The sequence below is a fragment of the Astyanax mexicanus genome, chromosome 13, assembly GCF_023375975.1.
Source record: "Astyanax mexicanus isolate ESR-SI-001 chromosome 13, AstMex3_surface, whole genome shotgun sequence".
Lineage (NCBI taxonomy): Eukaryota > Metazoa > Chordata > Actinopteri > Characiformes > Acestrorhamphidae > Astyanax > Astyanax mexicanus.
Window position 1 is genome coordinate 12,147,252 of NC_064420.1, and position 64,903 is coordinate 12,212,154.

General features: G+C 40.0%; 1 protein-coding gene across 1 annotated transcript; it reads left to right on the top strand.

The window, feature by feature from the left end:
• The first annotated feature begins 35,374 nt into the window (after nt 1–35,374).
• On the top strand, nt 35,375–59,309 carry ndnf (neuron-derived neurotrophic factor). Its single transcript, XM_007233405.4, has 4 exons — nt 35,375–35,742; nt 50,210–50,411; nt 52,969–53,093; nt 57,093–59,309. The coding sequence occupies exons 2-4, from the start codon at nt 50,215–50,217 to the stop codon at nt 58,502–58,504; spliced, it is 1,734 nt and encodes a 577-aa protein (XP_007233467.1). The 5' UTR covers nt 35,375–35,742; nt 50,210–50,214; the 3' UTR covers nt 58,505–59,309.
• The last annotated feature ends 5,594 nt before the right edge of the window (nt 59,310–64,903 follow it).

A 64,903-nucleotide genomic window follows, 5' to 3' on the forward strand; every position in this document is an offset into this window, starting at 1 on the left:
TCCCAGGTATACGGTGGCTGTCGCCGTGGTCGCGCCGAGATTTCCGCCCTTAATAACGTTTCCAGTGCTCGTCCTGCCCGGCGTCTTTGAACAGCAAACACCATCACCATGTAGAGATGGCAAATGGACACGAAAATAATTCTGCACAGAGCAAAAACAGAATCAAACCTCTCCATGCTTGTTTGGCGTCCTCTCCCACGTTATCTAAAGTTTATTCGCATAACTGTAGTGAATGGAAACACGGCTTAATTCGCATTTTTTTCTTTTTTTTTTTGCCCGCCACCACCCCCCCTCTTCGGAGGACCAATTTTACTTTATTGTTTATTAAAAGTTTATACAAAGTTTTAGGTAGTGTGAGCATTGTGACAAGAAGACAAGAAAAAAAAAAAAAAGAAAAAAAGAAAGAAAAAAAAATGGAATCAAAAATAAAAACTAAATTAAGAAAAAAGTGGGGAGTAGTGGGGGAGAAAAAAAAAAAAGGGGGGGAGGATGAGGAAGAGAGAAAAAAAATGTAGTAATAATAATAATAATAATAATAATAATAATAATAATAATAATAATAATTATTATTATTATTATTATTATTGAAGCAAACAAAACAATTTGTAAACCATAAGAGAAACAGGAGAGGGAAAGAGAGAGAAGAAAAAAAAAAATCTAAATATTTACAGAAAAGAAAGAATAGAGAAATAGGTAATGAAGATATATACACATACATATATATATATTTTTCCCTTGTTTGATGTTATGTGGGATTAGATAGAGAGAAGAGAGAATAGTTAGAGAGAGAGAGAGAGAGATAGTAGAGAGATAGTATCTGCCCTGTGTGTGTGATTGTGTGTGTGAGAGGGTACAGGAACATTCGGGTATAGGTTTTAGATTTACGGGATGGTTATTGTTCAAAATGGCTGTGTTAGTGGTGTATGAGTGATCTGTGTGTGTTAGTGGTGTATGAGTGATCTGTGTGTGAGAGCTGATGAAGTCACTGATGTAAAAGGTTGTTTAGTGCTGTCCATGTGTTCATGTGTTCTTGAGTTCTGTTTTTAGTAGATGCTGATATTTGTTCCATTTCTATATGTTCTTTGAGTGAGTTTTCCCAGTGATTGATTGTGATGTTTCCTCTTGATTTCCAGTTTGTTAGGATGGTTTTTTTGGCGATGGTTAGCGCCACCAAAAGTGCCCTGGTTTCCTCCTGGTTTAGATTTGTGTTTGAAGTGTCTCCTAGCAGACAGAGTGATGGGGATGGGGGGGTGGGCTGTTTCAATAGTGGCGTTAGGTGGTTTACAATCAATTGCCAGAAGTGTTTGACAGGTGGACAGTACCATAGAGAGTGCATGTAATTGTCTGCGGTGTTTAATGAACAGTGTGTACAGATTTCAGAGTCTACTAATCCCATTTTATGTAGTTTTTGTCTCGTGTAGTGAACTCTGTGGATAATTTTATATTGTATAAGGTGGAGGTTAGTATTGTTAGTCATGTTGAATGTGTTTTTAAGAATGTTAGTCCAGAAATCAGCAGTGAGAGCCATTAGGAGATCTTCTTCCCATTTCTTTGTTGGTACAGAGATTGTTTGATCTAACTGAGATAAAAACCTGTAAATTTTAGATATGGTTTTGTTTGATGGGGATATATTGAGAAATTCTGAGAATGGTGGAGATAATTCTAGCGTTACTTTATTCTTAATTCTTGAGTTTAGTACTGATCTAAGTTGTAGGTATTCTAGAAATTGATTGCTCTCAATGCCGTATTTCTGTTTTAGGTGTGCCATTGTTGCCAGGTTATTGTTCATAAGGATGTGATCTAAGTGTGTAATACCTTTTTCTTTCCATTTGTGTAATTTTGATGTTTTGTTAGTGGCAGGGAAGTCAGGGTTGTGCCATATGGGTGAGTATTTGGTGGGTGTGAGTGGGGTGTTAGTGCTCTTGTGCAGCTTCCACCAAGCTGTAAGAGTTGATGCTATCATTGGGTTTTTGAAACAGGGGTGGCGTTTGAGTGTTGTGCTGATAAATGGTAAGTCTGAGATTTGTATTTCATTACTCATTGCTTGTTCTATCTCTTTCCATGTTTCATCTGTATGATTTGGTTTTATCCATTTAATTATATACTGTAATTGATTTGCAGAGAAGTATTGTTGAAAATTAGGTGCTTCGAGTCCTCCCTGAGTTCTATGTTTTTGTAATGTTGTTAACTTAATTCTAGGTGATTTGTTTTTCCAGTAAAATTTGGAGATGATTGAGTCTAAAGTTCTGAACCAGGTAGGTGGGGGTTGGATGGGGATCATTGAGAAGAGGTAGTTTATTTTTGGTAAAACTGTCATTTTGATAGTGGATATTCTGCCAGAAAGGGATAGTGGGAGGTTCATCCAGCGTTGGAGGTCATTATTTACAGATGTGAGTAGTGGACTGAAGTTAAGTGTGTGGAGCTCGGATAGCTTGGTGGAAACTTTGATGCCTAGGTATGTGATGTGTTGCGTGCACATAGGGATAGGTAGAGACTGAGTTACTGTATCTGATAGGTTCATATTAAATGGTAGAATGGTGGATTTGGTCCAGTTAATAGAGTAATCTGAAATTTTGGAGAATTTTTCAATTATTTGTGTAGTTTGAGGAATTGAAGAGAGTGGGTTTTGTAGGAACAATAGAATATCGTCTGCATACAGGCTGATTTTGTGTTCTGTGGTGTTGGTCCGGATCCCTCTGATATTTGGGCTTTGTCGTAAAGCTGCTGCTAGTGGTTCTATGAAAATTGAGAATAGGAGGGGGGAGAGGGGGCATCCTTGCCTGGTACCTCTGTGCAAAGTGAAATTCTGTGATATTAGTCCATTAGTATTGACTGTGGCCTTGGGTGAAGTGTAAAGTGTTTTAATCCAGTCGATAAATGATTCTCCGAAACCTAATTTATGTAAAGTAGTGAAGAGGAATTTCCAATTGACTTTATCAAAGGCTTTCTCTGCGTCTAATGTAACTATTGCTGTCTCTAGCTGATGTAGTGTTGTGTGGTGTATCAGATTAAGTAGTCTGCGCATGTTGGTGGTTGAGTGTCTTCCTTTAATGAAGCCGGTCTGATCAGGATGTATGAGTGATGGGATAACTTTTTCCAATCTGGTGGCTAGGGCCTTACTTATGATCTTTGTGTCTGTGTTGATGAGTGATAGTGGGCGGTAACTGGAGGGTAAGGTGGGATCTTTATTAGCTTTGAGATGAAGTGAAATTGTTGCCGTATTCATTTCTGTTGATAATCTCTTTTTGTGTTTTATTTCCGTGATCAATCTACTGAATATTGGAGAGAGTATTGTCCAGAAGTGTTTATAGAATTCAGTGGGAAAGCCATCTGGTCCAGGTGCTTTATTATTAGACATTTGACAGAGTGCATTATGGAGTTCTTTTGATGTTAACGGTTTTTCTAGTATGCTTTTTTGTTCTTCAGTTAATTTTGGTAGCTTTATGTTATTGAGAAAATTGTGGATATCTGCAAGGTCTGGTTCATGGTCTGATGAGTATAGAGATTTATAGAAGTTTCTAAATATTTGATTTATTTCTTCTGGTGTTTGTCTAATTTTTCCGACCTCGTCTTTGATTGCTGGGATTTTTGTTTTTTCTTTATTGTGTTTTACTTGGTTAGCTAAGAATTTTCCAGACTTGTTATTGTGTTCAAAATGTTCATACCTGAGTTGTTGTATTAGAAACTGAGTCTTCTTGTTTATGAGTTCATTATATTGTGATTTACATTCGCTCAGCTCCTTCTTATTTTTTTCTGTTGGGTTTTTTATTATTTCATTAGATAGTTCCTTAATTTTCCGTTGTAGGTTGGTCTCGTTTTTTGTATCTTTCTTTTTCTTGTAAGCGGAGTATGAGATGATTTTGCCTCGTAATACAGCTTTCCCAGTTTCCCATAGTAGAGTCGGGGGGGTTTCTGGAGAGTCATTTATTTTCAGGAAGGATGCCCACTCTTTTCTGATATAACTATCAAATTCTGTATCCGTTAGTAAAGATGTATTGAGTCGCCATCTGAAGGTTTTATATGTTGGGTTTATATTCCATGTAAGTGATATCGGGGCATGGTCGCTGATTATTATAGGGTGATATGTTATATCTGAGATGTTAGATACGATAGAATTGCTGGTTAGGAAGAAGTCAATGCGGGAGTGAGAGTGGTGAACTGGTGAGTGAAACGAGAATTCTTTGGATGCTGGGTTTTTGAGGCGCCAACCATCACTGAGCCCTAGGTCTGCCATGTATTGTTTAATGGTGTCTGAGGATTGCCATTGACGTGTGTTGTGTGTACTGGTAAGTCTATCTAAGTCTGGGTTGATTACTGTATTGAAGTCACCTCCAATTATGATTGTGGAATCAGAGATGTTGGATATCTGGTTGAAGAGCTTATGGAAAAAAGATGGGTCATCAGTATTTGGTCCGTATATGCTTGCAATTGTTAAGGGGGTGTTACTGATGTTAATGTCTATTATAATATATCTTCCTTCTGGGTCTGATAGTGTGGTGTTATGTGTGTAGGGGATTTTTTTATGTATAAGAATGGATACACCTCTTTGTTTAGAATTATAGTAGGCTGAGAATACATGATTATAGTGTAGTGATTTTAGTTTGTGATGATTTGTTTCAGATAGATGAGTTTCTTGTAGTAGACAGATATCTGCTTTCAGTGTAGTGAGATGGTGTAATACCTTTGTCTGTTTACTCTGTGTGCCTATACCACGAATGTTCCAGGTTACAAACTTGAGTGAAGACATGTTATGAAGTCTTGATTTTTAGTGTTTATCAATGGTATGGTTTGTTTGTGTAGTGTGTTGTGCTGTGTATATGGGCAGAGATACATCTGTGAGATCTGGGGTGTATGATAATAGCAAGAGAGATGTTGATAATGAGAAAAAATACAGGAAGGGTTAAATAGAGTTGAAGGCAGATAGAGGAGAGAGAGAGAAAAAAAAAGAAGGGAAATAAAAACAGGAACATTGAAAGGAAAAATGTGGCTTGGTGAGATATACATGCTAAGAAAGGGAGACGTTTGGTGCATTGAATAATTCCTAATTATGTCCTATGTTTTTTAGTTTGGATTTTGTGTTTGTATGGATGGTTGTACTTGTGTATGTGGGTGTGTGTGTATTTGAGAGAGAGAGAGAGAGAGAGAGATAGAGATAGAGATAGATAGATAGATAGATAGATAGATAGATAGATAGATAGATAGATAGATAGATAGATAGATAGATAGATAGATAGATAGATAGATAACAAGAGAGAGAGGGCATTCGCATTTTTTTCTGCCGAAATTTGGAAATTGCGCATTCTTTTTTCGAAAGGTTTGGATGGAAACCAGACTAGAGAGGGACATTGCGTCTGGTAGCAACATTGTGCAGGACAATACATGCAAGTGTTATGTTGCATGCTCCCTGTGGTTCGACTCGCAAATAGTTAAGTCATGCAAAGCATCTCTGCAGAACTCCATTTAAACGCTCAATTGCTTGTATTGTTTTGCAATAAGCAGTATCTTGTTACTGCAAGAAAAGGAGTCATCAACCCCTGTTGATTCTTCTATCTGTTTTTACATAGCTAGTAATCCGGATTAGGTAATCCTGAAAACTGTGTTTCTGGATCAGGTTGATCCAATCCAATATTGCTTTGAAAAACTGGCTTAAAAGTAAGACAGATCACCTGATCCTGGATAGCAAAAAATGTGATTACCAAATCTGGATAATTTTGATCTGGATTACATTTTTTGAACAACTGGCCCATAGAGGTAGTCTATTTTGGACCCCTCTGATTTTGTCAGTTTATTAGTTTCCATGTACAAGTTAACTTGTACATGGTTAGGCATTTAAAGGTGTCTAACGCTAAGAGTAATGCTGCAGTGTCGTGTTTTCCAGGAGCTCGGGTCCTGGACGTCGCCCGGCGGCTTCCTACGGTGCTTCGGCATCGCGGGGACCCCGGCACCGTCATCCTGCATGTGGGTACCAACGACACGTCCGCCCGGCGCAGTGAGGTCCTGAAGGAGCACTTTCGCACTCTTCTGGACACCGCTCGCAGACTGACCCGCGCCCGCCTCCTCATCTCTTGTCCGATGCCCACCTACCGCCGCGGGAGCCAGCCGTTCAGCCGCCTCTACGCTCTCCACTGCTGGCTGCGGGACTGGTGCTCTGCTAGTGGAGTTGGCTACGTGGACAACTGGGAGAGTTTTCGGGAGCGTCCAGCCCTCTTCCACCGAGACGGGCTTCACCCCAGCCGCCTGGGATCCACCGTCCTCTCTGGTAACATTGAGGCGGTGCTACGCCGGGACTGACTGGCTCTAACCAGTCATACCGGCCAGGTTAGTGGTCTAAGTAATGGGCAGTTTAGTAATATACATTGTTCTAATGAGTTATCTTGCCACTTTCCTGTGCATAAGGCTGTGAGTTTTAATTATGTGCCTTTTTCAGATACAAGTGCATTTTTACCTTGTAGGATTGAGACTGTGTCTGTCCCCCGTGTCGCTCGAAACCGAAAAACTCAGAAAATCTGTTTTAATAATCTTATTAAAATTAAAACAACAGCATCCGTCTCTCAGAGTACCAGCAGCGTCACTATGAAACTAGGGATATTAAATATAAGATCGCTAGCACCAAAATCAGTTACTGTTAATGATATTATTACTGATAATCACCTTACTGCACTATGTCTGTGTGAAACCTGGATTAAACCTGATGAATATATCGCTTTAAATGAGTCTACCCCCCCAGGTTTTAGCTATTTTAGTTACCCACGCAGCTCTGGTCGTGGCGGTGGTGTTGCCACAATCTATGACTCAATGTTAGGTATATCTCAAAACTCACAATTGGATGCTAAGTCGTTTGAAGTTCTTAGTCTTAAAGTAGCAGGCCCGTCTCCTGCTTCCAAAACGCAGCATTCGTTTCTGCTTATAACACTGTATCGTCCTCCTGGACCATACTCAAATTTTATTAGTGAATTTGCTGACTTTCTAGCAGCAGTAATTCTTCTTTCTGATAAGATCATAATTGTTGGAGACTTTAATATCCACTTTGAAAAGGACCAGGATCCACTAAAAATTGCATTTAAATCAGTTTTAGATGCTCTAGGCTTTGAACAAAATATAATTGGCCCCACTCACCGATGTAGTCATACATTAGACTTAGTTTTGAAACTGGGTATTGAGGCTGAGAATATAGTTACTCTTTCTCAAGATGACTCAATATCCGATCATTATCTAATTATGTTTGAAATAGTTTTTAATCAAAATATCCTCCTCCCGCCCCGCTATATCAGCAAGAGTAAAATAACAACTGCAATTGCTAATGAATTTGTAAATAAACTCCCCGACTTAACCATCTCCCTTCCGTCCTATGAACATGATCTCGAGCACAAAACAGAAAATCTACAAACTGTGCTCCGCTCTAACCTTGACCGCGTAGCGCCGACAAAAATAAAACAAATCAGGGATAAAAAGCTAGCACCGTGGTATAATGACCAAACACGTACATTAAAACAAACCACTCGTAACTTTGAACGTAAATGGCGACACACAAAACTAGAATTTTTCCGGCTAGCATGGCAGCATAGTCTCACAGACTACAAAAAAGCCCTAATTAAAACAAAATCCCAGTATATTTCATCGCTTATTGAGAAAAATAGAGACAATCCTAGATTCCTTTTCACTACGGTGGCTAAACTCACCGGCAGTCAAAAACAAACTAGCTCCGTTATCCCTGTCGACATTAATAGTAATGATTTCATGAAGTTCTTTGATGATAAAATTAATAGCATTAGACAAAAAATTCAGTATCACCCCCAAAATTTACTTATAGATATCGATGAATGCTGCTTCAGCTCTGAGGCACACCTAGAGTGTTTCAGCCCGGTTACAGAAAAAGATTTACTTAGTGTAATTAACTCATCAAAATCAACATCATGTATATTAGATCCAGTACCCACACAATTATTGAAACAGGCACTGCCAAAGGTGGGAAAATCATTACTAGAAATAGTAAATTCATCCCTTAGCATGGGCTACGTACCCAATTCTCTTAAATTGGCGGTCATTAAGCCCATTATCAAAAAGCCAAATCTGGACCCCCGCGAGCTTGCTAATTATAGACCAATTTCTAATCTTTCCTTTATAGCCAAAATCCTAGAAAAAATTGTGTTTAACCAGCTGCGCTTGTATCTACAAAGTAATAGTATGCATGAGGTTTTTCAATCTGGATTTAGACAAAACCATAGTACTGAAACAGCTCTACTTAGAGTAACTAATGATTTACTTTCAGCTCTTGATAGGGGCAGTAATGCCATCCTTGTACTGCTAGATCTAAGTGCTGCCTTTGACACTATAGATCACGCTATTCTACTTGATAGGTTAGAAAATCTTATAGGAATTAAAGGATCAGCCCTCACCTGGTTCAGATCTTATCTGAGAGATTGATTCCAGTGTGTTTACTTAAATAACGAATGCTCTTATCAGTCTAGAGTAAAATATGGTGTCCCTCAAGGATCAATACTGGGTCCATTACTCTTTACTCTTTATATGCTACCACTGGGTAAAATTATCCGTAGGCATGGTATTAACTTTCACTGCTATGCTGATGACACGCAACTTTACATATCTGCTAAACCCAACGAGGAGCTCTGTATAAATCAAATAACAGACTGTATTAAAGACATTAAAAATTGGATGACACACAACTTTCTCTTACTTAATTCTGATAAAACTGAGGTCCTTCTATTAGGTCCTAATATTGATAAAAACATAAATGTTAATACTGTAGACATAGACGGTCACTTAATTATACCTGGTAAAACTGTGAGAAACCTTGGGGTCATCTTTGACCCAATTCTTTCGTTTGATGCTCACATATGTAGCATAGTCAAAATTGCATTCTTCCACTTAAGAAATCTAGCTAAAATCCGCAGTATACTCTCTCTGGAAGATGCTGAGAAGCTGGTACATGCATTCATAACCTCCAGGCTGGACTACTGCAACGCGTTGTTGGCTGGAAGTCCACATAAATTACTCCATAAACTCCAGCTAGTTCAGAATGCAGCAGCAAGAGTGCTTACCAGAGTGTAGTGGATTAACCAGAGGATTTCTTCATTGCTTGGACACAAACACACACTACCCCCACTTTACGGCCTATAAGGAAACTTCGAACCCAGAACACTCTAAAAAAACCTTGGAGTAATCTTTTTTTCAAACAACCTTAAATTTCAAAATGACATTTACTGACTATTTCTTCACTCAGCCTCGCCCGAGAGCCCTAAATGCGAGTTTAGGGTAAAATTCTGTTTACATTCCTCCAAGTCATAAACCTCGGAGTTAATGTAAACATTTGGAACATTTGCAACACATTTGCAACATTTGCATCACTAGGACGGGACTGCGGACTTAAGAGAGTGTCAAAACTTAATTAATGCCTTGGAAATTGTTAATTCACCAAATGTTGTACCAATTTAGGGGTTTGTGCCTAGTTACTTCTGCAATCACTTAGAAATAAGATTAATGAAATTAAGAGAAATGTTCTAAGCTTGGAAATTCCATTGACCGTTTGTAAGTGAGACTCTCTGCTCTCTGTTCACCAACCTCCCCCACCGTCGTAAATTCCGATGCCAGCCGCTTATCTAAGCATTCAGCAAAGGGGAGGAATTCCTCACTCAGAAGATTTTGCTTAAAATACATATATATTGACTATATAAAAAAGGTGTTTTATAGAATGTTTACTAAATAATGGTATATGTGTCTGGTATATGGTATATGTGTTTGGATGTGTCCTGATTGAATTCTCCTACACATTCAAGTCTGAATCAACAAGGTTTAATTAGCATTTGATAATTTAGCTTTATTTGGTTATCAGTGGTTTAACCATGTATTATCTTTTAAGTGATTTAATTGGGTTTAAATAATAACATGACTCTTGATCTCTTTCTGACAGAGTACCATCCATCGTTGTATTTCTAAGATTATCTTGAATATTACATGTTTGTGGGCAATATATATATATATTACATTTATTGTGATTCAATTGTAAGATTGTTTGTTTCCTGAATTTATCCTCACAAACTGATATGCTGAAAAATGTATTTTGATCCACTGTTTAATTGAGTTTTCTTTTGGTTCGATCTATTAGAAAAATGCTGAAGCATGCTGACCATGTGAGCGAGGGGGGGTTTATGGCCCTTTGTGAATCCCCACCAAAGTTTGAAATTGCTCCTAGACCAATCAAAACACAGACATTTGGGCCACAGGGCCAATCATAGCTCAGGGGCCAAACAGGCCACAGAGACTAATAGTAAACTGGGCAGACACAGTTCAGTTGCCAGTTGAGTTTTGGGAGTTCAGGTCAGAGCAGTTAGAGAAGGAGTTGGAGAAGATGAGTTGAGGAAAACAGTTAGAGGAGAGAGGTTAGGGAGCCCAGAGATGGAGAAAGGATAGACTGTTAGTTTAGTCATCTTAAGTTAGTTTTCTTAGACTAGCGCATTTAATCTTCAAGTATATTAATCTTAGCTATCCTAGTTAAAATATCTAAGGTTGTTTTACAATCTACGAAGCCAAGCATTATTCCATCTAAGTTTAGCTAAAGTACAGCTGAAAAAGAGATCCGCCAGATCCAACCCAGAAACCTGCGGTCCGGAGGCCACCAGCAAGCCAGCTGAGAGCGAAGGGATTTCCCTGTGGGTTCTCATGGGGCTCCGTGCTGACACAGGAAGTCAACCCACCCTGCAGGCAGGCTCACGTGATCCTTTTTCGGGGTGAAGCATCAGACGACCAACCCAGGCGGATGTCACCAAGGCCCACTTCAACAACTCAGAGTAAGGCAGAGCTGGGTTTAATCTTTCGGCAGATGGTGTTCTGTTGGTCATGGTCTGGGTCAGGTCTTTAATAGAGCGTCTTTAGTATAGATGACTCATTTTGAGTGTCTTGGGTGGAAATAAGAATTGGTTTCGTAGACTTAAAATGCCTTAGACCCTTATTTAGAAATATTCACTTTATAGTTCTATTAATCTTTATTCCTTTCATATCAGCATTATAACATGTTTGTTCTTTTATTTCTCATTTATCATTCTACACTATGATTTGATATGTAATGGCTACATTTAGTACTTTTTAATGAATTATTTACTCATATCTGTGTGATTTAATAAAATACTTTTATTTTACAAAACCTGTAATTTCAGTGTGTTTTTCTGGATAACTTGGTTATGAAAATTTCTGTCACCTGTAGAAACCACACCCTGAGATGTCTTGTGTTATTAATTAATTTGATTAATTAATTTATTAATTAATCTAATTAAATTAATTTAATAACTGGCGCCCAATTAAAAATATTTCAACATCTCAATTAGCACCAGGTATTAAACCACTGAGCCCGCTACATAATTGGCTCGCCAACGTGGGGCAGGATTATATTCTTATTGGCTCTCCGCCGCGAGACCAGAATATATACACATTTCATAACCAGTTCCAGAAAATAGCGCTGTAAGTTGCAGAATAAAGTGTATTTTGTTGTTATTATTAAATGCGTTAGCTGCTGGCTAGCTGGCTTAGCTGGAGTTAACTGCATAAACCCAGCGTGTTAGAAACACACGCACATGTGCTACACGTGTTTTTGTTTACAATTCAGGACTGGCCAGTCCCCCGCTGTGTGTGCGCGTCGCGCGCACGGTCCCCTGTTTGTCTGTATAACGTGTACAGTTATGTGTGTGGTATGCGAGCGCTCTTGAAAACATTACGCTTATTTGTAAAATAAGCTTGGTTGACACACCGCCGTGTGTGGGCAACCTTAAACCCGGGTGTATATACGTGTATATACGTGTGTACTTACATAAAGTTCGAACTGTTTCCGGTAAAATAGACATATTTTGCCAGTGTTGATCTGATAAGGCCTTCGCGCAGCCCTGAGTCGCGGATCTCCGGCTCATCGACTCCGCGCTCCAGTTAAAACTGCCGGTTTTTGCGCGAAATCCGTAAAATCCTGCAGTACTGGACACTTCCACGTGCGTAAAAGAGTAGCTAACTTTTACGTAACACCACCCTGAGTGGCAGGAAGTCTATTGTGTGCGTGATTAAACTAACCACGCCAGGATGTAAATCCTCTTTGCTCATCTTGTGAAGTGTGTTGCTGCTGTGTTAAACTTTAGGACAGCCGAGTCCTTCTCCTCTGCTATTCACAGTCGACTGAGTCAGTCAAATCTGCTGACCAGGTCCCAGACCCAAGGGGCGGTCCTTAACGTGGCATCATCAGTGGGCGTGACCACTCCCACCAGTCGGCCTCTGCCACCATCTGGTGGACAGCCTGACTATTTACACTCAAACTCAAAGGGTGTTTTACTACCCCTCACCACTAGGGGGGGTACACTGCCACATCGCCATCTGGTGTTTGATTTGGTTAACTGCATACAGTGCAGAAAGGTGCATTTCATTTGTTTGACCACCAGAGGGAGCCACTTAGCCATATAGCTGTGTCGCCACCTGGTGTTGTATTTGTGTAATTGCTATCATCCTGTAGAGTGCATTTAGAGTTTCTGTCGCCAGAGGGTGCCAATTTCAAACAAACTTTTTGTTAAGTTAATAAAGGGAATTTGCATTGTGGTTGGGTTAAATGGTTTGTAAATAAGTAAACAAATAACTGCATTCATTTAATCGGTTAATATTAAATAGTTAAATTTAAGTTTCAGGTCTGCTCTCTCAAACATCACTCTTTATGTTACATTGAACCAAGCTAAATAGCTATCTCCATTGAGTAACTAATCACAACATAAAATAATTAACTGGTCATTTTAATCAATTTGATTAAGTAAAGTTAATTAAAATTTTGTTAATTAATTATTTTCAATTTAATTCAACCATCTTCAAATAAATTAAGCTTAATTATTGATCGATTAAGATCAATTATTAATAACTGATTGAAATTAATTAATTAATTAACCATTAAAAAAAAAAAAAAAAAAAAAAAAAAAAAAAAAAAAACGTATCCAGTTATCAGTTACTCAACCATATACCCAGCACACCTGTGCTTAATACATAGTTAAATTCTCCCATCCTGTACATAGTTAATAACTATACCCATATTTAGACCTGCTGCATATAGTGGCCTACAGTTATTAAACTGTTCACTAGCACCACTGACAACAAATCTAACTATTCTTTCAAAATTAATCTACTAATTGTAACCTTAGGTCGCCCCCTTTTAACAGATGTTCTTCTTATAAAAGGCACATTGCTAATTGACTCGAACATAAAATAAACTTGTTTGTCATCAAAATTGTTTGATTCCACGTGCTTTACGTAAATCAAAATGTGTGCCACCGAAAAAGCTCTTTTAGAGCTTACAGCTGGACTACCCCCAGGACTTACCATCCCAGTCCAACAAATGGACAGTGGGGGTCTCCATGCACTAATTGCCAAAAGCCTCAATGAGTGTGTATCTAAAATCCTTGAGGGCAAGCAACAAGTGGATCCGATTTCCCTAATACTGTGGAAACAACTGCTGTTGTCACAGGATCAACTTGCTGCTTCCTCCAAAACCATTCAAAATCTCCAAGCAGAGATTGTGACTTTAAATGATAGAGTTGCAGACCTAGAGAACAAAACTGTACAGTCTGAAATGAACCAAAGAGATCTCAAAACCGAAGTGCAGCTGCTTCAAAAGGAAGCCAACATAGCTACCCAACTTGCAGCTCAGTCACAGGAAAAACTAAAACATGCTATTGCAAGACAGGTTGAGCTACAAACTGAATTAGCACATGCTAACAATGTAGTCAAATTAACTCGAGACCAAACAGAGTTAACATTTGAGCTGAGGATGGAGGGAGACTCCCCCATCAATCCAGCTGGTAAATCAGGAACCCCTGGGGTTCCGGATCCTAAGCAACAACCATCCACAAATACATTCCCTCTAGTCTCCCTTAAAGGTGCTGAAGCGCCAGTAGAACCAAGGTTCACTCAGCGTTCCCAGCCACATGGGACCTCTGTGCAACCTCAAGCACCCTCTGATAGAGATTTGGACAAAATTGCGCGTAGCATCCCACGCTTTGAACCAGAACCGGACGGTTCTAATGATGTCCACCAGTATCTTCGCGACATTGACTTCTTCTTACGCCGTTTCCCCAAGGCCACGGTAAATGATAAAATCTACCTCATTAAGGTGTCCTCTAGTCGGGAAGTTGGACGTTTCATTGAGCGCCAACCACCCCAGGTTAAGAGAGATTATCCTGCTCTTTGCAAGGCTTTGGAGAATGAGTTCTCCAACCACCTTGTTCAAACCGGCCTTGCTGCAGCTCTTGCAATTAAGCAGAGTCGCCAGGAAACACCCCTACAGTACTATCACCGCCTCAGGCTAGCTTATTTCGGCTATAGAAATGAGCCTGGAATGGAGGAAGAGGAAGTTTTCAAAACATTGTTCGTGAGAAACCTCCATCCCTCCACCAGTCGCTCTTTTGGAGTCGCAGCCTGCCCTCGTACGCTAACAAGCCGGCAGCTGCGTGATTTGGCTCTCAGAGGATTTGCTAAGTTCCAACAAAACATTAATAAAAAATCAGAGTCAAATGACATCCTGATAATTAATGAGCAGTCCTCCCACGTCAAGCAAAAAGGGGCACACAAGGCTCCAATGCCACCTAAGACCCAGTTAAACCACAAAAACCAGAGAGTGTTCCACTCTTGGCGTCGCTCGTCCCTACATTGGGCCAAGCAAAGTGACCAAAAGCCCTCCTATCGAAAGAAAGGTAGGATAAAACGCAGTTGGAATGGCAAACACTCACAGCACCATGCTCGAGCACAGAGCTCCAGCAAACTTCAATCTCCGCTCAGGAGAAGGAGCCCAAAGCACCACAAACGTTGGTGTCCACCTAAAGGGCACAAGCATGAGACATATCCAACTAACCTGAGCACTAAAGACGGCAGTCTGCTCAGACAATTTCGTAACGAAATACGCAAGCAGGACAATGCTGAATCTGAATTCTTGCCAATTGTCCATGCTCCAGATCAACCTGCTTGGGGGGGTGCGAAATCCATCCACTCCAATGCAGCCTTGGTTGTACAGCCAGACGCTGAAAACAACCACACTGAGGAAGCTTCTTTCCTCAGCCTGGAGGATCCACCACCTAAACAATTCTTGGGTTTCTTAACCGAGAAAGGTTCAACACCAAAATTCTACCTAGCCACCTGGCTGGAAGATGTGTTCGGGTATGAAGCTCTTTTGGACACGGGGTCAGACATTTCTTTGATGTCAAATTCACTTTTTGACCAGGTGAGGGCGACAGCCCGCCGAAACAACAAAAAGATACCTCTGAAAAAGTGTGCTCTTCACCTTCAACCATATTCGCACACTGGTATCACTCTGCATTCTGCAGCCCTGGTGCACGTTGCCATCGGTCCAATGAGCCTCACCCATCCAATTCACATTTCTCCATTGGAGAACGTCCCATTGCTCTTTGGCAAAGACCTCCTTGACCGGTTCAAACCATTGATTGACTTTCAGCATCGTAGAATCTGGGCACAGGTTTGCGAACCCCTGCCCTGTCCTAAGGCACAGGATAGAGTTCAATGCTATCATGTTGCTAGCAACATTGAGCCACACAAGCTCATTGAACCTTCAAATTCCACGGGAATCAATGAGAAGCTCACTGTCAGGGTTCTGAAACCACCATCCTCAGAATCCCCTACCATGATTCTAAAACAAAACACCTGTTCATGGGCATTGACTCCCTCTACGGCTGTAGATGAGTACAACCCAAAAGCTGGAAAGTCATTCACTCTTAACACAACGGTCAACGGTGAAATCTTTGTTCCATGGGCTGACAAGTCAGCTGTTCACAGACCACCTGCAGGTTCCTTGCCACGGACTAACTGTGATCCTCTGTTCGTGCACCAAAAGGATTGTTCTCTTCTTGTTCCTGCACCAGTGGTTCCAGACAAACACAGTCCCTTGGATTCTTATGAATGTAAAAACATTCCCACCATCTACACAGATGGATGTGCTTTTCGGAATGCTCAAATCAAATGGAAAGTTAACATGACAATTGGTGCAGGTGACAACACTTCTTTCAGAACACTGGCATTTCACCTTGATCCACTTGCCACTTACTGTGCGTCTTTCAGGATGCTCAAGGGCCTGTTTGTTTATGCCCCAGATACACACGCTTCATCTTCATTCGTGGTGCCTCAGCGCCATGGGGGGGAGAGCCTAGCCCAGGCCCTCGATCACCCATGGGTGGACCACAAAATGATGGGGAAAACACACCGAGCATTCCCACAATTGACATATCTGCCACTTGTTGGAAAAAGGCTAGTGTGTTTTCAGCCCCAATCTTCAGAAGATCTGTGTGGTATATGGCCAATTCCACAAATGGATTGGGTCGAAAGACTCATGAAATTTGTCCGAAGGAACAAACATCTCATCACTGTGGCAGGTGCATTTGCCAGATGGGGGGGACGTCCCCCAGACCCTATTGAAATGGCTCAGGCCACAACTTTTTCGCTGAACCACACTTTCTCAGGTGTTGGTATATCTCACCGTTCTAGCGGTGAACTGCGGAAACACCCAAAACTGGGAAAAAGCACGCTTGGATACCAACCATTGTGCTACACTGCTGACAAGCTACTGGTGAGGTCCCAGCACAGCACTGGCAAAACAATTCGCGAGCTCAGGTCTCATTGGTTTGGTCCTCAGGCAAAGGCAGACAAACTGCCTCGCATCTGGAACCAAATCCCGCATCGTCAGTGTTTTATTAAACCGATTCTCAAACAAGTTCACTGTAACCCAATTAAACTATGCAAAAGCCCCATGGGACAAGTCGGGACCGATAATGCCCTAGGTTAAATCATAATACTGGGCCAAATACTTAGACACACTGAGTGTTCATTGTCCACCATATTCTGACCTGACGCAATTGTTAAATTGAGAAAGTACCACACATTCACTGTCTGGAACTCACCTATCCAAGTAGCATAACTCACAACAAATTGGATATTTTGTTAAACCTAGTGTTTGAATCACCATTTCAAACCATTAGCATAGCAGTATAATAAATACATGGAGAAGGGGGGGTGCCAATTTTTTTTTTTTCTCTTCTCTTCAGGTGCCCAAAACATATTTTGTTTCCCTTCTGACTACGTTTGCTCCGCTATATTGTTCTCAATTGTTGACTAAGTAGTGGCTAATTATTGAAGCATACCTTATGGGTAGGTTGTCTTGATAAAGTTATAAAGGAACAAATAGCTAGCAAACTATTTGTGACCCTTTCATATGCTTGTTGCCACACTATCACATTAAATTAACTATTTTATTCAGAACCAAAAGCCAATAGCCACAACAAAAAAAAAAAACTGATAGATACCTCAAAAGAGAAATTGTATATCCATTAGACCAAAAACTCTGTCAGCGACCTTGTAAGTAGATTGTCTTAAGAAAGCATGACCAACAAGACACCAATTGCATGAAAGATGTACCCTAACATGCTCTGTCTACAGAAATCCACGTTGACATCGACCGATGACCCAACGTCCAGTGGCCCATCGATCGATGGGGGGGGAATGTAGTGGATTAACCAGAGGATTTCTTCATTGCTTGGACACAAACACACACTACCCCCACTTTACGGCCTATAAGGAAACTTCGAACCCAGAACACTCTAAAAAAACCTTGGAGTAATCTTTTTTTCAAACAACCTTAAATTTCAAAATGACATTTACTGACTATTTCTTCACTCAGCCTCGCCCGAGAGCCCTAAATGCGAGTTTAGGGTAAAATTCTGTTTACATTCCTCCAAGTCATAAACCTCGGAGTTAATGTAAACATTTGGAACATTTGCAACACATTTGCAACATTTGCATCACTAGGACGGGACTGCGGACTTAAGAGAGTGTCAAAACTTAATTAATGCCTTGGAAATTGTTAATTCACCAAATGTTGTACCAATTTAGGGGTTTGTGCCTAGTTACTTCTGCAATCACTTAGAAATAAGATTAATGAAATTAAGAGAAATGTTCTAAGCTTGGAAATTCCATTGACCGTTTGTAAGTGAGACTCTCTGCTCTCTGTTCACCAACCTCCCCCACCGTCGTAAATTCCGATGCCAGCCGCTTATCTAAGCATTCAGCAAAGGGGAGGAATTCCTCACTCAGAAGATTTTGCTTAAAATACATATATATTGACTATATAAAAAAGGTGTTTTATAGAATGTTTACTAAATAATGGTATATGTGTCTGGTATATGGTATATGTGTTTGGATGTGTCCTGATTGAATTCTCCTACACATTCAAGTCTGAATCAACAAGGTTTAATTAGCATTTGATAATTTAGCTTTATTTGGTTATCAGTGGTTTAACCATGTATTATCTTTTAAGTGATTTAATTGGGTTTAAATAATAACATGACTCTTGATCTCTTTCTGACAGAGTACCATCCATCGTTGTATTTCTAAGATTATCTTGAATATTACATGTTTGTGGGCAATATATATATATATTACATTTATTGTGATTCAATTGTAAGATTGTTTGTTTCCTGAATTTATCCTCACAAACTGATATGCTGAAAAATGTATTTTGATCCACTGTTTAATTGAGTTTTCTTTTGGTTCGATCTATTAGAAAAATGCTGAAGCATGCTGACCATGTGAGCGAGGGGGGGTTTATGGCCCTTTGTGAATCACCACCAAAGTTTGAAATTGCTCCTAGACCAATCAAAACACAGACATTTGGGCCACAGGGCCAATCATAGCTCAGGGGCCAAACAGGCCACAGAGACTAATAGTAAACTGGGCAGACACAGTTCAGTTGCCAGTTGAGTTTTGGGAGTTCAGGTCAGAGCAGTTAGAGAAGGAGTTGGAGAAGATGAGTTGAGCAAAACAGTTAGAGGAGAGAGGTTAGGGAGCCCAGAGATGGAGAAAGGATAGACTGTTAGTTTAGTCATCTTAAGTTAGTTTTCTTAGACTAGCGCATTTAATCTTCAAGTATATTAATCTTAGCTATCCTAGTTAAAATATCTAAGGTTGTTTTACAATCTACGAAGCCAAGCATTATTCCATCTAAGTTTAGCTAAAGTACAGCTGAAAAAGAGATCCGCCAGATCCAACCCAGAAACCTGCGGTCCGGAGGCCACCAGCAAGCCAGCTGAGAGCGAAGGGATTTCCCTGTGGGTTCTCATGGGGCTCCGTGCTGACACAGGAAGTCAACCCACCCTGCAGGCAGGCTCACGTGATCCTTTTTCGGGGTGAAGCATCAGACGACCAACCCAGGCGGATGTCACCAAGGCCCACTTCAACAACTCAGAGTAAGGCAGAGCTGGGTTTAATCTTTCGGCAGATGGTGTTCTGTTGGTCATGGTCTGGGTCAGGTCTTTAATAGAGCGTCTTTAGTATAGATGACTCATTTTGAGTGTCTTGGGTGGAAATAAGAATTGGTTTCGTAGACTTAAAATGCCTTAGACCCTTATTTAGAAATATTCACTTTATAGTTCTATTAATCTTTATTCCTTTCATATCAGCATTATAACATGTTTGTTCTTTTATTTCTCATTTATCATTCTACACTATGATTTGATATGTAATGGCTACATTTAGTACTTTTTAATGAATTATTTACTCATATCTGTGTGATTTAATAAAATACTTTTATTTTACAAAACCTGTAATTTCAGTGTGTTTTTCTGGATAACTTGGTTATGAAAATTTCTGTCACCTGTAGAAACCACACCCTGAGATGTCTTGTGTTATTAATTAATTTGATTAATTAATTTATTAATTAATCTAATTAAATTAATTTAATAACTGGCGCCCAATTAAAAATATTTCAACATCTCAATTAGCACCAGGTATTAAACCACTGAGCCCGCTACAAGAGCTAGAAAGTTCGATCACATTACACCTATTCTTTCATCCCTACACTGGCTACCTGTTAGATTTCGTATAGATTATAAAATACTTCTCCTGACGTATAAATCCCTCAATGGTCTGGCCCCGCATTATCTACAGGAACTCCTTACTCCTTACAATCCGCCGCGTTCACTCCGCTCCCAAGACGCTGGCCTGTTATTAGTCCCGCGTATTAGAAAAAAACTATGCAGGAGGAAGAGCGTTCTTTTATAAAGCTCCCCAACTTTGGAATAGCCTCCCTATTAATATACGGGACTCAGACACACTCTCAATCTTTAAATCTAGACTCAAAACATTTCTATTTGCTCAAGCTTTTGAGTAATGTCTCATTACAATTTTCTTCCTCTTACAGCTTATCCAGCAAATATAAACCCTGTCCTAATCATCTGCTTTCTCTTTCTCTCCCCATGTCCCGAGCTGCTGCTACCAGTGCCCATCCCACTCCAGCAGAGTTTTATAAAACCATTCTAACCCCTTTTTCTTCCCTCCCCTCTCTGTTCTCTCTCTCTGTCTTTCTCACATGTGCTGAGACGCCTGGCCGGCCGGTCTTCCTGGATGTGTCCGTCTGTGGTTCCAGCTTTCAGGAATCAGCCCTGTCCTTCTACTCATCAGAATTATTTCACAACCCTTCTAACTTCTGTTTTTTTTCTCTTCCTTTCCTTTCTGTTTTCTCTATCTATCTCTTTTACATGTATGGAGATGCCCTGTTCCTGATGTTCCCAGCCTGGCTCTCCACTGCCCGCTGTGTTGTTCTCCGGCTCTGCAACCCTGCACTGATTACCATTAACACACTCAGTATCTGTTTCTGTATTAGCCATAGCTCTATAGTTTGTGCCCATCACATTCTTATATTCATAAATTAATACCTGTTATATTAGCCATAGTTCACATTAATTCTCTGTACTGTTTTGTTCTGTTATTTGTTTGTTGTTTGTTGTTTGTTTGTACTGAGCGGGTCAACCCGAGTAGGATGGGTTCCTCGGACTGAGTCTTGGTTCCTTCCAAGGTTTCTTCCTCTTAAAGGGAGTTTTTCCTTGCCACTGTGTCACCATAAAATTGGCATCTCTGTGGTGCTGCTCATAAGAGGCGTGGACCTGTTTTTCCTGTAAAGCGGCTTTGTGACAACCTTTGTTGTAAAAAGCGCTATATAAATAAAATTGAATTGAATTGAATTGAACTAGTTAACTAGTTGCTAACTAGTTTATCAAGCCTTGGATGGGCTGACCTCTGCACAGCACATCCAGAAAAGCCCATTTGTTTTTTGCTAATTTGAGTTAATTTGAATAAAAACATCAACAGAGCACCATTTTATATATTTTAGGCAAATAATCTAACTGCAGGCATTGGCAAGCTTGTAGCCTCAAACCTGCTGTTTTCTAGGACAAACACTTAACTGTGTCAAAGAACATTGCTTAAAATTAAGTTACTTTTTTAGGTTCGCTTATTTTACTGCCCATGAGCTAGTTACCTAAAGTACATTTGGAAATAAACTTTCAATATTAGGTCATGACAGCTATTAGTGTTTATATCAAAAATGTTAATACTGTAAATGTTATTTTAAAGCTATTTAGCACTAGCTTTCAAGCTAAACAGCAACACAAACCACAACAAGTTCAGTTAGCTGGCTAATGCTAGTAGCTTGCTAGCTATAGACTAGGGTTGCCAATTTTTGGAAAATTAAATAAGGGACATAATAGTGAAAACAATTTTTCATTGGCATTCAAGGGGTTTCTTTTATCAGTGCAAAAAAAAGCATATGATTGGGATATAGCCACATATTGTAAAATAATTAGTGCAAAAAGGTAGAATGCAAATAAAATGTTCTCTACAACTAAACAACTAGAAATTATTATGTATGTGTTATATGTAAATAGATGCAATCATAGTCTATGTATTTATCCAAACTCCAAACCAAGAAACATAACACACTATGCTGAATTAGTTAAATTAGTTTATTGTGTTAAGTCAGACACTTTTGGTATAAGATTCATTCGAACCACATGTATAATATTTGTTTTATTCAGACATAATATTGTTCATAACAGAAATAATGTTAATGTTAGAAATAAGATCTTGCTACCTCTCATTTCTCTGTTTGTGGGTGCTGTTTAACAGAGTACGTTTGCACGGGTCTCTGTGTTCTAAATCACTCCCTATCACAGAAATTATGCACTATGTAGTGCGTTATCCAATGGTAAATAGTGCATTGTGTCTGTGATAGGGAGTGATTTAGAACGCAGTTACAGCCACCGCAATACGGAGCGTGTATTTAACTGCCAAAAAACGGGACAATTCTGTATTTTACAGGACATTTGGCAACCCTACTATAGACGCTTTGTGAGACTTTGGTAAACTCATTAAATAGAACTGTAAATCTATTTACAGAATATTTTATGCTGTATATATTTCCAATATTATTTGTTTTTGGAAATAGTAGCTCACGCGTACAGGTCCCTGTAAAACATTCACTCTGGGTGAGAGTTCACCAGGGCTGAAGGAGGAATATACTAGTACGCTATGGGACACAATGCTAGTTCCTATATACTTTATCTATCCTAATTCTGTTTGGAACTAGCCGATGTGTGAGTGTGAGTGTGTGTACATATTCATCTCTCAGACGTCTTTATGGGCCGTTTCCTGGACGGGTGCCCTTTCGGGACAGAATATGGACCAGTGTTTCAACTATGCCCATGACGACCGCAGCATAAATCTCATAAAATCTGAATATCTCACTGGGATATATTATGTCTGAAAGATATAAACATCTCATAAACCTGTTCCATATGTGTATGTGTGTGTGTTTGTGCTTTTGCGTGTGTGTTTTTGCATGTGCGTGATTCTCTACAGATTGCCTGATAATTCTGTCCTGAGTGTTGGCTCATGTGGAGGAGCTCCTGTTCTTTTCATCTGTTCTTCACTCTTACTCAAGACTTTCTGTTCAGACTCTTCTGAAAGTGACATTATGTTTGGTTAAAGTGACACTTTAGGCACAATCAAATATGTAACTATCATTACATTTGTTGTGAATATGCCTACCTTCTCTTAAACCAGTCCTTTTCTAGATAGTTATGTAGAGATAGAGAGGTGCATACCCATAGGTGTGGATGAGAAAATGTCCATGTAGTGTGACTGTATTAAACTCTGTAAAAGCCTGATGGATCTGGGGACAAAGAATCTCCCCAGTCTGTCTGTTGAGCAGCGCTGTGACAGCCTGCCACTGATTACACTCCTACCCTTCCACAGTCCTAAAAAAGACATATTCGAGATCAAGTATTATAACCCAGATGATGCATCTAAAGGTGGTCAAATTACACAAACTGACATTATTGTACCCAGGAATAAAGAGCTTTAGTAACTTTACTTACTGTCTCTGAGAATTTATTTTATTGTAATAGAAAATACCTTTTCTCTGTATCATAATCAAGTAACACTGTCTCATGTATTGAGTTACAATCCAAACCTGGGTTTTAATGACCTTTACAGGCTAAAGGTGATAAAAACATCTTATTCCAGAGCCCTTGTAAATGAACTCAACTGAAATCAGTCAAAAGTTTTTGACTGGGTGATAAAGTGTCTGATTCCACAATATCGTTAAAACATAGTTAATATAGTGAAACCTTTTTTATTTCAATATCTAGGTTTGATCAAAGTAAGATTAAACAGGTTAAACAGTAAGATTTAAAAAACAAATCAGAGCACTTTTAAGTTAGCTCATTTATTCAAATGTTCTCCAAACTCCCCTCTTTTACATTAGCAGTTTGGTCAACAATACAGTTAAACAATAAACTGCAAAAAGTCTGATTCAAGGCCATTTTTTAGTTAACTCAATCAAAAAACATCCATTTTTGAGGTGATTAGGTATTTGATTTTAAAGCACTTTTAAGTTAACTTAACTGAATTTAATCAAACTCTCACCGGACTCCTTCACCTTCAGTTTCTCTGTTCGGTCAACAGTAAGGTAAACAATTAACTGCAAAAGGTTATAATATATCTGATTTAAAAGCATGTTTTGAGTTAAATTAAGTCTCATTTTAAGGTGATTTATATGATTCTACAGCACCTCAGATACTGATTGTTTTCCAAATGTATACACATTAAACTTAACCAAAAAACATCTAAAGAAGTCAGCCCAGTTCTGGAACTGTGTTTACTTTCTGCTCAGATTCAACCAAATTCAGCAAAGTTAATTGGATGGCGTTTCACAGTACAGATAAATAATAACTGAAACATTGTGCCAAAGCACAATGAGGCACAGAAGTGAAAGATTCTGCAGTGGCAGAGTCAGTCACTAGATCTGAACCTGATTAAGCAGCCTTTTACTAGCTTAAGACGAAACTAAAGGTAGAAACACCCACAAAACAATAACAACTGAAAACAGCTGCAGTAAAGGCCTGCCAAAGCATCATAAAGGATGAAACCCAGTGTTTGTTGATGTCCATAGATTCCAGACGTCAGGCAGACATTGCATACACAAGTAAAGTTTATTTGTCCAATTACTTTTGCGCCCCTGAAATGAAGAGGCTTTGTAGAAAAAGGATATTTATAGGATATTTTTGTTTAACCCCTCAAATTAAACCTGAATATTTCCAAATGTACAAATATTTTATTTAAACTTTATTTAAGAAAAACTTCTGTTGTTTTAGCTGATTTTCTCTCTGTGACTCTTCATGCCTCCCGTTTCTCCTCTGCATCTGATCGAGGCTCCTTTTATGTTTTTTTGTTGTGAGTTTTTCAGCAGATGCCACCAATGAGCAGAATCAGCTCTGGTTTGGGATGTGCTGATGGTATCTCTGACCACATCTAACAAAGTTTACTCTTTTAGCTCAGTTCTGCCTATTATGTTGACGTAAACACACACACAGCATAGACTTGGTCATTGCAGCAGACACTCAGACCTGTTTCAGATTAAACCTTCATCTGATTCTTATCACACAGCTTTTCTTTTCTTCTCTTACCCAACACGCATTCAGTTCTTCAGTGTTCTTTGTTCTGCACACACACCACACACACACAGGCCCAATTATTCTTTATTTAAAGCAGTGGTTCTATATAGATCCATGAACATACATTTGTCATGGGTCTATCTGAATGTTTGGTATTAGGCCTATTGCTGTGATGATCTTATGGCATTCACTAACAAGAGTATTAGTAAGGTCAGGATGTTGGATGATCACCTCTCATTAACGACACCCCAACTCACCCCAATCCAAAGTACTGGATAGAGCGCCATCATTCCAGAGAACACAGCTCTTCTGCTCCACAGCTCAACACCAGGGGCCCTTACACCCCTCTAGCACACACCTGGCATTAGGCATCATGGTGATAATACGTTTATCTCAGTTCTGATTTATGAGCAGTAATTCTCTAAAGGGACTAGACAAGCTGTGTGTGAGAATTTGCACATCTGTGTCAGCAAGAGGTTATAGCAATAGACATACAGTGTAGAAGCCTTCATGCTGTGATTTTACTTACAGTATTGTTTTTTATTACCTTTCAACTTAAAGTTGACTTCTACACCCTTAAAAATTTGGTCATCAAGGGTTCTTTACGAATGGTAATGGTTCTATATATGCTTCTAACAATGACAACTCAAAGGGCCATTTGGTTGCTTAAATAATGTAGTTATTTGCCTGGTTAAATTATTCTTTAAATACAATAAAAACATATTGTAGATGATGCTTTATCAACCCTATTAAATGGCCCACTACCATTTTTAAGTACTGTACAGGACCCATATTACTTTGAGTAATAGGATTCTTTCAGGCCTGTAGTTCTTTCTGTGGTCTAAATCAGTTAACAGGTTTGCTAACTTGGAGTTTTTTTACCCCTTGGTTTGGTTTGGCTTAACAAAAGGAAAATCGCAGTTGGGACAAAATGCGTCACAGCAAACAATGTGAGCATGTTGTCTCTGCTAATTGCTCAGAACCTTCTGGGGCAGAGCTAGAATGTAAACACAGGAAGGCCCTGTGTTTTACATTAGCATTGATATCTGTGCAGTTTAAAGCTGCTTTAGCAGTGAATGTGTAGAGACACATTGTTTTCAATGGGACTGAGGCACAATTGCATTGGTAAAGGGAGTTACACTGGCATGAGCTGCAACAGCAGAGTCACTTGCAGTAATCAAACGCCGTCATATTTTCAAAAAGTTTCTAGACTAATCTAAAAAAAAAAAAAAACTCTCCAAGTGTTCTAAACATGATAAAGTTTTGTGTATCTCTTGATCCTAATCTAAACTAGCTATGGATATTTTGAAGTAATAAAAACGAAGCACTGTTAAATGTCACTGTGGATAAAGGCGTCCGCTAAATACCTTAAATATAAATGAAAACCTGGCAGGATTACCCAGCACACTTCGTCTGAGGGAGGGATCTATACCTACAATCTGTGGCAAGTCAGCAGATGAAGGAGATGTGAGTACTTTTGAAATAAAGAGTTTTGTGCGTCTAGCGAAATTAAGCATGAACAAGCTTGTTCGTGTTTTGCCACTTAGCACAAGCTAACACTGATGCCTGGTATACGCTTAGCGTGAACATGGGTGTGGCCAACAAAAGCTCATTTGCATAAAAGTGATAGAGCCCTTAAACGACTCATTCTGAGAGGGACTAAAACTGGCAAGAATAGCTGGTGAGATCTCTTCATGTGAAAGTAATTTTGTGCAAAGGACTTCATGAAAATATCTTATACAGCCCATATACCTATTCTAACTCGTTTAAAAAGAGGTTTAATATGTCCCCTTTAAAATTACAGTTCCATTTGGTGTTCCAGTTGATTTCTGTCAATTCTGCAAGCCCATAAAATGTTAACCCCAACCCCAGGTAGCACATTTTACTAGATATTTTTGGTGATATTTAAAGCGGTGTTTTGGCATTATTCAACACTATATCATGAGTAGTAGCTGTATCAGTTTATATGTAAGTTAGTTATGTCTGTCTTTATTTAGAAAGCCATTATTTTATCATTTATTGATTAATACTAACTAACGCATGAAATGTTTAACATAGCTAAGGTTAAGGTTTTCAAGTGTTGTATATACATTTCTGTTGAGATAAAGTAATGTATCTCAACATCATGCATTTCTTTTGCTTTTAAAAATAATAACATTTATTTTCTTGTGAAAATTATATATGTGCTATTCACACTAAAATATTTAAGAACACACTGTTCATTGCTATATTCTGTTTTAGATCTGTTCATTACTGGCTTACATCGCATTGACTGGGGGAGGTCAAAATTGTTCTCTCTGGGACTCCTGGAGACAGATTGCTGAGGAATCACTTCCAATTATAGGGTCAGTGATTTAGTGTTTTCATTGTGCTACAACTCTTTCACTCTTCTGATTTAAAGGAGATAAAACACACTTTTTACTCTTGTTTTCCATTTTTTAGAGTCTTGTAGGGTGTTCCAGGTATATGCAGTGGTCAGCAGCTACCAAAGAAGGTGCCCACAATTTTAACTTGTCTCACAACTTACACAACTCAGGATCTGCTGATAAAGTCTTGGTTCCACTCCCCAGAGGACACCTTTAGAGGCCAAAAGGATTCAATACCTTGAAGCCTCAAAGCCATTTGTGTACTATAAGGGGAATATAGTTTTAATGTTATGGCTGATCTGAAGGATAAAGCTTCAGTTTGTGTCCTGCTCTACTGGTTGCACTTTCACTTAAGGACAGATTCCCCCTAACATTGACAAACACACACAGAGATCCACATAAGAAGACATGTGTTTGTAAATTAAATTAGATGTGTATATGTTGGTGTTTTAGCCTGCAGTCTTTACTCATGGCTGGCATGCAGCGGCCTGATTGGATAACGAGCTGAAATTGAGCTCCCCCAAACTCAGCTCTTATTGGATAATGCACTGAAGTCAGAGGCTGGCATGCCATTCAGCCCAGGCCTTTCATCTGCGCTTAGCTGAGGCCTGGACCAGCCTTGTTTTTCCCTTCACGGTGTCTTCTCTTCTCTCCCCAGAGAGAGGGAGTCGATGAAAGAGCGGCTAATTTTGGAAGCAGCTTACCGCTCATGTCAACAGGCAGCGCTGTGATGTTATCTCTGTGTGGGAGCGAATGCTGGTGCTCCTCAATGCTTAATTCATCATAAACACAAGCAGAGCATGGAGCGCATCTGCAAACACACGCTATCCATTAAGCATCCCAAAGAGAGCTGATCTAGGACCATCTGCCCATGTCCACTGCTCTTACTGGAGGCTTTATTGAAGCTTATCAACCTTTCTACTGTTTTGCTGCTGTATGTATAGAGCCCATCTGTTCCTGGAGAGTTCTTGGAGGTGGACCCACTCATGAGATGAGCTGTCTGTGGTGTGCACTCATACCAGCACCACTACCACATCCGTGTGGGCATTTACATGCATTTAATTTAGATTACTGTGGTTAAATGACTAAGATGCTGTTTAAATAGTCACGTAAACAGCATTCTTGGGTTTGTTAGATCAGACTATGGTCTACTAATCTGATAAAGAATACTGATTTAGCTCAGTAATCATATTTCTCAGTGCATGTAAACTCTTAACCACAGTTAAGTTCTCAGATTTCTGAGAGTGTGCATGCACAAAAACAGCTCCTGGTATTGGAAATCATCTTCTAGCTGATGTACAGTACATTTAATGTTTTTATTTTTTATTGTTTAATAGTTTTTCCTACATTGTAAATAAATACTAAATTTATTCAGACTTTAAAGAAACACATAATTAATAATGTAGCATTTATGTGTCTCTTATTTGGGGTTCTGTAAATTTGTGGTTTCTGAGGCTGGCAACTCTGATGAGCTTATCCTCTACGACAGAGGTAACTCTTGCTCTTCCTTTCCTGGGGCGCTTCTGATGAGAGCCAGCTTCATCATATTGTTTTTGCGACTGCCCTTGTACTTTCAAAACTGATTTAAAAAAACTGACTGACCTTCATTCCTTAAAGAGCCAAGATGTGCAAAGCTGTCATCTAAGCAAAAGGTGGCTACTTTGAAGAATCTAAACATTAAACATATATTCTGGTTTGTTTAGCACTTTTTGTGTTTACTAAATAATTTCATATGTATTTCTTCATTTAGAGGACTTCAGTATTAATCTACAATTCAGAACATTTTTAAATAATTAAAGAAGAACATTTATAAATAATTTTAAAAAATACATTTAAGGTGTTTCCAAACGTTTGTCTGGAATTGTATAGTGTAATTGGGATATTGTACTAAAAATTTCTTGACTAAACAAATAAATTGACTTCCCTTTAGATCTAGTTATTTTTGTTGTAACCTTTACATTTGCAGTGTTGTCTCCAGACCAGGTTATCTAAATTAGTTTCTCGGCTTCAGATAGTAACAAAAGAAAAGTGTCATCAAACACCAAAAGTGTCTTGAGGTGAGATAAATAAGATAAGCCTCAAATTAATATTTAAAGTCTACCTTTTTATCATATTTCTGGAGGTTCTGATGGTAAATTCCTGGCACTGTGGGCTCTCAAAGTCTGGTAGGTGCAAAAGAGCTAAAGGTCAGAGGTCATTGAGGCAGTAAGAGCAGGAAAAGGAAACCATAAACATGGTGCTGGTTGTAAACAGAAGCTCTGATTGCTGTGGAGACGGGGCTGAGGTAGTTAATGATTAGCCGTTTTGAACCGTTAGCTTTAGCGACGAGCATCCTGTCATTGAGGACTGGCATTCATTCCATGGAGTTAAAGAGCTTAAGAAGAGTGCTTTGAGATTAGCCAGAGAGAGGTAGGAGGACGTGTGTGTGTGTGTGTGTGTGTGAATAAGTGTTTGTGTTAGGTAGCACTCCCTCCAAAGCCATCCCTGCTGTCGGTGTGTTATCACTCAAGTGGTGTGAGAAGCTTCTTCCACATTCCATTACAATAAGATAAGATAATACTCCTCTCTCCTCAGTTCTGATGCGCTTCAGTCTGGCTGCAGAGCATCGGCATGATGCTGGGCCAAAAACACACAGGGCAACCTTGGAGGTGCCAACAGGGGGAATGATGCACATGAGTTAAAGCAGATCTGAGGAAGGGTGAAAGGGTATGGATACATGAAAGAGTACACCAGAACACTGACATACCAAAATTCATGGGATAGCAGAATGTAAATTGACCATTAAGAGTGCAAGGCATTATCTTGTTAATGAGCTTAAACACTGCTTATGGCAAGGCAATGTGAATTATTGGAGTTTGAGCCTTAGATAGAACCCATTACCAACCACTGTGGACAACGCAGTGGGTGGTAATGATAGTGACCAGCAGCATCTGGCTAGAATTGTCCATGTGAACAGGACAAATGACCTTGTCAGAAACTTCACACATCCACATTTAATGCAGGAGTTTCACACCCATATCCCACAAGTCATAGTAGTGTTCATAAGCTACCACAGTACATCAGAAAAGTCATTGGATACAATGCTTACAATGTTTCTGTCTGGTGACATGTAATTGTCATAATAAATGTATCTGTCTATATACCATGGTAATCATCTCTGTTGAGCATGTTAAGATTTTAACATTTTTTATTTATTTTTTATTTTTTATAAAAAAATGATGAGACCATTACTATAATATTTACAGAGTCAACATACAACAAGCAAGTATGTGGATTCTAGGCAGGTACTAGCCTACAAGCTACCATTTTTTTTTTCAGCAAGCATACTGGTCAAAAAGACACAATGAGAAGATAGAAATAATATCTGGTAAGATCAAGGAAAAATCAAAGGTGTCAAAAGTATTCATATTTATTACTCAGGTAGAGGTATATATACTAGGGTTTAAAATACTTCTGCAGAAGTTGAAGTATCAATTGAAGCTTTTTACTCAAGTAAAAATGTAAAAATACTGGTTTCATAACTACTTAAAGTATTAAAGTAATGTAAGGAGAATAATGTCATTAGGGAACAAAAGCTTAGGCTGTGCCACAGGGTCCTATAGTGCATTTTTGTTTCTAAAAGCCATAATGACTATAATGTTATATTAAATGTTAATATTGAAAAATCATGTACAAACCACTAGGGAGTCAGAATAGTATATGTTTATACTTCTCATCCAATCAGATTCACTCTATCTGCAGCGATGAGAAACCGGAATGAAACCTAGCTGAAATGAAGTAGGATTAACAAGGCTATTTTTAAAATGGAAGAAGTAGAAAGTTTAGATAATTGTGTGAAAATGTCAGTAGTAGAAAAAAAAAGCTGTTAAACAATCTTGCTAAACAGTTTGTGAGAAATTCCACTCCAACTAAACTCACATGCTTGTGCACATGCATACGTCAAACATGTTAAAATATAAAGTAAATCCATTCTGTGGCACATTTAAATAAATATATCTAAATAATACAAATTTGTTTAGTTCACAAGGAACTATTAAGCCTTTTCTAAGTGCTTAGAGTGCATAAGAGTTCCCCATTAATATAAACTCAGGCCATCTGTAAATATATAGACCTAAACATGCCACTAAGCAATAAACTCGTAAGGTTGAGAGTCCAGCAGTTTATAATGAACTCAATTCAAAAACTCGATTCAGAAAGAATTTTTACAGTCACTAGATGGCAATGTTGCTCCTTCTTCAAACCCTGTAACTCCACTGCTGTGGAATTACTAAATATATAAATGTATATAAATATTATAAATATTAAAGCTTTACAAGCAAAAAAATTACCTTTTTTAATCATCTTTTAAATGTTGTTAATGTAAATGGGTCATTCTAGTAAAACATTCATTTTGTGTCCCTAGCCTTTATTCTTATATAAATTTATTACACATGTAAAACATATGCAAAACATTTTTTTTAAGCTACTAAATTATCTTGAGCTATTAATTAAGAAATATATATTTTTTATTGGCCTAATTAATTATTTTGTATTTGGCGCCACAGAAATGCTGTGGTGTTTGAGATGTTTTTCTACAGTTTTAACTGCAACAATCAACACATGACTATAAAATATATGATTTATATGACATAGAACAACACATGTCAAATAAATATTTTTTAAACCATAAGAAAATTTCCCAGGAGTCGAGTTTGTGGTATAACCATGAAGGGGGAAAAAGTACCTTTTTTTGAAACTACAACCATATTGATAGCATTACTTGACTTCAAACTATTTTGAAATGTTCTTTACATAGTCTAAATTTATATGCTAGAAATATTTAAATAAAATAAAAAAAGACATTCTGCTATTCCAAAATAAATGAATTAATAGGCAAACACTATCACACTCCATTAAACATGGTGGTCTTATTATAAAGGTATTACAGAGGGTCTTTTCTGCCTGTCATAAATACAGACATAAATACCTCCTGTTGAGGGCAGGATCTGGTCTGACAGCTCTTATCGGTGATAAATATTTGCTCCTCCTGGTTACAGCTGTGATACACACAATGCCTCTGTTAGAGGGGTTTTCACGCTTGTGTGTGTGAGTAAAACACACTGTTGCCCTCAGAGAGAGTGATGTGAGGTAAACACACTGAACAAGGGGAGAACCATCAAAACAAACAGCCAGGCCTTAGCACTGCTGCTAATACGCTAATGCACAGCTAGTTCTGCAGGCCGACAGCTGTGTGGTAAAACAGTGGGCAAATAAAAAAGACGGGAGACAAAGGAGAGGAAGACAAAGAGAGAGGAAGACGTGAGAATGCCTCTCGCTCTCTCTCTTTCTCTGTCTCTAATTAGCTTTCTCATTAGCATGAAAGCTCACTCTTTACCACACAACTCTGTATCACCTCAGCTGTGAGACTCAAAGCAGGGTGCCTGCAGTTCCTCAAAAAGTCCTAAAGGGTGTTTAAAGGTCTTCATTAATCTAGAAAAAGGCCTTAAGTTGTATTAAAATGTGTTACATATTCTCTCACATGTCTTAAAAATGCCATAGACATTAAAAATAATTACAAATTTACAGACCAGTACATTTTAGGACTTTACCAAAAACTGATTGAATAAATAACAAATTTTCACTGGACCCTATTTTCAGTGTCAGAGCTGTTTCATTTTTGTTTGTGCAAAAGGAACGTTGTTATTACATAAGATTACTGTAAAGTCTTTTAACTTAATATTGGAGTTGTGTGATTTTTGCTCTTATTTGTGTCTCTGAGTGGTATCACAAAGTTCTAAAAAGTCTTAAGTTTAATTTCCCCATACCCACAGATACCCTGTCATACAGAACAATGCTCCATATTAAAGTTCTGTGTTTTAAAGATTGAAGGACAAAACAAATCAAACGTCCATATTCTCCCTTAGCCCTCATAAACTGATAGGGGTCAGCTGATAGGTCAGCACAGTCCGGTATGTAGTATATTGCGGTGCGTATATTGCTCCTGTAGTTTCACACTGGAGCTAATGTAGCTAAAAACAATGGACGTCCTTCAGTCTATTTATTAGGGGGAACACAAGCTGTGCTCACTCGTTAACTCGTTCACTATTCACTACACCCTGTTTACTACAGTGAACTGAAGTGGAGGAAGTTCCAACAACTGGACCAACTGTAACCTTCATAGTGGAGAGTTCTGGATAACTGATACACAGTTTAAGAATGTTTTCCTCTCAAGAATCTGTCCCTTGAAAATGTATTGTCTCTTCTAGATAGTTTTAGAATAGTTTCCTGTGTAGTAAGACTCTAGAACACATATTTAATACATAAACAGTTTTGGAATGTTTTGCTGCTACGCACAGCTCTAGAACACGTATTGTCTTTCTTTTGTAACTTGCATGAAGAAAACGATATTTTCCCTCAAGTAAGGCACCAGAGCACTTTTTTTTTTATTCAAAGTTTTAGAATGTATTCCATTCAGGAATGGCATAAAAAAATATTTTCCGTAATTTATTAACAGTTCTACAATGTTTCTTCATAACATTTTTTATTTATATTTTATTCAACAGTTCTGTTTTTACAATTGTAGAATGTTTGTTTATGTGGTAGATTATTGATTTCATGCATGTATAATTGTAGAACTTTTTTCTGTTTTTTCGGTGACATTCTAGTGTCTCCTAAGATTTGATTTTAGAACACAAATGCACCATTTTATTTAGACTTTTTCTTCATATTTTTCCCACAGACTTTGTCCAATCAAGAGGATCAATGTCATTTCCTTTTTTCTTTTTTGCCAAGACTCTAGAATACATTTATATTAATAAATTGATAAAAAACATTTTTGACTGCATTTTTGGGCTGTGTGGAATAATGAAGACTAGGAACATTCAGACAGCAGCTCTACTCTCTGATCACTCTGACTCATTAGAGAGATAGTCAGCAGACAGTGAGTGGCTCTTCGCCTGAGACTGGGCCTTTGAAGAGAGCGCTGGGTACCTGAGGCTAGAGGGAAATTTCCCTCAGCTGTTCCCTCACAGTAAACAGTGCCTAGCTAGAACACTTTGTAGTGGGGATCCCCCATTCCTGAAATTGCTCCCTGTAATAAAGTGTACACAGAAACACTGACTAATTAGACTAAGGTTTTTCCACACGATAGCTTAGCACGACATCTCGACTTCAAGCAGAAACAACTGTGTGGACGAGCGTGTTACCATGTTTACCTGGGGCCTCCAAGAACCTGGGGGGGTTCTAGGACATTTCTTTCCTTTCGTTTATAATTGGTTATAGAATTAGATATAGAAATTGGTCAGAACATTTCAGAACCAATTTAGAATACTAAATTTAATTCATTTAATGTTTTGTTATGTTTCTCCTGTCAACAGGCTTTTGAATATTTTGTTTTATTCAGTTATATACTGTTCCATAACCTTTCCAGTTGGGAGTCAAAAATCAGTTATTCACCATAGGTCTAGAATGTTTTCTCTCAATACCAGATTCTAGAACACATTTTCTTTTGTTTCCAACTTAGCTCTAGAACAGTTTACTAGAATGTTTTTCCATTCATTTATACATAGTTCTAGAATTTTTAGAACACCTGGAGAACATCTTAAACGTGTTTATTTTATTTGTACATAGATCTAAAATATTTTTCTTCCAAGATCTGATTCCAAATCATTCCAAAAAATAGTCAGTTAGGGGGCACTGGATGATTTCTTTCATTCATTCTTATATTGTTCTAGAACTTTTTTGTCATTATGACATACTATAAACCTTATAGAACAATCTAAAAAAGTTTTTCACCATAATTCCGGAATGCTTTTCTCTCAAGGCCTACACAGTTCTAGAACTTTTTCTCCAAAAAGAGGCTCTAGATCATTTCTTTAATTCTTGCATGTACATTTCTAATCGAGAGGCTCTCTAGATCGTGGTTTCTTTTGTTGGTTAACATGTCTACCCGTTTTTCCCACCCTGTCATGTTGTTTTCTAACTTTTCAGAACTTTTCCTCGGGTGTTCTGTTGGGTTCTGGGTTCAGGAGCGGTTCTAAAAGCGCTTCATTCATAAAGTTGTGCTGCTGCTGCTGGTGTTGCTGCTGGTGTTGCTGGTGGTACCGCGGCTCGGGCGCGAGCTGGTTTCTGTGGTAACCCTGGAGCTGGAGTGGGCGGGGCCGGCCCTGCGCGCTCCAATAGCAGCGGGCGGCTGAGAGCAGCGCGCGCTATAGCAGCACGCACGCTGCACTTCACGGGCTTTTTGGAGTCTGGAGAGCAGGCGCGCGACACGCACATATACATATACACACACACACACGCGCGCGCGCTCACACACAGCCGGGCTCGCTCTGCCTTCAGCTCAGGATATTACCGCACTGAGGAGCGAGGAGTTCTGACCAGCCGGACTGAAGAGCTCAGGACTGAAGATTTCAGAACTGAAAAGTTCAGGACTTTGGCTGTTCTGTGTTTGATGGCGGAGAGCTGATCTGAGAGCGGAGCTCGGAGACACACAGCAGCCTGAACTTCTCTCCGGGAGGCGGCGGACTGATCTGCAGCCTGAGCGGCGAGCTGCGGTGCGCGGGACCGAAGAGCCGAGCGAGGTAAACGGAACTGTTCACTTCTGAAGAGTTTTATAGAGCTTTGTTCAGTTCTTTAGAGTTCTGAGTTAATGTAGAGTTATCTTCAGTTCTGAAAAGTTCTGTTTTGATGAGTTCTGTTCAGTTCTGGTGAATTCTGTAGATTTCTGTAAAGTTGAATGAGTTTTGTAGAGTTCTGTAGAGTTTTGATGAGTTCTACAGTGTTCTGTAGAGTTCTGTTCAGTTCTGTAGAGCTTTGTTCAGTTCTATAGACTTCTGTTCTGTAATGTAGAGTTCTGTTTGGTTCTGCAAAGTTTTAATGAGTTTGCTGCAGTTTTAACCCTGTGTCTGACTGCTGTGTGTTTACTGTGCTGCATCAGAATATGTTGTGGATGGTTCTGTTTGGTGGAAAGTGATAAAATGTGTTTGTTTGAGCTAAACTTTGGTTAAACAGGATTTAAAACAGGATTCATTAGATGCCAAACTTTTATTTTCCGTTTTTTGTTGTTTTGTTAACAATCAATAAGTAGTTTAATCAGACCAAAAATACAACAAAAATGTTTTTGTTAAACATTAGCACTAAAATGATAAATTAAGTAAAAACTACATAATATGTCATTCATTATACTACAGGAAGTAATTAAATCTATCCAGAAAGACTGATATAATTGTCATAAATAAGTGAAAGTGCAAACTCAAATATTTTTGGTTGCATTTATTTTTAATACTTTACATGTTTAGATTATCTTAATTCCCTTGCCTTTTTTTAAACAGAATCAAATAGTTAAATGTGACCAAAACTAATTCCAATAGTTTTAAAAATTTATAATTGCATGTAGTTGTGACATTTTAATTCTCAGTCTATTGTCTATTATATTAGAACAAGTATTAGTTAAAAACGTGCATATTCTTGATTGCATGTATATTTTGTTTTTTTTTAACTTTATCTATTTGATTTTTCTGTAGTTTTTGCTAGACATCAGTAATTAAATGTCACATAGATACTATTTTAATGCGACACATTAAACACAAATATTAATACATTAGGAATTGCATAAAATTTTCATACTTTTACTTTTATAACTGCATGTAGTTTTATGTTGTATTAACAGTCAGAACAGATAAATGTGACCTAAACGTTTAATTAGATTTACACATTACAAATTTGACTTTTCCCCCATGTGGTTTGAGTTGTATTTGATAGAAGTGCTCAGATCTGCTCTCAGTTGTGCTGAGGTACGGGCAGTATTGGGTTAAACTGGGATCATGGACTGATGGAAGGAGTGAGTGGTGTGCTGCGGGTCTCGTGCACGGGCAGATACTGTAGGTGCTCTACCTGCTCGTGCAGTTCCGTCAGCGGGTGTTTTAAAGCTCGTAAAAGGTTTAAAGCGGGATCGGTGGACGGTCAGTGGGGGGTGAGGGGTGGGGAACAGCCCGGGACTCTCCGAGTTAAAGACACTCGCTTTGAAACCGGTGCCAGAGCGCGAGGGAGGCTCTGTTCCGCTGCTGCTGCTTCTGCTGCGGTTTTACAACTACGGGAAAAGTTAAAGGCTTTCAAACACGTCGGAGCTCGCACGCTCTTTTCATTTAACTCTCGAGCCTGGCTGTGTTTCTCTATGTTTCTATGAGTGTGTGTGTGAGAGAGAGAGAGAGAGAGAAAGAGCGAGCAAACGGACATTTAATCAACGTTATTTTTTTGTTCGTCAACGCACATCGATTTTTACGTTTATTCAACGCTGTGGTACACACTCTTTGTATTAAGCTTCACTTACATTAAATATGTATATGTTATTTCTATTCTATTCTTATAGTTGCTTCCAATATGTTCTTGCTGTGTAGAAATGCACATATAAATAGCAATAGTAAACATTATTATTTATTATTTATTGGGAGCACCTTTTTTCATTGAGAGCATTGTGTGTGTGTAGATTTAGAGCTCCAACCATTCAATGCCTTTAAATGAACTTTAATTCAATGTCAGAATTCAACACATTCACAGAAGTCAACACAACAGACTAAACCTACCTGTGAGGCAGTGTTAAATAAAGTAGTTTTAAAGTTTTTATTTTTCCATCATTAACATTAAAAGATGTAATGCAACCAAGATATAGTAAATAGCATTTATTCAAGGGTATAGAGCCAGAGATAGGGAAAGAGAAAGAAAGACAGAGAGAGAGAGAGAGAGTAGTCAAGCCCAAACCACACACAAATGGTTGCTCTGTGGTAGTTAGCTTAATGCTATCACCCTCAGATGAGGGTGACAAACCTTTGCGAAATTCTTAACAATTTTTAAGCTTAAACTTCAGTTGAAGAGTACAAAACTAAAAAAAAAAAAAAACCAACCTCTCTACACAGGTTTTAACTCTCTTTTTAAATGCTTTTTGTAGCTAAGCTAATTGAGGTAGCTAGTTCACCGCTGTTAAAACGTTTGCTAATAGTGGTCATTCAGTCCTGCTGAACTGAACTGAAGTTAAATTGATATGGTTTAAACAACGTGGTTTGGTTTGGAAAATCTGACAGCTCAGAGAACTTTAACTACACCTAAACCTAGAAATGCTTTTGTTGTTAGCTACACATTAGTTTCATGCATCTATTTGTTGCCTTGGTTGTGCGCATCTTCAGTATTGAACTGTGCATAGGCAAACTGCAGTACACAAAAATACAGTAGGGGCAGTGCAAGCACTCAGTGGCACAAATAGATTGGTCTATTTGAGGAGTGGCTACCTGCATCTGCATGTGTTTTTTTCCACTGTGGCAAGTGAAAACCTATTATCTAACAGCACTGGTGAGTTGTTTGTATTTAAAGCTAATGGTAAAATAGTAGCAACTTTGGAGAAAATATGTTTCTAGGCAATTAGCTGTGCTTAGACAGATCTTCTGAAAAAGAAAAGGTTTTGAGAAACATCCACCCAAACACATGATTCAGTCAAATGACCATGCTTGTTTTTTAGGAACGTGTTAAATAAAAAGAGTTTTGAATCCTTTTTAGATGCTTTAATACTGTGGAGAGGTATACTAGCCTAAACAAACTGATCTGTCCGTCAGCAAACTCACCCAGTGTTAAGCTCTCTGTGGTAATGTGGGTGTTCTAAACTAATCTGAAAGTGAACACCGTAGGTGTTAATTCAGTTGTGATGGTGTTAATTCCACACTGTAGGTGCTTCTTCAGAACTGGGGCTTTTGCTAAGATAGTGCTGCTGAGATGCGATTCATCGGAAGGGTCTGACTCAGGCCGGTTTGGGGACAAGAAAAGAAGAGCAGGATGGCTTGTGGTGGAGAGGCTTTTATCTTGATGATAGCCCCCCTTTTTTCTCTTTGTGTAAATGAATAAGAGCTCTCTCTTTTTCTGTGTGAAGCTGTGGTTAAATTCCCATCTGTGGAGAATTTGGTTCCTGCGAGTTTCTCCCTCTCTCTTTGACTCGGAACTGAAAAACATTGCGAAGAATGGATAAAGTGTCGTTTGTCGTTAGCCAAGACGTCAACAGCGGGGACAGCAGGACAGCAGGAGTGAGAAAGGGAGTTGTAGGCTACCGTTGGGTACCTGATCTGTCGACTTAGCGGGAGTGATATTTTCCCCTTCGGTCTTAATGAAAGGCAGACAGAGCAAGAGCGAATTTAAAGAACTGTAGCTATTTAACAGTGAGGCCAAGCCTCACTGCTTCCCCTTGCTCGTTCTCTCCAGGAGAGAGAGCGAAAGAATGGAAAAGTGGAACAAAAGTGTGAAAATGGGGAAGGTCTGTGTCACATAGCGTATCTAAACCCCCCATTTGCATATGAAAACTGAGGCACCGCAAGAATTCCGCCACTGTTGCAGCAGTCCGTCTGCACGTCCGGCGAGGGTGACAGGCCGCTGAGGGTTATACAGTGCCGGGGGGTCGCCCTGGGTGCCCTTGATGGTCAGAGACTCCATGTCACGTCCTGTACAGAAGGTACAGAATCAGGGATTTCCCACTAGCTTCTTCCCCCCCCGCTAACCTTTTCTAAATCCACAAACCCCCTCATTTCCATACCTGTTCAGCCTCTAAATGCTGTTGAATATTCCCTCTGGAATGTTCTTTCCCAGCGGGTCCCTTCGGGGGCACACACACAAACAGCTCGGGTTTTTTTGCCTCACACACTCCTCACACGCTCTCTGAACGGCTCCTCTGTGCTCACGGGGCCAGTGACACAGAAAAGGCGGTGATTGACTGCTTTCCCACCGCGCCTCCGTCTTGATATGGTGATGTGTGTGGGTGTGTATCTGTGTGAGTGAGTGTGTGTTGGCATATTTAGGGAGAGCGGTAGACTTTCCCATGTTTAAATGGTTTTCTTGAGTAATCTGTATGATCTTTCTCCTGCTTAGGGCAGCAGCTTTGAAGGGAACTTCTGACAGAACCTCAGTTTAGGCTACTAAAGTTGTGATGCATAAATGCCCTCACTGACCTTCGGACAGGCTGCCTGGGAACATTTCTGTATGAAGCACTAATTAGAGTACTTTTTGGACCGGATAAGGTTTACATTGGGGGTGTAAGAAAATATTGATAAATCGAGGTATCGTATAGCATCCCTAGTTTTAAAGCAGGTAAATGTTTGTGACTAAAAACAGTTCAGGAACTGTTTTAGAAGGATAGCTTGTTTTCTGAGTGATGGCTTCCACATGTCTGTAGTCCAACACAAAAAGTCCTGTGACATATTTGTAATGATGGCCACCATTATAAGCTACCTATAGAAGTCAAAACATGTTAGCCATTGGCTTCACTACATAATAACTTGCCTGCAGTTGCCAGAAAAGAGAACATTTTCTAATCGTCTAGTTGAGATGTGTAGGTGTCTTTTAATAGAAAAGCACCAAAAGTGGGCAGTGCTGGTTACAATGCTCAAATCAGACAGGGAAGGCCACTGATGCTCCAAAGCTGGAATGGGTCATGTCATGAGTTATGAGAGTCTGCACACACCTGCACTGTTTAAAGCATTCACACTAATGGCATTCTCTCTGTGGGACCAGTGTCAACAGTCACGTAAGTAACTTCGCCAAGCGTCCTCTAAGTTTAGCTTCAGCAAACACTGTTCCCCACGCTTGCCAGGGAGTGCGAGAGCCTGGCAGCCGCTAGCTAATGCTTGTGAGTGTCGTTTGGCTCCCCCGGTGCGGCGGTGCCGCTTTGGTTTGGCAGATGAACAGAGCTCGAGGCCAGGGCTCTCAAGCCGTGAAGCATCTTAGAGAATGCGCTTTGGTGGAGAATGTGAGTAGCTGTTTTTGAAGAGCCTGTGACAGGGACTTGTACGCCCATGCTAAGTGCTAATCTTGGACTGTGGAACCTGTGTGTGAAGACACTCCAGGCTCCAGTTGCTGTAGTTTGGAGTGCTTTTATCCCTTAGGCCTTTAAGAGAGGACATGATATGAGAAACCCTCAACGTTGTTCTGCTTTGTGTAGAAGAGTCCACAGTTTGGATTCTCTCACTAGCAACTACAGGACTGATTTTTGTTTTAGTAAGTAAAAAAGAGCTTATAGAATCAATAGTTTAATTCAGACTCTACACACTATTTTGGAACTGTGTAGAGTTTAGATATGAAATTAACTGCTTGGACTGTAAGTTTAGTATTGAGCTGTTGATTCTAGCTGTTTTTGGTACTAAGGTAAGTCTGTTCATATACACTAACATGCCCCCTGATGACCCAAAACCCAGAATGGACCAAAATGGACCAATTTAAGGATGGAAGTATGGCATCATAAACATTGTAAACAATGAGGTCAATAAATGTTTACTGAGATTAAATTGTTCACAGTGGTGGTAAATATAAACAGACGTATAAAGAGTATAGTACCTACAATGCCTAATGGGTGCAACTACACAGCTTGATATCTGAAACCATGTTTACACAATAGTTGATAGATTTCACCACAGTGGTCCACTCTGACTTTGTTTAGATTTGAGTGAATTTAGAAAATTTGCTGGAATTCCCCTTTAGGCTTAAGGCTGATGCTGGATTTTGAGGAGCTCTTTCTAAGTAAGAGCACAGAGAGCATCTTCAGTCCAACCTTTTCTTGGTGCAAATCAGTCACATGTTTTGTTTCTAGTTCAGTTTATTTTTTCCAATTATTTGCACACCTGTGATTCTGCTCCACTTTTATTGGAGGAGCTTGTTATCACTGGTTTGTTTCCACACACAAGAACACTTTCGAACTGTGGATCAATTTTGCTTGAAATCGAACATCTCTCTCCTGCATATAAGTTTGCAAATCTTCAACTATTTGGTGCTTTTATTATTTTTGCTTAATTAAAAATACTACATTAGTAAGGAACAGCACTGTTGTGGTGAGATGCATACAATTTAAAATGCAGAAGCAGATAATTATCCAGGTCAGCGCAAGACAAGTTGCTTGTCATCATGCTGTCAGTACCCGCATTTACTCTATCAAGCAGAGCTTATTACAGTGTGGTTTATTAGGATATACTGATGAAAAGGGAGATAATACGATAAGTAACTTTACAAATTAACTAATCACCGGACCCCACACGCTTCACTAGGAGTGGATAGCATCCACACCTGCAGAAGACTGCACCATAGTCTGCTCACAGCAATGGGGGGACCAGAGATACTCCCTGCTCCCTGACAAATGGAGCAAGTATTCCCAGGTCCAGAAAAAGTGAATCGTAATTCAGTTTGCTTTGGTTCTCTTATTGTACTTCAGTTGGAAAGATGCCAGATGGGATCTGAACCTGAATCAAGACATAGCATAGATTTTAATCGATTTTGAGGGCTGTATCTGTATTATTACCTATGCAGTGGCATAGTATTGTAGATTTAATTTCAATGTAAAAAAAAACACGACAATCCAAAAATAAAGGATACAGGCTAGGTGTGAAAGCAGCCTCTTCCTCCAACTAGCACAAAACCCTGCCAGTGTCAACCAGGCCTCAGTCTAAAAGCTGAAACGCATGAATGCTGAAATTTGAGCATTGATTTTTTTTGTTCCTTGCTGTTAAATGACCTCCATCTGGACTGAACCGGGTCATCACACTTAGACCTGACCTGCAGAGGCCGGGCATTAGAAGTGCTATTTGAAATCTTTTCTGTTGTAATGGGTTTGTGTTTTTTTTGTAGTCAGATATGCTGGACTGGATTTGCACAGCTGTGCAACTGCTCATAAAAGCACCAGCAAAATTGTCCTACAGGGACCAGGAGAGCTAGAGGGGTATAAAGCCCCCAGCACTGAGCTGTGGAGCAGTGGAACTGTGTTTTCTGGAATGATGGTGCTCCATTTACCATACTGCCTGAGGACCAACTTTTGTCCTTTGGTTCTTGCTCTTTTTTAGTCCTTGGGGATGTTTTTTAAAAACACATGTAAGTCCAGATGGATAGATAGGCAGATGTAGATGATAATATACACCAATCAAGCGTAACATTATGACCACCTAGGATCCTGCAAAGTAGGTATCATTTTGGTGGTGTGTCATTCTCAGCACTGCACTGACACTGGTATAGTGGTGGTGTTTGTCAGTGTGCGTTGTGCTGGTAAAAATAGATCAGACCCAGCAATGGCTATAGTAGCCATATAGTAGTTTACATCTATCACCTGGTAGATATAAAGTCAAAAACAGAATCTGGACATTCTCTTGTCCTTCCTTATTGGTCACATGACATTGCCCAGAGCATGCAGCCCTCAGGACACTGTTGGTGGGCTATTCTCTTTCCAGCAATGATACTAATGGGTGTAGAAACAAGGAGGAGATCATAATGTTATGCCTGATCGCTGTATACATAAGTATCTCTCTCTACATCTATATGTATTTGTATACAATAGGTACATTTTTGGTACAGGTGTCTCTATAAAGCTGCACACATTTACCACATATGTATAGACATGAATGATGCCTGATTTCTGCATGTGTTTGTGGGCAGGACTGCTGTGATTGACACATGGAAACCGCTCCACAGAGGATGTGTGTCTCTACACCGTTGGTGCTGCTGCTGCTTCTGTGCATTTAACATACATGTGCTGCTCATATGTGACTGAATGAGCGTGTGCATATATATGTGTGTGTGTGTGTATGTGTGTGTGCTGGCAACCTGCTAATAGAGCCATAGACTCTAGTACACTCCGACTTCTCCTGTCTACCCTGCCTGAGCAGATTTAGCTGAGCAGCATGACTCTGCTGCTCATTAACACCTTTTACATCCCGGCTATCGACTCACTGATTGACTTATTAAAGACAGTATTGATCTGAGCTGATTGATTTCTTTCACCTTTCCATTGATTAACACTTTTCACACACTTTTCCCTCTCAAGATCCCACTTTACAGTGATGGTCGACTGCTGATTGTTAGCGTGTGGGTTCATTGTTTAGGCCTCTTGCGCACACAGTCATACGCTCAGCGGAGGAAAATATTGTGCTTTTAATTGTATTCTTATGGCGAGAGCTATTTTTAGAGAATGTGGCTTAATGGGGGGGAAATCACACCATTGGGAGCTGAGAGCAATCAGTCATTTTCCCAGCACTTGCTGGTTTCTGAGTGCAGCTGGTGCCGAGGAATCGTGATCCATGTACACTTGTTTTCTTTGATGATTGTCGAGATCACAGAAAGGGGATTAGTGGAGAGTTATGGTTTGAACAACTCGGCAGAAATTAGTCAAATGGCCACATTGAAGTCGAGTGTTTGGTTTAATTTGGCTTTCATGTAAGTGATTAAGGGCAGTTTGAATATGCTCGTACAAACAATCCACGGCCGGTTATTATCCTCAAAGACTTGAAGCTGTTTGGAATTATCCCCTCGGCCCCCAACTGGCATCGTAACGTCCACACTCGCCAATCACAATGGCGGTCAATTCATCACACGTCCCGTTCCTGTTGTTTTAACAGGCCCAACAAAGCTGCCTGTCACTATAAAATCATCGGACAACTAGGAAATAAATAAATAAATAAATACGACGCAGCAGCAAAACAAAGTTGACACGATTGTGGCCGGCCCTGCCTTCCAATTATCCCCACTCAAATTATGATCAGACATTCTGCTCGGCTCTAATTAAACATTAAGCGTTATTTGTTCCAGATGGGACCGTTTTGAAGTTCTATTTTAGCACGAGAACGCTGCCTCTCGCTGTGGGAAAGGCAACAACGTCCGCGGGAACCTGCTGCAGAGCTCCGACGCTCTCCTGTTCTTCGAGACCAACCAGTAGAGCTCATGTTCTAGAAGGAGAACATCAAAGAAACCAGAATTGCACGCTACATCCATGTCTAGGGCCACACAAAATACTCTACCATACAGTTTGTTGTTGACACACAAACAAGCCGGAAGCTTTCCACCCAGTGGGAAAGATCAGAACGAAGCGTGATACGCAATGTGGAGTCAGACCATCAAGAATTAGAACGCCGGCCAAAAGGGAGGAAACAGTGGAACGGCTACAGTGTTGAATCTGGAGAAGAACATATAAAAAATAACTTTTTCCACATTAAGGAGATTATAATTAAAGGTGCTAATTGATTTTTTTTTATTAATGCCACAGAAGAAACATTCTTGGTTCTGTAAAGAACCATATTTGTAACATGTGTAAGTGTGAGAAGTTGAGTGTAAAGAACCTTTTAAAGAGCCACTTGATTTAAAGGTTTAAACCAGGGTTTCCGCCACGTTCATTTCAGTGCGGCGGTCCGCCACGCCTTCGTTCTTCCCCGCCACCCTTCGTGAAAATTCGGAGCCCGGCGTTTTTCCCGCGCTTGATCAGCGTTGCCCCGCCCTCTCTCGTTTCTGACACTGGAATTTGATCATCTCGACAGGACACAAGCTGTCAAACTGGACAACTGAATCCGAGGTATGTGGCGCTGAAATGATGTTTTTTTATATTTGTGAACAAGTTGTTGAACATTGTTCAAGGGTTATATCGGTAATATGTTGTAGACGTAGCCTACACAACACGGCTGGTTTCGCATGTTGCATCTATTTCGGGAGGCTACAGGTGAGGGCTTCTCTAGCCGTAATTCCTAAACGCACAGCTGTGTTCCAGTCCTGCACATGTAGCAGGGTGGCCGCGGGTCCTTAAAAAGTCTTAAATGGTATTAAATTTCATTTTTGTCAAATAAGGCCTTGAAAAGTCTTATTTTGTCTTAAAATTTCAACCAAAATGTCTTAAATTTGCCGGAGCTAAATTTAGGGGGGAATAATTCCGTCAGCCATGTGTTGAACTTCGGGGGTGGAAATCGGTAGTTAGTCATGCAGTGCCAACATAACGCGCGCGCGAGAGAGAGAGTGTGAGTATAGGACACAGCGAGAGAGAGAGACTGAAACATAACGCGAGAGAGAGAGAGAGAGCGAGAGCGCGCCTGTAAATAGCGAGAGAGAGAGACTGAAACATAATGCGAGAGAGAGAGAGAGAGAGAGAGAGAGAGAGAGAGAGAGAGACTGAAACATAATGCGCGCGCGCGAGCGAGAGAGATGAATTAAACAGTGATTAAACAGCTTCAACTTACGCAGGTGTCCACTCAGGCTCACTCACCTGGTGGAGTGAAAATCACGCTGTTTCTGTTTCTGGAGCTGTCATAAAGCAAGGATGTAGGGCCCTAGAATAGAGGCACCCTAGAACAGCTCTGTGATGCATTTGTTTTCACGGTCCAGTAAACATTTTATTGTAATTAAATTAAAGATTAAAGATATTGATATGTATAATTTAACATTTTGTGTTGCACACTTTTACGTTTACCGTATCTGAAAAAAGAACAATAAGGATTTATTTTAAAGAAACCTACTTTTTGCAACTTTTTGTTTTAAGTGGGCATTTTTCAGTGACAGTTGGAAATAAAGAAAATAACTGGAAACATGTGTAATTGTGTTATATCGTGATATCATTAACGTGATATAAATTATCGGTTCCCAACCGGGGGGTCCTGCCACCGCACCTTCAAGGAAATCCTGGGGGAAACCCTGTTAAACAGTTTTTGGTAAAGTGCACTTGTTATGACCCTAGAAGTCCAGTGTTGGCATTGGGAATGTTGGGCATAAACATGCGATTTATTCAGCTGCCTTCTTTGCATTGCGGCAGTTTTTTAATCACAGAAGACCAGGCTCTGATCTCTATAAATGGGGGGAAGCACAAAACATTTTAAATGAAACTAAAAAAGGTCAGATTACAAAAATATGATCATTCTCATCATTTATAGCATTGTCTATTTTGGCCATTATGCTGTTTCATGATGAATTAAGTCAATCTGAGCCCCTGCTGGGCTGGCCTGATCATGTAAAGGTTTGAAGTCGTTTTTGCTTTTCTGTGTAGACAAATCTTTAGAAACACTGTTAAAAAAAATCCATCCATTCATGTGTGGATGGGGCCTGAATTTCTGCAGAAGTGGTGAATCACAAATGTAATTTTTTATGGGTTAGGCTTGGCATTTCCACCTTTGTTTGAGCAAATTCTCTACATGAATGTGTTGAAATTACAGAATGAAAGTTGTGTATATTCCAAATTACTGAGGAAGGAAGTGGGACACTAAGAAGAGCTGGGCAGGGAGTGATAGAAGGAGCGAAAACAAAGCAAGACAAAGCCTGAATGAGGAAGGCCTAGAATAGAGTGAAAGAGAGAGAGATGATGAGAAAAGAGAGGTGGGGGTGGAAGAAGGGTCATTAAAAGGACACTCGCTCTTATTCTCTTTCTCTCCTGCAGTAAAATGGCAGTAAAGTATCGGACTAATCTGCCATCATTAGCCTGATTATATCAGCGGGGACTGGGCCTTCCCATCAGCTTCGATCAATGAGGCCCAATCAATAGGCAGGGGATGTGATCTGACCTCCACTGTGGGGCGAGGCTGGCGTGACATGAACCAGTGCTGCATGCTGGGTATTGGCCAGACACCGATGGGCTGGTGGGAATAATGTAGTCACCGGTGGACGAGTCCACGTCCAGTTAGCATTGCTAACCCCAAATGAGACATTGTCCTGTGGACCAACCTGGTATCTCAAAGGACCAATCCAGGATTTTTATGCCCAATAACCCAGATAGCAAACAATTCTCTGGTCATGTCTGGGCCAAACACCCCACGCTGAGCTTGAGTTGCATCAGCCCAGAACTTGGTTTAAGTCTAGGCCTGATTCTGGACCAAATCCTCAGCTCATATCCGGGTCAAAGTACTGCATGTTCCAACATCCTGATTGCATGTTAATTTACAGTTTGCTAGAGATGCCAGTGAATTAGATTCTGGGCCAAACCAGGCATAATTCTAGTCAGACATGCAGTACTGATCCTTTGTTTTTACCACTAAAAACATGATTTCTAACCAAAACCTTCTTGTGTCTTTTATGCATTATTAACAGACAATATTGCCAGCCTACAGCAGTGAAGATTGCTCTCTAAAGACAACAGAACAGTTTAAGGGCGTACCGTGATGCTCATTGCTATCTTAGACCCTGTCAACAGTCCATTTTCATGTCTTGCACCTGTGCCGTTAAAATAGCTTAGGTTAGTTTAGGATTATATCTATACCAATGGGCATGGTGGTCTGGAAATAAAAATGCAGGTGCGTCAGATACTCAAGACACCAACACACCCTAATTCAAGTAGCACACACATATACAGCTTGTTTGGTCTGTGTAGAAAGTACTAGTACTAGTAGTTTGCACCGGGGGAAACTAGGTCCTAAAAACTATATATTGCAATTTACTATAGGAAAAGCGCCATAGTATAAAAAAAACACATATATGCATAAAATGTGAGTAAATGGAAAGTTTGCTTTTTATTCATTTGGAACAGTGGAATCTAAAGACTGAAGAATAAGAATAAGCTTTTTAGGGGCGGGGTTTAAACACATCACTACATGAACCACTGTATGACCCCAGTCTTTGCATGTAATCTATATTAATTAAAAACAAGTACTTGTGTTTTTGAGAATGTAAACAGTATTGAAAAACATAATATTGCGATACTTTGGTTTAATTGATATTTTCCTACATCTTTAAAATTGCTAAATATTTGCTAAATATTTGAATGGAAGCCCGGCTTATTTTCTGTAAGATTTTTTGGAACCCATAGCAGTCGGGTTTCCTGGTTTGTAACCTTAATGCACCTGCATTTTGTCTGTGTTTATAGACGTTTATAGGCTACCAGTCCAGATTAAGCTGAAAATCACCGATTTATTCCTTTAATCAGTGACCTAAAAGAACATTCATCAGTTTTGGAGCAGAAATGGAGAATGCACCACACATTCTGTAGGTCTTAAAGCATGTGTGCTGTTAGCACAGTGATAAGATCTTCACACTGTCTGAGCACACGCCAGATGTTCTAGCGTTGGCTGGATTGGCTCAAGAGCGGCCAGGAAAAAGGGAACTAACTTGACAAATGAAGTAGTTAGGGTGACCCAAGCGTTCCAGAACAAATACAAACAGCCACATGTGCTTCACATCTGTCTGTGTGTGTGTTTGTATGTACGTGTGTGTGTGTGTGTGTGCTTTGTAAGCCAAGTTGCAGGTTCAGTGCTAGCTGTAAGCACTGTTAGATAACTTTAATGAGTTTCATTTAGGGATAATAGGTCAGTAAGACAATCATTTAGAGGATTTATCGGCATGGACTCAGAAATGGGTTTATCTGCCTGGTATAGTGTTTGGTGTATGTGACCCACCTGATAGAAGCATATGAGTATGTGTGTTTTGCGTGTGTTAATCTGTTAAGGACAGAAGCAGTAGAAGTATTTGCATACCATCAGTGAAATACGTGAAATGCAACTGTATCACAGCTGTATCCACTGTGCTCAGATCAGGAGAGCGCCAAAGCATCAGTGAATCGGAGCACAGGTCAGTTTGGACGGTATTTGTTTTAATAGTGTAGTAGTGTGATTTTACAAGCCAGACACCGACCACCTGAGCTTATATAAACTTGTAAAGCAATTAGTGCACAGTAGAGGAGCCAGCCAGGAGCTTAATGAACCCACAGTACTTGCTGCACATTTTTATTACATTAGGATGCACTCATATGGAAATTCTGGGTCAAAGGGATCTTCATCAAATGGCTATTACATTTGGAATTTCTCAGAGAATCTTTTGTAGCATCTATTTTAGTGAAGATTAAAGGGCAAAATCTACACATCTGTGCAAACATCTGATTTTCTAGATGTTTAGCATTTTAAGTAATATTAATATAGATCTAATATTTAAAAATGTCCCGTCATTACATATAGAGTATGTTTTTTTTAAGATCTCATTCATTTAGTATTAATCTTTCAGCAAATGAACAGAATTATTAGGTAACTACCAAAAGAATTCTACAGTATGTAACATATCGTTTAAGAGTGAGAAATTGAGGTATGGACCTCTTCAGGAGGTATGAAGGTCTTAAGAGTTTAAAGGATTAACTGTTACATAATAAGTTTGTAACTGATAGAAGTTAGATTCAGTTTTGCACCAAAACATTCAAGACATTCAGCGTCATTAATATCCAGTCAAATCATGTCTTTGTTACTTTGGATTATCAGTGTTTATGTCGTTTTTTTAAAGCACTAACACAGATTCTCTCTTCTCTTGTCTCTGTTTTCTCAGGCAGGATGAGGCTGGTGATTGGCTGGAGTGGGGTTGGGGGGCTGCTGGTGTTGGCGCTGGCTGTGGTGGGGCAGAAGTTGCCCACTCGTGATGAAGGCCTGTTTCAGATGCAGATCCGGGATAAAGCTCTGTTCCACGACTCGTCTGTTATTCCTGACGGAGCAGAGATCAGTGGATACCTGTTCAGAGACACTCCCAAGAGGTACACACACACACACACACAGAAAAGATTGCAATAATCAATATTATTAGCATTTTAAGGCCTTAATGCTACTGGTGTAATGCCAATACAGTAGGATACTAATGCAATTACACCCTCATAAAAGAAAAAAAAATGCTTTTATTTAATAATATTTTGGAATAGATGCCAAAATATGTTTTTATCCTTCAAGTGCCGCAATGCACTCTCTGTGAATGGAGGTGCCAGTGCTAATGCATTAATCATTGTGTGATTGGCTAAAATATTGGAATAAAATATATGAAAGTTATTTATATTTTCACAAACATGCAAGAAAACCCAGTAGATGATATTAAGGTCAGAAAACCGATTAAACTCATGTGGGTGATGTGGTAAAAATATAAAATCACAATATTTAAAAACATTTTTATGGTACATAACATTTTTCTTGATTTATCTCATGATCATGATTAAAATGCATTAGTAGTGACAGATCCTTAAAGATCCTTAAAATTACAATTCAAACCCTATCCCATACTAAGTACCAAGCCTATTTTCTTTTTAAATAGTCTGCAGTTCCTCCAATAATTACATTAATAGAATTTACATTCTGGTCAGTGTTCTATAAAAAAGACTAAGACCAAAAAAATTGGTGTAAAAAAGGTAAATCTGTCTAGTTGCACATGTGTCAAAATGTTGGTTTAATTCCCATAACCTTTATAAAATGTAAATAATTAAATGTAAATATTATTTACCAATTAAAATGTTATGGCAATGGAACATCTCCATTACACAAAATCTATATGGAATTAAACTGAATGTATATGTAGCACCTGTGTTTGTAGAGACTGGTAGTTCTAGAGAGCATTAATTGCCTCCTCTCACTTGATGGGTCAATGGTCCTTCAGCTCCTATGGCACTTATTGTGATACTGGCCAGTAAGGGTATCTGTTGGCTGATATAACAGCACTGACAGTTAGTGTTCTCAGCGTGTTGAGCTGTACAATTATCGATAATTAAAAAATGAGATGATAGAGAAACTACTAATTTGAAGAATACCCAGAAAAATTGTGATAAGAATAGCATACACACGCCTGTTCCAGTGAGAAGTCTTTCAAATACACTCTTCCCTCACCATAAAGGCTTATATACAGTATCTCCTCAATCATTCTTCCTCAGACTTTAGAGAACAGAGCTTCACTTAGCTTGTAGATGTCTGGATATGTTTTGAGTGTGCTAATGGAGAATATGGAATCTATTAAAGCCATCGTGCAGCTGAAGAGGGCATACGGAGGCATGCATTATGGATGAGTTGCTGGGAAGTGCGTGTGTGTGTTTATGTGTGTTTGAAGGAGAAGTTCTTTTGATGAGGAAGTGTTCAGAGAAACAGGTGGCTCTACCAGTACACCCACTTACTCTTACACAGGCTGATGTTGGGGTAATGGAAATGGGGACGGGGCTGATTCGGAGAGGGTCAGTGCAATCCTACGTGAATTAATCAGCTCGAACATGCAGAACACACATGGCCTCGTTCCCACACTCCCTGCTTTCTAGTGTAACTCTGCTGGGGGAGCCTCCTTCACTACAGCACTTCACTTTGTGTTTGTTTGGTTTGGTTGACTTTTTCACCCCCCTGTTTTCTCTGTCAGCCTCGCTAATAAATCTTTCCACATGTTTGTTTTAAACTGCTAATGAAGCAATAATCATACAAAGTCAAACCCTTGTGTTTTTTAATTGGCTTATGACACGGGTCAGCGAAAAGTCTGGTGGTATCATGTGGCAACTCAACAGGCAATAGCTTGCTGGATACGCTCCCATCCGGTTTTATTTGACCATATTTTCAAATGACAACGAAAACTGCATGGACAAATATTGGACAAAAAAATGGAAAGAATAAATTCCAGTTCCGATTGGGTACAACAGGGCAGAAACACTGTTAGCAACATTGTGCTACCCCTAGACTTCAGGCAGAGTCAGGCAGCAAAATGATCTCCCCCAAGTGAGTCAATAAGCTTAAAAAAATGCAATTGAAAACATCATCAGAAGGTTGTGGGTTCAAATGCCCATACTGACGAGGTGCAACACTGCTACAAACACTTTCTAGACTTGGCAAAGACAGGCTGTAAAGTTATCTCCCACCAGCAAGTTTATAAGTTTCCCCTAAAAAAAGGCAAAAGCATTATCAAATAACAAATCCTCATTTTGCCTCAAAGGTCATGTCCAAATATTGTACGATGAATCGATAATGTGATTACAGTGACAGCTCTAAGACTAAGAACTGATGAAAAAGGAACATCTGTCAAAGTTTGATTCCCAGTGATGCCACAACCACACTCCTGTAAAATAAAGCTGCTACAAATGATTCGTTTAGCACTGCCATTGAAAAAAAATATTTTTTCCACAATATTTTTAAACAATGTTTGTAAATAATGCATTGCCATGTTACACTGTGGAGCTTCTCCTCCACAGTGATTGATAGATGCGGTTAGAGGGTTTAGTTGTAATAGTATAAAGCTATTTTTTGTATTATTGAGAACAACAATCAAAGGTACAGTAGCTGAAGTTGGTCATGTTGTTGCAGGTACTACTTTGTGGTGGAGGAGGACAACACACCCCTGTCTGTGACGGTGACCCCATGTGACGCTCCTCTAGAGTGGAGGCTGACGCTGCAAGAGCTTCCAGAAGATGCCAGCGGAGAGGGATCAGGTAAATTATGCAGTTCCACTCCTGCAGCTGCTCCATAAAGTAAAAAGAAGTAGAAAAAAAAAACTTTGAATAATAAAATCTCAAATAATAGTCTCAAATAAACGTTTTGAGTTTAATTGAGTTTAATCAATATAAAATGACATTGCTGTTCATTTCTGTTATTAAAAAGCTATTTATTATTAGCAATAAATGCAACCTACAAGGATTTAGAACAGATCCTATTATACCAGGTTGATTATTTGTGTTCACATTAACTTACGAGTTATATAAAATAAAGACAACAAATCTAAAAAATATATATATATATCTTAGCACTAAGCAACAGTGGGATAGATTCCAAGTAAATTTGGTGCATTTCTATTTCTATTATAAAAACCCTGATAGAAAATAAAGACAAACGTTATGTAAAAAAAAGCAAAAACACCAAAACCTCGGTATGATGATATGTTTACTGAATTTGAATGAATCAAAAGAAATCTAATCTAAAAAAGTCAGTTTTCTTGAAGCAGAACTTCAAATCGTTTGTTAACAGAATGTAAGACTTACTATAGGTAAATAAGTATTAGTAAGTAAATACAGATTACTTTCAATTGAAACAGCAATGCATTTACAGTGTAGGCCATAATTTAAGATGATAAAAATAAGGTGATCTATAATCAGAAGCCAGTGGACAGCTGCTTCATACTGGGAATGTGAGAAATAGAGATTGGGTTAAAAACATTGTAATTTTTTACTTTGGAATTCATAACACTGATTCTACACTTATGAAACTACAGTAAAGTGAATGTGTGCTGACCAACAAGTTTGCAGTTTATTTTTTTTTTACCAACCAAAGGAGTCGAGGAGTATCTCTGGGAGAGGTGGGCTTGTGTAAAAATAGCTGTAGATTGATTTATGAAAACAGAGGAAAGGTTAGATGAATGGGAGCTCGCATGCAAAGTGAAGAAGCAAGAAACTGCGTAAATATTTGTTGTCTGAGAGGTGGTGGTCTTTTCCAGTGCGGTCAGTCGTTAGGGTGTGTGTGTGTGTGTGTGTGTGTGTGTGTGTACGGGTCTTCATCCCAATGTGACCACACTTGACGTGCTGATGAAGCGCTTGTGACGTCCACAGTCTGCACTGGAAGCCAGAGAGGTAAAGAGAGAGAGACTGAGAGCATGAGAGAGAGAGAAAAAAGAGAGGGTTTATAAATACAGGGTGAATAGACTCTTAGGAGTCCTTCCTATGTCCCAATCAAATCAGCGCATAATTCAAGCAAAAAGGGGTCACGGCCCCCCATTTCTTCTCCCTACCACCCTTGTCAAAGAAAGGTCATAACTCCTGCTCGAGCTGACTGCTCTTTTCCTTTCGCTCCAGCCCCTCGCTTTTCTCACTCTTTCTTCTCACCACTTCCCCCGTTTCTGCTCCTCCTGCATCTGGAGAGGATCTGAAAAACACAAAAATTCAACAAAGCCCCCTCCAAACCATACTCCCCAAGCCCACCACATTTAAAATATGTAGGGTAGTGGTTTTATGCAGAGATGCATATAGAGAGAAAAGGCAAAAGATTATTGGTCTTACAATCTTGACCTGAATTTTTATCTTGTTTCTATATTCACTATACTCCATTTAATAATTAGCTCCACCGATCACATAGATGCATGTTGTAGTTCTATAGTATCTATAGTAACTGTAGTCCTGTAGTATCTGTTTCTCTGCATTCTTTATTATCCTCCTTTCACCCTGTTCTTCAATGCCCAGGACCCTACAGTATAGACCACCACAGTGTAGGTAAAATTCGGGTTGATAGAGGTGTGTTAGTAGTTTTATAGTGGTGGTATCAGACACAGGATTAGACACAGCAGTGCTGCTGGAGGTTTTAAACACCCCAGTGTCACTGCTGGACTAAAAATAATCCACCAACCAGAAATATCCAGACAACATCTCAGTCCTGTGAGCATTGTCCTGTGGGCAGTGTCCTGTTAACACAGCTTAAGACGAGACCAGACGATTAACTTATATATGAGCTTCAGTGGACAGTGCATGGACACAGTGTTTAAAAAAAAACACCTGCAGCACTGATGCAGTTTCTGATGCAATGCTCTAAAATGACTTGACTGTTGAAAGTTTAATACGATTTTTGCCCTTCTCCTCTAGTTCTTTTGTAATAATTTTTATATACTAGTTTTTGCCATTACAGCAACAATATAGAACACACTTTTAAACTTTTAAATACTTCTTTATCTTTACTAAGCCCTAGAGAACCTGAAACCAACTGTTGGCAAAAGTATGTGTTTACAAATACTATATTTTTATGCAATGTAGTGTAGTCTATGATAAAGATTAGGTGATCTATAATCAGAAGCCAGTGGACAGCTGCTTCATACTGGGAATGTGAGAAATAGAGATGGGGTTAAAAACATTGTAATTTTTTACTTTGGAATTCATAACACTGATTCTACACTTATGAAACTACAGTAAAGTGTAATGTAGTGTATGGTTGAAATAACCAATGAATAATCATATTTAACTATTTTTCCCCATTTTCAATTTAAACTGAGTTTATATATTGTATAACTGCATGTTTTAGAACAATCAGCTCTGTGGCATTTTTCATTGTCATACTAAATGTAGTTCTGGCACACAAATGGGTTACCATCGTGCCGTACTATTGGTCAGATGATATACTGGTTCCCGTAATGTCGTGAGATTGTGTGGCTGTATCTGATGGGGGTCTGTGTGTACAGTAATGTGTCCCAGGCTTTATGTTCCCCATGGCCGTTCTGACGAACAGCAGAACCCTCATCACTCACTCTCCCTGTAATCCACTGATTGGTCCAGATTTTAGGGAAATTGTAAAAGCCCCCCCCCTGCTTTCCCTGATGTTCTAAATTTGCAGCTGTCAGGGTTCCTGAGGAAGAGCCGTTCACCATGCTTCTCACCAACAGTTGGCAGTGTGTGTTGGCATATCGTAATCAGTGATAAAATACAGGCTCCTCCAGGTCCTTTCAGGGCAGAAGAGTGTTCACACTAACAACAGATAAGGTTCACATACAAGTTAGAATTTGTGAAACGTCAAGGCTCCAAGATAGGATCTGAGCAAGAAACTGGAACAGAGCAATGTGCCTCAGTCCTGTGACTCAGCTTTGGAAAGTATTCGTATGTACACAGTGAGATAGAGCTGCACAGCATACTGTAACCTGTAAATATACCGAAATATACATAAATCTACACAAGCGCTGGGTGTCCGTACATAATCCATGAGCCTTTTTCTATATTTACGAAATGCCTCCAGAGGCAGCGGCGTCTTTGAGCACGACGTGTGTTAATTTAGTGCACCGGCGAGGGCTCTCTCCGGTTGACAAACATAATATTATGCTTTCTCCCCGAGCTGAAAGGAGAGGGCCTGAATGGGGACTGCAGGCCAGCGAGGCTACAAGGCACCTCTGTATGGAGCACAGAGGATTGTGGGGGATTGTGGGGAAGGCAAAGTGAACGTGGGGCTGTGATGTCGAGCAGTGTTTGGAGAGAAAACACCTCGGCTAGTGCCGTCAACAGATAATCGACCACTAGGGCCCGGGGACGGTCACAGTGACCTCACCAGGACCAGCATGCTAAAACGCTGAGCACTCAGTTAAACTGCAGCTTGTTTAGCCTTGTTGCTAATTGGGGTCTGGTGAAGGAGGGAAGGAAAACAAACAAGTAAGAGTAAAAAAAGCAAGGATTTGGGGGTCAAGAGTGGAAGTGCATCATTATTGCAGAGACTAGGTAGATTTGTTGGACTCGGAATGCAGCTTTCCTAAATTGTTATGAATAGCTTCCTTAATGCATTTGTCAATTTCGGCACCTTTGTGTAAATCCCATTATGATGATATATGTTCTTTCAGCCAGTCTGAAAACAGTTGGAAAAGTGTGTAGGCCATTTTCTCAGCTGTTCTCACCTTATGCATGGCTTTGTCTGTAAGAGGTTTAGCCGTAGTGTCTCCAAAACCTAAATATTGGGTGCATTTGTGTCTTTTACAGGAGAACCAGAGCCTTTGGAGCAGCAGAAGCAACAAGTGACGGCCAGCGAAGGTACCGAGCTCTTCACCTATAAAGGCAACGATGTGGAATCCTTTGTGTCCACCAGCTCGCCATCCGGCCTTTACCAGATGGAGATCCTCTCCACTGAGAAGGACAGCAACTTTAAAATCTATGCAAGTACCACTCCGGAATCTGACCAACCCTACCCAGAGCTGCCCTACGATCCCCGTGTGGATGTGACCGCCTTGGGTCGCACCACTGTCACCCTGGCCTGGAAGCCCACACCTACAGGATCGTTGATGGGCCAGCCTGTGCAGTACTGTGTGGTCATCAACAAGGAGCACAACTTCAAGAGCCTGTGCGCAGCAGAGGCCAAGATGGGAATGGACGACATCTTCATGGCTGCACCCAAGCCTGGCCGGGACTTCAGCCCATTTGACTTCGCCCACTTCGGCTTCGTCCCGTCCGAGAATGACTTCATCAAAGATCGCTCTCTGGCCACCAACCGTGCAATGGGTAGCAAGATGTCTCGTCCCTACATCCCAAAGCCCAGGGTCTCGGACATCCGTAAGATTTGCATTGGCAACAAGAACATCTTTACCATCTCAGACCTGAAGCCGGACACGCAGTACTACTTTGACGTGTTCGCTGTCAACACAGCCACCAACACCAGCACAGCCTACGTGGGCACCTTCGCTCGCACCAAGCAGGAGGCAGAGCAGAAAACGGTGGAGCTGAAGGATGGCAAAGTGGTGGACGTTTTCATTAAGAGGAAGGGAAGCAAGTTCCTTCGCTTCGCGCCGGTCTCTTCACACCAGCGGGTGACCCTCTACGTCCACGCTTGTCTGGATGCTGTGCAGCTTCAGGTGCGTCGTGATGGCAAGCTCCTCCTCTCACAGAATGTGGAGGGTGTCAGGCAGTTCCAGCTTCGTGGAAAAGCCAAAGCCAAGTACCTGATCCGTCTCCGAGGATCCCGCAAAGGTGCCTCTACGTTAAAGGTCCTGGCCAGCACACGCCAGGGTGCCAAACAGCCCTTCCCTTCTTTGCCTGAGGACACACGCATCAAGGCCTTTGACAAGCTTCGCACCTGCACCTCTGTGACGGTGGCATGGCTCGGCACGCAGGAGAGGAACAAGTACTGCGTATACAGACGCCAGGTGGACGAGAGTTATGGGGAAGAGCAGCGGCGCCGGGAACAGAATCAGTGTGCCGGGCCTCAGAGCCGCCGCAAGTCTGAGAAGGTCCTCTGCAAGTACTTCCACAGCGCCAACCCGCAAAAGGCTGTCACCACAGAGACTGTCGGAGGGCTGGAGCCCGGCAAGAGCTACCTACTGGATGTTTATGCCGTCGGCCACAGCGGCCATTCGGTCAAGTACCAGAGTAAACTGGTGAAAACAAGGAAGTACTGCTAAAAGAAAATAAATATTACGGAAAAAAATGCAAAAACACAAAAAACAGACTCTGCACAGAAGTAAATATATTATATATATAATGAGAAAAAAGAAGTTTATTTAACTGGAAGTGATATTCTACTAAGTTTTTTTTGCAGACTGACTACTTGGTGCACACCGTCAGCTCTGTGTGGCAGAGACTGAACTGCTTCTTCTTTAGAGAGAGATAGCATCCTGTATATTTCTCATAACGAGTCCTGTTAACGAGCCGAGACTGATGTTTCCTGCTGGAGAGACACCGGGACCTGCTGTCGGGTTTCTTTCGGTTTCGGCTGCATCGTGAGAACTGCGTTAATGCATACATTCGTCTTCATCCCTCTATTGCTGACCCCTGTACAGAGATAGCTACTGCCTCCTCGTCTGCTCTCTCTGACTCCTAAACGTACTCACGAACTGTTTAGGAAAGATTCTTAAATTATTTTATACCTCTTAATGTTTTCGTTTCACTATTTGAAATGTTATGTTGTTCTTTTGTTCGTTATTGGCTATGATTATTTCTGATATGAGGAAAAAAAAATGTTGTAAACTTATCTGACAAATTTTGGGCAGTTGTTGAGGTGTCCCTTGACCACCCTACCCCTGAACCCCACTCTCCTTTTTGTCTGTGTATTATTATCTCATTCTGTGAGTGAATCGGGATTCTGGGAGTCTGGGATTCTGTAAATGTGCTCTTTCTCTGTGTCTGCTCTGCCTGTCACATGTACAGAGTGCTTCTGCCAATATTCATGTACATAAAACCCTAAATATAGAGGCCAGTAATCCCCTGGTGTGGCTCCTGGTGTTGTGTTTCTCAGCAGGGATAATCGCTTGCTCATAAAGTGGCCGGTGGATCGGGATCGGCAGCCGTGTCCTCTAACCCATGACCGGGTCGCTGTTCTTGGATTATGGTACAGCATTTTGGGAAGTTTTGAAAAGCTCATGCATATATTAAACACATACACAAAGACACTTTCACACACTCACAAGCATGTTCGTAACGGCAATGGGGGTCCCGTAAGCAAGGCGAGGCATGTGACATAATGCCCTCCCAGGCTTAATGTAGCCTACATCACTAGGTGACAATATTGCCTGACAAGCACGGCCTTGGCGGAGGAATGAGCCCGCCCATTTAGGGTGGCTCAGTTTAGGGGGAAGATGCAACCCCACCTCCTTCTAACGAATCAAATAACTCCAAGATCATGATGTGGTAGGATTTACTGCCGCCTCCGCCCCACTTCACTCACCCTGCCTGCAGCCAATCCGGCTCGACCTCCTCAATTCCTTCCACAGTGAAACTGTAGCAAATCCAGATGTCACTTCTGGACTCACATTGTCTGGAACTGTCAAGACCAGGCTTACTGACAGTTATACACGACTTTCCCTGCAAATCTGTTCAAATCCTGAACAAGCTCGGAACAGGCTTTGGGGTTCTTCATTTGTTTAAAGAATCTGCAGAGTGGCGCGCAGTGCTGAAACTGCGGCTCTTGCACAATAAACAACCTGATTCATGGTGACCTTGCATTCACAATTAGATCCACGTGTGTGTGCGGAAACACATTCGCTCTAATAAACTGTGACATTCAAGCCCACATGGTAAAGGGACTGTATGACAGGAAACTAAACTTCCTTTTCGGAACTTGCTTTTTGGAAATTGGAGAGGATTTTGGAGAGTGTTATTAGATATTAATTAGTAACTTGCACTAACGTCTATTCAGTAGGTAGTAATCAATAAAAAATGGTTCACATTCAGCACCTACTTATATAACGCCAATTACATTAGAGTTTACGTTCTTGTCCCCAGCCCGAGACCGACCCAATGCACAACCTAAACTTTTCCCACCACTTTTCTCAGGCCTTGTCAGGTCGGGCTCAGGAAATTGTCCTGTGATATAGGCCTACGTTTTTTTTGTGCAATATTTTTTTATATAGAACTACAGTGTGAAAATCACAATAGCAAAGTAACAATGATTAATAAAATGATGAGCACAAAATAGAATGTTATAATCATGCAGCACTTGCCAAAACAGTGTGCACATGTCGTATCCTCCACTTGAACGCATTGGTTTATATCTGACGTGTTGCAAAAGCCAAAGCATTCCACATGGCTTTTTTGTGGGCCTGATCTAATCTCTAATCATCATGCATTATTTAGTCATCATGCGATCTGAGCTCTGGGAAAACTAAGTAGTGTAATTAGATTTTTGCTTTGCAACCATCCAAAAAAATTCAAGAATAAGACATGATGTAAACATCATATGAAACCCAAACTTTAAGCTGCAGCTTATTTTTACTCACTGAGCTGCAATATGAAGAAACATCAACTAAAAGATGAATATAGAAGATAAAAATTTAAACCCTTCAGTTTTAGCTTCACTTGAAGGTTCTGCATTAAATGCTGCTCACTTGCTTCCAGTATCTTGGTTGGTTTTCACGCATTGACAGACTGAGAATTCTGAGAAAACTGCAGTGAAGGGTTTACATGCGCTTAAAAAAAATTCTTAATCTGATTTTTACACCTTACTCTGATCTAAGAAATTGGATTATGCTGTTTGCTACTAAACAACTAAGATTGTTTAATACAGCCATTCAGAATGTCCCCACATGCAGGCCTTTAGACAAGGTTATACACTGCACCTAAAAATAGTTTAGTTCCCAGTATACGTGTTTTAACCAGTACACCACATGCTATGAACTCAAAACACTTATAATTAGTGTTTACATCCCGCTACTCCACTACTAAATCCCCAGTACCCCATCTGTCAATCAAACAAAGCCCACAGGAGACACACACAAGCCCACCTGTGTTCCATTAGCCTCCATGCTGCTCAGGACTGGTTTGAGAGAGCTCTGGAAATGGCTTGGAATTGCTCTGGGAATGCTGATCATGGCCTTGTAAAAAAAAAAAAAAAGAGGCTAATAAATGGTGATGGAGGCGTATAGAGTCCATATGTGTGAATTAACACATATGAATATTTGTGTCCAAACAGACACAGGTTTGGAGTCACGTTAACTCAAGTCAAATCAAGTCAAAATACTTTTATTAATCAATAATAAATAATGAATAACAATAATAATTAGTCTGTTGTCTATGGCACATTCTTTTCCTTTCCAATCTGTATTTTTGCATTTTACATTCTGGTTTTGTCCCCTATTTTTTGACACATATACCACCAGTGTGTAGTCATTCCCTCCATACTACCTCTGATTAACCTGTAAATAATTTATTGTGATTAACTATCAAAGAAAACTAACTAAAATATTATTTTATTCACCCGACCTTGAGACAAAATCTCATGGCATGCCCTTAAATCCTTGGTTAATAATTCTGCTATTAATCCTACTGCAGAAACATTTGGGAATTGAGGAGTACTTATGGTAAGGCTTGTGAAACCGATAATAATATTTCTAAAGTTACAGTATGAAAATTACAGCTACATTGCTTATTCTGAGGCCATCTGCCATCCCACTTTGGGATGCTTCACTGCGTTAGACAATTTAACACAATGAGCTGTCTCCAAGATACACATATACACATACACACATATACTGTATACACACCTGCACGTGCATTCACCAGCATCCCTTTACCTCAGTTTATCCCTTGTCCTGGAACATTTGTTAACCGCAGTTGCTTACGGACTGCGGCCAAAACTCACTCGGACAGAAATGATAATAGTACTATCAAAACAGGACTTTCTGCTGTAAAAGCAATTCACATTCGTGTCGTAAAAAAAGAGGACGAGGCTCAGATAGACTGAATAAACGCTCTCGATCTGCGCCGCGGCACTGCGGGACCGTAAAAGTACAGGCTTTACGTTTCGGAGGAGAGAAACTGGAAGAGCAGATCGATGGGAAGAAGCGGCCAGGGAAAACAGAGAGCGCAATAAATATCCTACAGGAATTCGCCGCATCCAAACCCCATGCTTCCAGCATTTAATGCTGAATTTTTTACATTTGTTCTGCTCTCATCTGGATTTCTCTCTGTCTGTGTCTGACAGAAAAATAATGCTCAAAATGGTAAAAACAGGGATATAACAACTGACAGTGAACTGACAGACCTAATCATTTTCATACAGAGTATATACTTATTTATCATCACTCTCACTCCATAACCTTGTGTCTCCATTTTTTGCATTTATCATTTTTCATTTGTTGACGTAAATGTAAATCTGTTTTTTACGTTGTATCAAAATTTCACGTCAATTGTTGAACGAACAAAAAGAAATGTTCTAAATTGACTTGGAATACAATTAAATTAGACTTTTTAGACTGCAACTGAAAGTTAATACGTTTTTTTTTTTGCATTGCAGTAACTATATATACTGTATAATACATTGAGATGCCAAAAGTCATGGGATAGCAGTAACTTGTATCTTGTAACTTGCTCACTATAAGGGCCCTATCTTATACCCTGGGCAAAGCATGTTGTGATGCTCATTGCTATCTTACACCCCACCAACAGTCTATTTTCATGGCTCGTGTCTGCGTCATTTAAATAGCAGTGGAGCTTGTGACTATATCTACGCTGATGGGCGTGGTGGTCTGGAAGTGAGGTGTGTTCATTGGTAAATTTCTTGCTTATTGCTATCCTGGCAGTGGAAAACACAGGTGCTCCACTGACTGAATACAACTTAGACTGACGTCAACAATCAGATGTTTATTGTTATCTTGGCAGTAAATTGTTATGAGTGCGCCAGTTGGCAGCTAAGCAAAGTTTTACATCAACAATAAACAGAATGAACAAGAGGGAACGTGCAAATCAGTTTTCTCTGCCAAGAAGCATTGGACATGTCCAGATAGCTGCGTCCCTGAAATAGCAATCCGCCAAAGTCATTTGGTATATTGGTTTATCTTCAGTGGACAGCACAGTCGGTGTTAATGATTGTGTCTGGCAGCATCTGACTAGAATTGTCCATGTGAACAACTATCTGGCAGAAATCTCATCCACGCTCAGTGCAGGAGGCCCCACATTTATATCCTACATATATATATTACATTACATTACATTTGGCAGACGCTTTTGTCCAAAGCGACTTACAATAGTTGAGTACAATGTAAAATAAGTTTAAAGGTAAAACATCTTTGGATAGGGATAAAAGGAGGTCAAAGGGGAATAATAGGATAGAGGAGTGAAGGAGAGGAAGAAGGAAATGAGGATAGAAGTAGTTAGTGTGTTAGAGGTGTTAAGAGAGTAAGTGCTCTTTGAAGAGCTCTGTCTTCAGGAGTTTATTAAAGATAGCGAGAGATTCTCCTGATCTGGTAGTGGAAGGTAGTTTGTTCCACCATTGGGGAACTCTGTATGAGAACAGTCTGGATTGCTTTGTGTGAGTTTTTGGCAAAGCGAGGCGACATTCACTGGAGGAGCGCAGCGGCCGGGAGGTAGCGTAAGCCTTCAGGAGCGAGTGCAGGTAGGAAGGAGCCTGTTCTGTCATCACCTTGTAGGCGATTGTAAGAGCTTTGAATTTGATGCGAGCATCAACTGGTAGCCAATGGAGCTCAATGAGCAGCGGGGTGACATGTGCCCGTTTTGGCTGGTTGAAGACCAGACGTGTTGCTGCGTTCTGGATCATCTGCAGTGGTTTTACTACACAGGCCGGGAGGCCAGTTAGCAGGGCATTGCAGTAGTCGAGGCGTGAGATGACGACCGCTTGCACCAGGAGTTGGGTGGCCTGTTGCGTCAAGAACGGTCTAATTTTTCGGATGTTATAGAGCGCAAAGCGGCAGGACCGAGCAACCGAGGCCACATGGTGCGTGAAGGAGAGTTGGTCATCAACCAGAACACCCAGGTTCCTAGCAACCTTTGTCGGTGAGAGAGAGAGAGAGAGAGTCGATACTTATAGAGAAGTTGTGTTGAAAAGATGGTTTTGCTGGTATAACCAGAAGTTCAGTCTTTGAGAGATTTAATTGAAGGTGATGCTCCCTCATCCATGAGGATATGTCAGAGAGACACTGCGATATCCGTATATATCCGCATATATATATATATATATATATATATATATATATATATCAGTACAGTGTTCTTTATATATATATATATATATATATATATATATATATATATATATATATATGTATGTGTTTTTCAGAGCTGCATTGGGGGTGTCCTAATTTTGAACTCTCTGTGACACTTTTGGACAGCATTTGTGAAGAAGACTTTGGCACCCACACACACCACACACACAAACACCCTCACCGACCACATAAACACACTAACACACCGTTTCAGTTTGTGGCACTGCTGTGTGATTCTGTTTGTAAGAAGACAAAAAAGGAATGGGAAGATCTCAGTAGCTTCCACCAGGGTGACCAGAGAAGCCACAGGACCCAGCCAGAGCTGAGGTTGACCAAGGTTGAATTGCTCTGACATTACTAACGCAA

Bases quoted from the DNA above. Each gene is read 5' to 3' on its own strand.
- ndnf (XM_007233405.4), top strand. From the start codon at position 50,215: ATGAGGCTGGTGATTGGCTGGAGTGGGGTTGGGGGGCTGCTGGTGTTG. The intron at 50,412-52,968 runs GTACACACACAC...ATGTTGTTGCAG, and splicing joins TTCAGAGACACTCCCAAGAG to GTACTACTTTGTGGTGGAGG. The intron at 53,094-57,092 runs GTAAATTATGCA...TGTCTTTTACAG, and splicing joins TGCCAGCGGAGAGGGATCAG to GAGAACCAGAGCCTTTGGAG.